The 71,378-nt window shown below is 41.9% G+C and overlaps 4 protein-coding genes across 9 annotated transcripts; 1 reads left to right on the forward strand and 3 right to left on the reverse strand.

Moving 5' to 3' along the window:
* Positions 1-1,615: 1,615 nt before the first annotated feature.
* Positions 1,616-3,515, reverse strand: LOC122044240 (probable xyloglucan galactosyltransferase GT20). Its single transcript, XM_042604761.1, has 2 exons — positions 2,533-3,515; positions 1,616-2,432 (listed from the first exon to the last, which is right to left on the reverse strand). Exons 1-2 carry the CDS (start codon positions 3,513-3,515, stop codon positions 1,616-1,618), a joined length of 1,800 nt encoding a protein of 599 aa, XP_042460695.1.
* Positions 3,516-5,862: 2,347 nt separating this feature from the next.
* LOC122043196 (HEAT repeat-containing protein 6-like) lies at positions 5,863-23,732 on the reverse strand. 4 transcript variants are annotated; one of them, XM_042603705.1, is made up of 28 exons: positions 23,523-23,731; positions 23,355-23,447; positions 22,523-22,701; positions 20,759-21,032; positions 20,622-20,689; positions 20,464-20,533; positions 20,026-20,379; positions 18,792-18,871; positions 18,653-18,704; positions 18,248-18,401; positions 17,433-17,520; positions 16,192-16,294; positions 16,036-16,126; positions 15,429-15,526; positions 13,320-13,514; positions 12,336-12,587; positions 11,218-11,313; positions 11,021-11,115; positions 10,855-10,918; positions 10,606-10,693; positions 10,457-10,530; positions 10,235-10,320; positions 10,051-10,141; positions 9,628-9,701; positions 9,276-9,382; positions 8,533-8,651; positions 8,367-8,444; positions 5,863-6,425 (listed from the first exon to the last, which is right to left on the reverse strand). In XM_042603705.1, the coding sequence occupies exons 1-28, from the start codon at positions 23,694-23,696 to the stop codon at positions 6,189-6,191; spliced, it is 3,534 nt and encodes a 1,177-aa protein (XP_042459639.1). In that variant the 5' UTR covers positions 23,697-23,731; the 3' UTR covers positions 5,863-6,188. The 4 variants fall into 4 exon arrangements, 2 of the variants coding, with proteins under 2 accessions (XP_042459639.1, XP_042459640.1); XM_042603706.1 differs by lacking the exons at positions 5,863-6,425; positions 8,367-8,444; positions 8,533-8,651 and adding an exon at positions 8,668-8,815 and having other exon boundaries at positions 23,523-23,732; XR_006129456.1 differs by lacking the exons at positions 5,863-6,425; positions 8,367-8,444; positions 9,628-9,701 and having other exon boundaries at positions 23,523-23,732.
* Positions 23,733-25,251: 1,519 nt separating this feature from the next.
* LOC122043198 (actin-2-like) lies at positions 25,252-28,622 on the reverse strand. 3 transcript variants are annotated; one of them, XM_042603709.1, is made up of 5 exons: positions 28,604-28,622; positions 27,343-27,416; positions 26,863-27,256; positions 25,581-26,194; positions 25,252-25,499 (listed from the first exon to the last, which is right to left on the reverse strand). In XM_042603709.1, exons 2-5 carry the CDS (start codon positions 27,400-27,402, stop codon positions 25,434-25,436), a joined length of 1,134 nt encoding a protein of 377 aa, XP_042459643.1. In that variant the 5' UTR covers positions 27,403-27,416; positions 28,604-28,622; the 3' UTR covers positions 25,252-25,433. The 3 variants fall into 3 exon arrangements, with proteins under 3 accessions (XP_042459643.1, XP_042459641.1, XP_042459642.1); XM_042603707.1 differs by lacking the exon at positions 28,604-28,622 and adding an exon at positions 28,297-28,452; XM_042603708.1 differs by lacking the exon at positions 28,604-28,622 and adding an exon at positions 28,203-28,350 and having other exon boundaries at positions 27,343-28,129.
* A 13,219-nt stretch (positions 28,623-41,841) lies between these two features.
* On the forward strand, positions 41,842-43,436 carry LOC122044241. Its single transcript, XM_042604762.1, has 2 exons — positions 41,842-42,355; positions 42,460-43,436. The coding sequence occupies exons 1-2, from the start codon at positions 41,842-41,844 to the stop codon at positions 43,434-43,436; spliced, it is 1,491 nt and encodes a 496-aa protein (XP_042460696.1).
* The last annotated feature ends 27,942 nt before the right edge of the window (positions 43,437-71,378 follow it).

A 71,378-nucleotide genomic window follows, 5' to 3' on the forward strand; every position in this document is an offset into this window, starting at 1 on the left:
TGTGGGTGGAGAAACCTCGCCACAATACTTGTAACAACAAGAGAGGAGTACAAGGAAAGCAAGAAGCAAATACAAACAACAATATGAATGCAACACTCGCTTGCCTTCTCTGTCGATCAGAGGCGATGAAGCAGCAACTTCACAACCCAAACGCAGCAGCTGATCGACGACTGGAAGCTCACGCGAAGCTTCGGAAGCGAGCTCAACAAAGCTCAGAACCTCAGAGCACAGAAGCAGAAGCTTCAATCCAAGGAAGAAGAAGAAGCAGTAATGTAGAAGCTCTCAACCTCCTTTTATACCTGCGGAGAAAGAAGCACAGAAGAAATCTAGCCGTCGATCGGTCGTGGACCGATCGGGAGGATCCTGTTCCTGGACCGATCAGGAACTTCTGATCGGTCTTGGGACCGATCGGGCCTTATCGGTCCCCTGACCGATCAGCCCCTCGCTCCTGCTCGGCTTCGATGACCCCGATCGGTCACCGGATCGATCAGTTATCACTGATATACTCGATGATCGGTCACCGCACCGATCGAATATTCATGATATCCGGATCGATCACCAGATCGATCCAGCTCATGGTTTTCGCCCAAACCAAGTCCAAACCAACATCCGGTCAATTTTGACCTGTTGGTACATTGCGCCTAGCATCCAGTCACTCCCTTGACCTGCTAGGACTCCCCGCTAAGTGTCCGGTCAATCCCTTTGACCCACTTAGACTTTTCTCTCCGTACCAAGTATCCGGTCACTTCTATGACCTACTTGGACTCCCCATCACCAGATGTCCGATCACCCTTGATCCATCTGGATTTTCCCTTGCCTGGCTTCACTCATCAGGACTTTCACCTAGCTTCACTCACTAGGGTTTTCACCTGGCTTCACTCACCAGGATTTCCCAACTGCCTGGCTTCACTCACCAGGACTTCCCAACTGCCTGGCTTCACTCACCAGGACTTTTCCAACTGCCTGGCTTCACTCACCAGGACTTTCTAACTGCCTGGCTTCACTCACCAGGACTTTCACTTTCACCTAGCTTCACTCGCTAGGATTTTCACCTGGCTTCACTCACCAGGACTTTCCACATCCGGTCCAGAGAACGAGCTACCGAGCCCTCTCTGACCACAGTCCGGAGAACGAGCTACCGAGCCCTCTCCGTCTTCCCATGTGCCAAGCTTCCATACTTGGACTTCTCCGTGCCAAGTTTCCATACTTGGACTTTCTCCCGTGCCAAGCTCCCTGCTTGGACTTTTCCGAGTCAGGTCAACTCACCTCGGGTCAACCAGGTCAACCTTGACCACGAGTTGCACCCACAATCTCCCAAGCTTGTATCCTTGTCAAACATCAAGATACAACTTTTCTGTTCACGTCAAACATCGTCATAACTCGTCAAACATCAAAACATAACTCGAGTCAAGTCAACTCGAGTCTGGTCAACCAGGTCAACCTTGACCTAAGGTTGCACCAACAATAACCCCTAGGTATGTTGATCTTCAATTCTACGGGGATTCTCCATTATATTATCTTTTAATTATCGATATTAATGAATAGAGGCACAAGAATTTTCACATAAATCAATGTTTATGTGACTCCTACATTGAGACTAAAATTGAAAATTTGATCATTCTCCGGCTGATCCGCCAACTAATTTCTCCATCACATTATCCACCACTATATCAAAAGCATCACGGAATCTCTCAAACCTGGCGGTCGCATCTCCATAAACCAGCCCCGGCATGATCTGATGCACAATATACCTCCTCATCTCCTCCCTCTCCTCCGCCGGCACCCTCCTTAACCTCTCCACCACGTCCACCTTCCCTTGCCTCACCTCCTCCTCCTCGATGAACACCGACCACCTCTGGTGGTCCTCCGGTAAGTGCCACGGGTACTGGTAGTACGCCGTGAAGGGGTTAAAGATCACTGGGATGCAGCCCGCCACCAGGCTGTCGAACACCGACTTCCTCGTCGGGCTGTCCCCCGGCGGCTGCAGGCAGAATTCTGATTCCATGAACAGGCCCACCACCACCTCCGTCTTCATGCACCCGCCGTCGTTGCAATTGAGGAAGCGACACTCGGGGGTGGCCGCGATGCATTGCTCGATCAGTGCTGACCGGATGCTCTCCTCTTTCCTGGCGGCGCCCGCGAAGCCGACGAGGTTGCGGCGGGGGAAGGCAGAGAGGCGGAGCTGCCAGGCGGTGATGTCGGCGTCGTCGTGAGGGTGGAAGTGGGTGGGGTGGGGCACCCCGACGTCGTTCGGCTCCCACGGTTGACGCTCGATCAGGAACTTGAAGGATTTCTGCATCTGGTCGAGCAGCAGGAAGTTGCTGCCCCAATGGCGGTCGTCGTATCGCCGGAAGTCCCACGATATCTTACCGAGCACGAATATGTGGTCGGAGCCGGAGTTCCTCCTCCACGACGGCTGCTCCTCCAACCACCTGCGTTTCAAGATCCAATTTTTAATAATAATAAAAAAAAATCATCCAAATTTGAGAAAAATTCACTAAAGCCAAAGCTCTTAATTCGCCACCGACCGACCTGATGAGCTCGATGCCGAGCGCGTCCTTGACTTCGGTCGAGACGTTCCTGAAATGCCACCGGACGACGTCCAGCCCGCCGTAGAACGGCACGTAGAAGAGCCTGGCGGCGTCGCGGTCGTGCACCCTGCACGGGTGGTTCTGGATCCGGTTGTGGAAGATGGGCTCCAGGAAGTACTGGTGGCTCCCATACCACCGCGGCCCCAGCGCCTCCGCCTTCTCCCCCAGCGCCTCGTTCGCGAAGTACTTGCACAGGTCTGCCCACGGCAGCAAGTCGCCGCACATCGCCGCCAGGTCCCGGTTGAACTTGGACGGCAAATCGTACACGTACACCCCTCGGCCGTCGCAGCTCCCCCTTTCCCCTGTCACGTGCGCTCCTTTCGCCGCCAACGTGCGCAGCTGGCTCATGTAGCTTTGCACCGCCACGATCCCCCACTGTCCCTCCAACCGGTTCGACTCCTCTCGTACCCCCATCTCGACCGGTTCCTGATTCCGGTCCATGCCGGGCGCCTGCGCCTCGATCCGGTTCGCTAATTCGACCGATTCCTGCGTCCGGTCCACCTCGGGCGATTCGCTGAGATTCTTCATGTTTTCTTGGGCCGATTCCGGGCCTTTTGGGGCCTGTTCTAGGTCCATTAGCTTCTCCTTCTCGAGCCACTCATGTTCCGGCTCTCCGCCGGCTGCGCCGCCTGGAACCGCCGGGCCTATGTCGGCGGGAAGCTTCGGATGCTTGCCGGTGCTGATGGATATGCAGTAGAGGTCGACCTTGGGCGAGGAGATGCAGAAATGGAATGAGTGGATGAAGAGGAAGGCGCACCAAATGTTGAGGCAAATCAAACAGATGATGAAGGCGGGGACTTGGAGGCACCGTTTACTGTTCTCCGGCGGCGAAAACCGCGGCAAGGTGACTGGTTGCTGCTTCGATACTCGCCGGAGAAGCTTCGGCGACGTCGGCAACGACTTGCTATCCACCGGAATCTCCATTTCGACGATGAACTAGTCGGCTCGCGCTTCTTCCACTTTTATACGCCGTGAAGGTGAACACGAATCGTAGTGCATGACTTGGTGTCACGTTGGTTTGTAATATAGAGTTGTCGAAGACACGTTTGAGGCATTTTTGGCACTTAATAACTGTTTAACAAAGATGGAAATGAAATTAAAGAAAAATATGAAGGGAGTTAACTTTCTTCCATTTGTTTTGTTAAAATATGATAATGTGAATTTGAATTTAGTGGTTGTTAACGTCTCCTTTCCTTTTTATTTTACAATTTGTATTTCTTTTTCTTTTTCTTTTTCTGCTTTCCATAATATTAACTATTAATTTCCAAATTAAGAAGGTTATTGCAGGAGAATTTAAAAATGAAGGAATTTGCTTATCAAACCCCTACATTAATTTATTTTAAAGTCAAATTAGTGGTTTCTACGTGAAACATGTAATAGTTAAGTTTGTTAGGAGAAGCTCCTTACGTGCCTTAAAAAAAAATGATGTACTACATTAACGACCCCTTGATGTTGGCTCTATGAATATAGAGGAAGGTAAATATAGGTATACAGGCGTTAAACGTATGGTAAAATAAATCCCACGACGTCAATTCTTGAGAATTGACCCCCGATCATTATATCAGAGATGTTATACGTCGACTGTCTGCACTACGCCTTAGGAACTCCTTAAGAGACTTTAAGCTTGAGTGGAAGTAGAGTTGAAGCGAGCAAGGTCGAAATACTTATGGACAAATAGCGCTCATAGAAGAGATTCTAAGTTGAAGAGTATGATATGCTAGGCGTCTCCCATACACACCTAGCATACACGACTGAGAGAGGCAGGGCACTCCCATGTGGGCCCCACTATCACATGGGGGTGCCCCTCGATCACATATGCTGGGCGCACATGAGAGGCATCCAACGTATCACTTCTCTCTAAGTCGATGCGGCTAAAAGTACAATAGTGTTGATGTTGGATGATAACAAATTGTTCGTTACTTGCAAAAGGGAGAGTTCCATAGAAACAAAGAATGAATTTATTACAATACATTACACTATGATATGATAATAAAAGATGGGATGAACTCCCTATTAACAAGGATTTAAATCTCATCCATTGCACATTATGACTAAGGAGTTTGAAAATTTTATGACGTTGAACAATCCGCTAGAAATCATTTATGATTTTTAATTTATCCTAATAGCCGATAAAAAAATTTTATCAGGCTAAATTTGTCACCTTCGAGATTAGTCAGATAGTAAGAATTAGAAATCTAAATAATTTTTTTTTAAAAAAAACACCAAGGCCCAATGGCAAATCATCTTGACCGAAGGCCACAATGTTGCAAACACCCTCACCAACTGGTGGTTGGAAGTAGTGGCTCCTTAATTAAGAAGAAGTAAAAAATTGACCAATACTTTTGGTTTTCTAAATTCATATGATGTTACTTTTGAACTAATAGTCTTAATAAAGAAGAAGTAAAAAATTGACCAATACTTTTGGTTTTCTAAATTCATATGATGTTACTCTTGAACTAATAGTCTCAATGGAAAACAATCTCAGGCTTTCACATTCAATATGGCATAGAAATATCTTTATGATAAAAAAAAATCACAAAGTTCAATTATTCCTCAAAGTTAATCTTGTTGTTGCCCAAAAAAATGCAATGCACTTACTATGTCACCCTTAAATAAGACTAGGTCGCCCTTAAACAAGCGAGGAGACCCTTCCGGTTATGCCTCGCCATTTGTCATGCAATCAGTTTAGAATAAAACTATCATTTGTCATAACCTTGCACTTTTCTTTATCAGAAACTCAATCTGCCCTCGATTCAACAGGTTCTCCACGTTTGTCTTTCAAGGCCTTTCAATTAGTAAGCAATGTATTTTTTTAGGAAAAAACGATTAGGATAATTAAATCAATCCTATCTCATGCGGCATATAGATAGTAACATGTAAGTTGTCTAAGACAACAAAGATGCTGATGGGTACTGCATGCTAGGAAGATGATAATAGCTCGCGATCTTGTTGAACGTCTCATTTATGAGCAAACAAATTCAATAGACCGTCATTTTACAAGAATTAAGCAATAGAGACATCTTGAATGGAAGAGTGCAAACTGAATTGAGAGATTGGGCCTGTTCTAGAAATTGAAAATTAGGAAATCATAAGCTCCAACAAGTCAAAGGCAATGGTTTTGGAGAAAGTCAAAGCATCTCACCTGTTGTTTCCAACAATAGTTTATCGTAGGAAGTGGTATGGAATAATTGCTGAGCATGCGTTCCTGTGTGCACTGAAATGAATAAAAGCATAAAAGAAGATACGTAATACTCAAGAAGGCACAGAAATCTACAGATGCAACACTGCACTCGATTTCACCGAATTAGGAAACTTGTATAAATACAATTTCACACGGGAAATTATACAAACTGAATTTTACAAAAATAATAATAATAATAATAATAGAAAAATCTACATGCTGCATGAGCTACAACTTGGTTGAAAGCCATGGCTTGGCTCTCAGAATCTCATATACCTGAACTGGAAACCAATCATGTAATAGGGGAAGAATATGAGCAAGCTGCAGTCATGTTATAAGCCGGCCAAGGTTTTCCCCTGATAGAATGCAATTTCCAGACGCACATAAATATGAGATACCTGCTCAAACGATTGAGATTATGATAGGCTGTTCAACAATTTCTCAAATCTCTGAGAAACAATATGGTGATTGCTGCTTCTGTAGACATTGATCAAGGACTCTAAGCCAGCCAATAAAATAGTTCTGTTTGTTACAGAAGAGAGAAATGCATCTTCCTCATTGTGAGTAGAAGAAGACCCCTTTGATGATGGCTGACCACAAGTTGCTGAAGTTGAAGTCAGTCCTTTGAACCACTCCTCTAGAAGAGGAGCTTTCTGCAATAATCATAAAACGCAATGTTGTTAATATACAGTCCAAAATTTAGTATTGTCAAGAAAGGAAAAAAGTAACAGGATCATTTTCATAAAAAATGTATTGGACCAAGGTAAGTATCCATATCGCATAAGATGGATTTGCCGTGTCATGAAATTGCAAAACAAAATTACACGGGATGATTTGTATTAGATCCATATGATAGCTAATGAGAAAATTTTATTTGAAAGGAATTATTCCTATAGAACCATTCTTCAATCTCATGGCAAGGTCTGACAAAGCAGTCAGAACATTAATCAGTCTGGCCGGCTGTCCAGGCAGGTGATGTGAGTAGGCAAAGCAGTCCATGCATTATTTCTAATCCTTAATTTGAAGTGCCTCTCAACAATGCTCGTGCAATAAATTTAGTCAAAACTTATTGGATTAAGCTACATCCAAAGTTCAACTCCTAACATACGAATTTAAACTGAGCCATGAAAAAAACATGAAAGTATGTTAATTTATTGGTCCTAAATAGGGACAGCAAAAGTACCTGATGATAAAGTTTCTGCAAATAAACAACCAGTACAAGTCAAGTTGGGTACTCTATTATGCTTAATCCTCAAGTGTAACTTTGGATTTGTTCAAAACTAAGGGTACTCACGGGTACCTGGGATACCTCATACCAGCATATTTTTCAGGTTAGGAAAGGTCCAATGACTGGAGTTATCCAGGACATTAGACAATTATCTTTGTCCAGCCCACTTAAGCAATTTTGCATTCACCCAATAATTGTGATGATGATGGACAACTTTATTCATAATTTTGTGACAAATCCTATTGAAGAGCAAATAGGTGGTCTTTCTGGCAATATTAAACAAAAATTTTACCTTTGGTTTGTTTACTAAGGAGAACCTAGATACCTACATATCACAAGTATGACAATATTAAGCATGACCCGACCAACCCAAACTGAACAAAACCACCATTAATAAAGATAAAAAGTGAAAGTAACATAACAAGACCTAATATATAAACGGATTATCACGAAATGGCCCATTTTGGAAATAATTTTTTTAAAAAAAATAGCTTTTATATAATATAAATTTAACTTCTAAAATCATTTTTTAAAAAATATATATAATTATTTCAATATGTTCTGAGTAGCTATGGATTCAAGTACTCATTTATCAGTTAAAATGAATATTTAACTATTCAAGTAGAGGCATGGTTTAAAATCTTGAACTGTGCCACGATTTCGGTACCGTATCGTGCTAAGTTAAAACCTCCATTTCCCTGTTCCGTGACGACCGCAAGCACACGCAGTCCGGCCAACGCGTTTGGACGCGTCGCCAGGTTCGTGGGATGTGTCACCGGGCTCGCGCGACGTGTTTGGACTCATCGTCGGGCTCGCGCAACACATTTGGACACGTCACCTAGCTCGGGTGATGCATCCTAATGTGTCTCCGAGCTTGCGCGACACATTCGGACACTTCTTCAGGCTCGCGCAACGTGTCTGGATGCATCGCGGTGTGCCGACGTTGTGCCAGTGTTGATCCATGGGCGGAACAAGATGTTTCGTCCGCATCAAACGATTCGGCTCGAGATTTTAATCCATGGTCCGTAGAGGATATTTAAACTAATTCAGGTAGCAGATATTTAATATGAGTTCTAGTAATAGCCAAAAAAAAAAAAGTAGGTACTCTACCTGTTATTGCCCGTGATCCCAAAAGCTAACTTCAAAATAGGATTTGCTAAAATTTGAATTATAATAACACTTAGAAACAATCTATCATGTTATATGCAGCATGCATGTTCATGATTTTTATTGAGATTGAATAGTTATTTATTTGCTTAAGAACAACATTAGCAGATATGCAGAAACCTTAACAGAATTGAGGTGAAATTTCCTAAAAAAAATAATAATAAAAGATCAGCATAATCAAAAAGGGCATCATCACAACCTTAAAGAGGAAGTCTCGCAATGCCTGATCATCACTGGGTGAAACAAAGCCCAGCACGTGCAAAGTTGTCAAAGTCATCTGGAAAGACAGATTGTTTTACAAAAATATGCTTATGAGGTAATAAACAGGAGTATGATTTTGAAATTAATGTAGTACAAAAACTAACCTGCTTTGTAAGGTTGTCTTTGTATTTGAAATTTGACGGTGTGGAGGAAGTATCTAAAACAAGTGATTCACGTACATGCTCTATACTTTGAACAACATCCGAAAATGAGCTCCCATAAGCTTCACCGTAAACAGACAAGGTGGAAAACTGTTAAGGAATATTCTTTTTATGCAGTTAGCTAATATAAATAATGAGTCTTTCAGCACTGCATCAAATGAGAAGTGCTAACTGAATGAATTATGCTCTATACTTTGAACAACATCCGAAAATGAGCTCCCATAAGCTTCACCGTAAACAGACAAGGTGGAAAACTGTTAAGGAATATTCTTTTTATGCAGTTAGCTAATATAAATAATGAGTCTTTCAGCACTGCATCAAATGAGAAGTGATAACTGAATGAATTATAATGATGGCAGCTACTGCTGAAGGGCAGCTGAAAAATCTGATAACATGGTTAGCCTTCTGTGAGATACAAGCAAGAGGGAAACCCTAGAAATAACTTCTCTTTGTTTAATGTCTATCTGCCTAGGTTCCACATCAGGAGAACGTGCACGGTGAGTCCACTCTAGACAGATAGTTCAGGAAGGGTTGGCAGTCAAGTAGGCAGCAGGTTGAGCAAGCCATCCATATGGTGCAGCCTAAGTGAGATAAATGCGCATACTGCTCACTGCAGTCTGGATACTAATCTTTTAATGAAATTAAAACAACAAAATAGGAAGCATGAGATAGAATTGTTCACTAACCAAGCCTTGAAGTTGGAACAGCTAAAGCAACAGCTGCATGAATCCTAATCTTAAAGTTGGTAGAGTCACGGAGGAGCAATAGAAGAATACTGTAAACGGTAGGGGCCCTGCAAACACAAGTCAATGTTCAAATATTAGCATTTAAACTCTCAAAACAACTATAGATATATAAACCAAGAAGAAAAAACATGACTCCATAATAATTTCTAAAATTTTCAAATAATATGTAAATCAAAACTATGTTGGCAAATATTTTTTTTTTTGTAAAGATGATGATAAGCTAATGAAAAGCAGAGACAATGCTTGTTAAACTAAACTAGAATATTACAAAGACAAATTGTTGACACCATACCAAGACATTTGGTGCAATTTTATGGTCTCATTCATGAATAAGTTGCTCAAAGCATGACAAACATTCCACTGAACCTGAAACACCAAATAGTCAAGGTAATAGAAGTTTAAAAATTCAATTAGTCATGTATTTATTTGCTCAAAAGACCAAGTTTGTGAATGTTTTTGGATTTCATAAGACTCAGTAATGCCCTATCCTTCTCTAAACATTTGACCAACAAAATATTACTCAAAACTTCCAACAAGGTTAAATAGCAATATTTTAGGACAGAATTTAGTCAATTAAACCGATGAGAAAGTAGACATATAGAAGAGATAACTTCACGTTCCCAGTAGTCACACAAGAAACAAGGATGTATACCAATTTTGAGGCTAGAATTTAGTCAATAAAACTGATGACAGAGTATCCATGTAGAAAAAATACCTTCACGTTCCCAGTAGTCACACAAGAAACAAATGCTTGCACCATTTTCTCAAGCCAGAAATGATTTCCATTAAAATTTAGCGCAGAAAAACTGCTAATAGATAGATCTAGTCAAAACTTATATGTGTAGTATAACATGGGAAACCCAAGACCCTAGCTTGAACTGCTAGAAAACAAGTAGTACCTCTTTAACTTTTCAGCTGCTGAGTAGGAAGGCAAACTGATGAATCTTGATAGGTTCCCGAGAGCCCTCACAGCATTTGATTTTATCTATAAATACGAATGAGGGAAAGCAAAATGAGTAGATAGAGACATTAAAGCAGCCATTGAAGTTAATAAAGTCAAAGGTGAAGTCATCATGACTAACATAAGTCACAAGCAATGTGTTTGCTTGTGATAATCTGACCTTATCGCTGTCCTTCGTTAACCGTAAAGCACTTTCAACTAGTAGAGAGATAGAATCACGATGTGTTGTTTCATCTGCATTTGAGAATTTGTGGATAAATATGACATGCGGTTCAAAATCCTGAAAACTTATGTGGCACCTAAACTAACCTTCACAGATAACTGAGATCAATTCAGTTTCTCTGTGGCGAAGTGCATCACATATATTTGCCAGAGCCCATGAGGCTGTAATCCGAACCTTAAGTAAAAGATATGTAACAAGACTTAGCCATTTTAAACTACAATATGGAATGAGTGGGTTGATCATGTTGAAGACCATTCTCCCATAACACAGAAATATGATCTTGGAAACCCAGATAAGCCAGTTAGCTATAACATAAAATTGATGAAGTTAGGTACCGATGATTGAGGATCGTGTGAGTTATAATCAGCTGCACGAATAAATTCATTAATCACCTTTGATCTGGAAAAGCATTCCCATGGTATCAAAGTATTAGATTTAGATTTTAGACCATTAATTTATAAATATTGAAATCTGAGACACGGGATTGCATGAAAGACATACCGAGAAACTATGCATGAGAAACATGTTAGAACACCAATAGCTCGACATGCAGCTAATCTGACAGATGGAACTGCATCACTCAGTGCTGCTGTAACCTATGGAGTATTTGCACTTGTCACTAACAAAAATCAATTTTGATTTTTTTCTTTTTTTTATATTGAAAATTGTAAACATCTTAAGCCAAGATTCTCTCTTACAGCTGAAGAAATAACAAATTCTTGCTTTCCCTTTGTGAGGGAGGTGAAAACACTGGATGTCATCCCCGCAAAGCATGTAAGCGATGCTGCCCTCACCTGAACGAGTTCAAACACAAAACTAAGGTAAGCATTGAAAATGCATTTTGGCAATCCACGGGCATACAATTATGCATTAAACAAGACTAACTTGCTGATTCTAACTGCAACCCAAATATTATAATGCAACACAATGAAGTATGAATTGTAAAATACTCATTTTGAAGTTTAATCAGATCAATATTAATTGACACTGAGTTTATAGATGTTGCAGAGTAGCTGCTCAATTTACATTATTGGCAAATTAGACAGTAGGGTTTTTCCCCCTTGGGTTGAGGGGAGGAAAGACTAAATACTAAAGTTGGGTTTCACATGCTATACACGAGAAAAAAATTTCAGTGATCCATCCCTAGGAAATATGAGACCTATAAAGTTCAGGCCTTTCTTCTAGTATCAAGTTCATAAAGTTAATCACCTCTGCCCCACATACAAAGAAGGAGAAATAAAGTGGTCACTAGATCCCAAACAAAAGTGATTTGGAGTTTGTACAAGAAGCTAAACAAAGATGGCATTTATCAAAGCAAGTAGGTTGTTACATATCTGATTTTGTTCTGGCTTCAGCTAAAAGAAAGATCAAAATTTTTGTTCTGTGAAAAGCAATCTAGAAGACATCGTTCTCAATAAAACTTAATTATGGAAAACTACAGAAACCATTCTTTCCAATTTCAATAAAGCTTAAACAGAAATCAAGTAAAAAAAATTGTTAATGTTGGCAGGGAATGCTGGCTAATTAGATTATCTAACAACCCACCATTGTGCTGCTTAATAATTTTCAAATATGCAATTATTTTATCACTGACAATCTGTTTAGTAAACCAAAGCACAAAGTATATACACGTGCATATTAGCAGTGATATAAGCACTATCAACAGGTAGCGGCAAGGAGTCAGGAAGAGTGTAATTCAGTCAAAACACTTTCATTAGCCATCTAAGTTTTAGCTAACAATAGGAAAAAAAAAGGCATGTATATGATGGGTTACTTGATTACAGAAAGGTTGCACGTTACATAAACCATAACTTACCATCGGAGAGGCATGTGGCAGAGACTTGGGTAAGTGATTAGAAATCACTTCGTTCCACTGGTCAATCCCATGAGAGGTACTGACGCCGTTGGAGGTATCTAGGTCGGCAAGATCAAGTTCAAAAGAAGGTGCAGATGAAATCTTCTTGGTTCTGGTGGAACTGGAGATGCGTTGGATATCAAGCAGTCTAAGATCTTGAAAATCATCTACGCCTTTGAACTCAGAAACAGCCCGAAGGCACTCATCAAGGACCTAAGCACAACCTTAAACACTTAAATGATTAAAACAGAGAAAGAATGATCAAAGCCTAAATTAGCATTTGTCATCCTTAGTACAGAAATCTAACATAGCATAATATAATCACTAGATGAATATTGAAGGGATTTATCATATTTGTTTCAAACAGATGGAATGACAGTATAGCTAATAGTAAATTAGTTTCATAGTCAAAGAACAAACCATGATTGGTTGGATGCATGAGAAATCCTCGAAATGTATTTACATCAAACTGTTGGCGGTATTGTGAAGGTCCAAAAAAAAGTGACTGCTTACCGTCCATATACTGTGAGGAGAGTCATGCACATTTAGTTTCCTAGTATAAGGCCTTTTTAGGTAGATGAAAGTAATGGAGTAATTGTGATATTGGTTTATTATGAGGAATCTCCCTGTAAATATCTTAACTAATACACTATTAGAGGATATGATTAAAGGAAAAAAGTCACAACAGCATCCTAATTTTCACCATAATTCAAGTGAGATAAAGCAATGCCTTTGTCTTTACTGTAACATTGCATTGTTGATCCTTACCACAGACTCTTCCCTGCACACAGATCACAGATCGACATGTCGATCTTACAGGCATTCAAGAAAGTTATTCATTCCTTGGCATTGTGGTGAAAGTGTGGACAAGGAAAAATCATAGTTGTTTTACTTAGATACAGTTGCAGAATTGCAAGGGTAATTTGGATAAAAAGAGTTTCTAACCTTAATTGCAGCCATTAGACATTTTTCGGTTGTTGCACTGACAGTTTTGCTAAATTCTTCCTTGCAAGAATTGGTACAAATTTCAGAGTCAGAATCCCAACGACCTACCAGCAATAGTTCACTAACAGTAACAGAAATGTGTCCCCATATTCTAGTTGCTATTCTTGGATAGTTGTGTGATGCTGCTCTCAAAATCTGTAAAATATTGCCAAAATGAAACATGTTTGGTTGTATATAACAATCCATCATTCAGAAACATGAAGTTAATATACATTCATAATCATCAATTTATCCATCCCTTGATCCACATTTTTTCATTTTTATTTCTTCAACAAAAAAAAATAAAAAAGTGATGCCAGATACTAATTGACACAAATAGGAAACCATATTGTGATTCATCAAGAATTTTGTAACTTTGCTTTGCAACAACAAATCAAGACATCAAACATATGATTTTTCAAGAAAAAGGATTTATTGAAGATCCTTTCTACCTCTTGTCTCAATAGTTCTCCCAACTTTCCTGCAGTATGCTTACTACACCAGATATATCGTAATTTGTTCATCTGAATCAGTTTTTCACTTAATTACATATTGTTGGTAGAAAGAAGTCTTAGCCTTTGAAATAGTATTAAGTTTCTTGGATGATAGCTTGTTGTTCATTCAAATCAGCTTTTCACTCAATATATCCTGTTTGTAGAAAGTAGCCTTAGCCTTTGAAATGATATTAAGCAAGTTTCTTGGATGATAACTGAAGATCTAGGCAATCCACTGGGTTCTTATGGTGCATTTTAGGTAAGGTGTGGGAAGTCTGGGCAGTCCAAACATATTGGGCGAAGAGGTTCAGGCAGGAATCTGGACTCCCAGCAATTTGGGCACAGACCAATCAAGCAATATGGGCAGGCTGGACAATTTGGGCAGGTACGGCATTCTGGGCAAGTTGGGCAGTTGAGGGAAGGCAGGTATTCCAAACATGGGGAAGTCTAGGTGAGGTGGGCAGGCTGGTCAATCCATCCTTCTGGCACAATTGGTTGGCAAGAATAGCTATTCCAATCATATGAATTTAGACAGGATAATAATTACTGTATTTGATCAGAAAGATTAATTGAATTTGAAATACTGATTTTTATGGAATTATTGTTCTATTATATTTCTACTCCATTTCATTCTTTAAAGAATACATATTTGTAGCAGGGCAGATGGTCTGAGGGGATAAAGCAGGCCTAGAATATTAATATCTATTGAGTCAATAGGCTGAATAAGTTAAGCTGTTAAGCGACCAAGGAAACCCAATGGATCAGACAAGTTGAATCAAGTTAAAAAGCCAAAGTAGACTAGACATTCTAAACTCGGGGAGGACACAAAGCGAGGCAAACCTAGTTGAGCAGGTCAGATTGTCATGTAGTGAAGGCAGATCAGGTGGTCTGGGCAACAAGTGCAAGTCAGGAAGAGGCAATCAAGAACGTTGAGCAATCAAAGGCGAGCAAGGTGGGTCGAACAGTAGTTCGAGTTGGCAGGGAAACAATTAGAGGACAGATGAACAGCAATTCAAGCAAGTTGGACAGTACAAGGACTTAGTGCAGTCAAGCTGTGTGATCCATCCTTCTTTCACACTATTTCAGCTACCTTGAAGCCAAGAGAAGACCAAACACTTCCACAAACCAGTAAAAAAAGGACTAGAGAAGTAACCCTGGTTCATTCTATTGAATAAGTAGAACCCTAGGAATTCCATGGTATTATGTATTCTCTCAATAGTAATCTGCTTTCTCAAGACTCATGAATTCAATCCTTGAGAATGACCTAGCTAATCATCATTTACAAAGTCTTCACAGTGAATTATGTTAACAATTTAGAGGCCACCAACAGAAAACTAGGAGGCTAGAATAGACTTATCCAACATCCAGGCAAGATAACATTCAATATTTAGCATGCTTTGTCAAACAATAACTAATGAAATTGTTAAAACACCACAATATTATGACAAAGATGTATAGATAGAAGAAAACTAGCATTTGATGATGTATTAGTCAGTAGTTTATCACAATTTGTCAAGAAAAGCTACCCTGGACAACAGTAAGCTCCAGATAACAATTAAATTAGTATTAAAGGTACCTGAAGAGCCTCATAAATAATGCTTGGATGATTTTTGCTCTCTGATAAGTGGAATAAAAAGCAAAACATGGACGACTCTGGTTGGTTATTGGAAAAACCTGAATGAATTAAAAAAAAAATGCATTGTTACACATTGGTACCACACACCATCAAACTTATAACTTTTTTATGAAAAAGAAAGAAGGAAAGAGTCAGCCAAATATAAACAAGCAGATATGTAGACTTCAAGAATCAGAAAGGAACTACTATAGACTAACATAGCATAGAAATTAAAACATCCATGTCGACCGCAAAGAAAATACTGGCTTCCATAACTTAAACACCAAGCAAAATCTTAAGTAATCGAGATTCATTGCCATATACTACACTTCTCTGCACTAGAAAAATATAAACATCTATATGGATCCGGCAAAGAATGTAACACAAATTGTATTTCTATACATATCTGACTAGCTGGTATTAATCTATAGTTCAAAAGACAAATGTAATGTAAGAAGCTAATACTAGAAAAAATAAGAGAGGAATATGAAGAAGAAATGGAAGAAAAAAATAGTGGAAAATCTCAATCGACTTCTAAGAAAATAATTCCATCAAAACAAAAGCTAACCTTGTGAGATATCTTCCTCAAGAAATTTTAAGACATGGAATGAGGGAGGTGATCTGGAAAAACACACTGCCAAGCAAGCAAGACCATTGACCTGTAAAAGAACCAACACTGTGAAATAGCAACTATTTTACATAGAAAAACCAAACCAAGGTATACCAGAAGATCCATGTTTGAACTCTTAGACAAAGGGATTTCCTTCACTTTTGAGTGTAGAGATCCAATTAAAGTTGGCAGCAAATTACTGGGCATGCGTTCGTATCTATCAAATGGTTGGAAAAAAAATCAAAATAAGGAAGTAAGTTAACATTCAAATAAGAAGGAAGTCTTAAAGCACAGTTTTTTTCAGTAAAATAAGGGAAATTGCAAATGTAGAAGCCTTCTCAACATCTAATACAGCAAAGCATGAGATTTTTGCATGCGTCGCCCAATGTGGAGTGATGCTGAGCTCAGTGCAGGATGCAAAGCTCGATATGAGTGATGAAAAGATATGTGATATGGTGTCGAAAAATCAATGATATGATAATAAGAAAATTTGCCTGATATACATGTGCAGTATACACTAAATAAGAATATTAGTAAATCAATCTCAAAAGAGATTCATTAACCATGTCATAGGTCATTAACTTGCATGCTAAATGATCACCAAGAAATGAACTTAATCTCATATTTCCAAATTTCAGATATTAATCCCCTCAAAGTTATCGTGATAAGAAAACCCAAAATATTTGTGTAGCGAAATATTTGGGTAAAACAAAGGGGATAGGATTACTTATGGAAGGCGGAGTGTGATTAAAAGGGCACAAAACTCCCACCAATGTGGTCCCAAGAAGGATCTATTGTATATAGCTTTACCAAGGTCTCACCAATGTGAGGTCCCGGGGAAAGATCTATTGTACATAGCCTTACAGTCCTGCCAATGTGGGCCCTGTGGAAGGATCTATACCTTGCTTTGCAACAAGTTGTTTCCAAGACTCGAACCCGTGACCTCTAGGTCACATAGCAGCAACTCTACCGTTGCGCCAAGGCTCCCCTTCGAAGGCAGAGTGTGATTCCTAAACAAATTTTGTAGGTTAACCAATTAAAGTTAAACAGGAATATGAAAACATGAAAACTCTGTATTAGTATATTATGTTAAGAGGATAATGAGTGTAGTCGAATTGGAGAATCAAGAGACTGTCAATGGGAATGTGTAAATTATAAACCCATATAGTATTATATATCGATAGAAGTCACACTAATATGGTACTTTCCAGGTTAGAACTAAGACCATTATGAAATTTGCAATTTAGAACCTTGGAAAATAAACTGTTTGATATATTCATTGCATGGCCATAGATTTAATTATAAGGAAACGATACTAAAGCATGTAGAGGCTGAATAAGCAGAGAGAATCCTACGGGGTTGCAGATATCAAAAGCAAGATGACTTTAAGCGATGAAGCCAGCAGCCCATTGTGAGTTTCATGTTGCAGAAGATACAATAGACCTGCAACATAAACATCAATAAAATAGCTGTCAGTACTTGTGTTGATAAAACAATTATAATCAACCTATGAGTCATTTTTTTTCTTGAAATAGCGCTAGAGGGAAAAAAAGATACAGAGTCATGTTAAAGATGGCAACATATCAACAGTGATGGCACAAACTATAATGCTTCAGACATCTGTATCAGAATTTTTTCTGCTACTAAGCGCAAAGCAGTGCAATAATGTAATGATTAGCTGTCTAATTCTTTAAAAAAACTACCATTTCTTAGTTCCTCTAATTTTTTATTTGATATAGTATATGTGTGTCTTTTTGTTATGATTGTATATCTTAACCTATAGTCCCACTTAGTACTACTGATTAGCACTTCTCTTTGTTTTCTTAGCTCAAGTTTTTTAAATGTCATTTAGTTACCAACATAGTGAGCAGTACTCAAACCAATCTCACTTCTTATCATTAAGAAAATTAATCCAAAAAATTAAAATACAATACTGGGCCAAGTTGTATGAAATTGTACTTTGTCCTCAACAACATTTAATTGTCAAAGTGAGTTATACAGTAATTCAGCTGGGATTAGAATATTGTTATGGGTGAATAACCAGACATACTTTAGGTCAAAAATAAATTAAGCACAGTCGGAAAATAACCATCATCTTGGCATACCGTGGTGCTATATTACTGGCAACCAAGAATTAAAAGAAAAAAAAGTAAGAGTGAGTCTCAGCCACCTGTATGGAACTGCTTTAGCTTTTGGCCAAGTGAACTTGACAGCGTTGTAAAAGATCCACGTTTTGAAGATTCATTATATTCAGCAACTTGTGATAAAGTCAAGGAATGCCCGTCCAACATGCTAGCCAAAGTAGAAGCTGATTCCATCCGTACCTGTGAAGAGAAACAGACTAATAAAGTTTGAATGAATATACAGTAGGGTATCTCGAGAGAATCCACATTATAGAGAAAGGTGTCAAGAAAAGCTAAATGTTCCCTGATAATTTGTGGGGGAAAAAAAAAAGCAGCGAAAAAAAGGGGGAACCAATATGATAGTGCAGTCAAGTGGAGTGATAAAATGTTGTTTGCAGAGTGTTGAAATTAATCAGTAACCAATTGAAGCGGATATTTGTTCAGAATAGTACCTTAATAATGGGATCAAAGAGCAAAGATGCCATGAGATTTGCCTCATATTTCCTATACAAGACAAATGCAAGATGTAAATAATGGCCAAAATAAGTAAATGGTACAACTCCTGAATCAGAAAGTAGATTAAGAATAAACCTTGGCTGTAGCACGTCATTTTCAGGTAAAAGCAAGGTCCAAAGAGATGAAAGTGACTTTGGATCAGCATGACAAAGATCCTTACAACAGAGATATATAAGTCAACCAATGAGATTTAACAAGCACTACATAAAAAGCAATTAATCATTTATAAATAGAATCATAGCAACCAACTTGTTGAAACCTAATCATTAAAAGAAAACTAGTGCAACCTAATCAGCGTCATAGTAGCAAGCTCTGCAACCTATATATTCATTGGTATAATTTTCAACCCATAATGAATGTATGATTCTCCTGTGAATGCCTTTTCAATAAAAGAGGGTTATTATACCTTATAGTCAAATAATCTCCTGCATGATTGCCACCTGGCCATCATCATATGCAATATATGGCCAATATAAAGCTCCCAGAATGAACAAGCCAACAAAGATGCAAGTGCAAGTGGAAAGGAGAGGACGGGAGAAGATAGCAACCAGTGAGGATGGGATGGTGAGGGCTAGAGAGGATGCACAACTGTTCAGCGGGATGGGACGGGACACACAAACCAACAAAGACACAAAGTTAGCACCACAAGATTGGGAGAAGACGGATATCATCGGGTTTTGAGTTGAAGACTAGAGAAGAAGGGCATCAGCGAAGGCAAATAACAAAGATTTTGTATGAGAAAATGCATTTCTATCAAGGTCCTAACAAGAGAGATTCTCATGTGGAAGTATGTAGGGACATGCTCGTGCGGACATGATCATGAAGTCACAAGTGGAATTATTAGGGGAAAAATATTTTTTCCACTCGTTACAACTAGATGGATTTTAGCACATTTGAAGGGAATTGATTTTCCATAGAAAATATTCCTTTCTAATTTTTTCTCACAAAGAAACAAAGGAAAATATCCAATTTCACCCTTTTTCCCTACCCACATTTTCATTCCCCGGCTTTTTTTGTCTTAGGAAACATGCATCTAACATTAAAGTAAACAAGTCAAAGCGACATTTTTTTTTTGTCACTAAGAATGCAAAAGAACAAGTTGCTATCATGTGACCTTGAGGTCATGGATTTGAGTCGTGAAAACAACCTCTTGCAAAATGCAAGGTAAGATTGCGTACAATAGACCCAATGTGGACCAACCCTTCTTCGAGACCCCGCACTAGCAGGAGCTTCGTGCATTGAGCTGCCCTTTTTAAGAATACAAAAGAACCATCCTTCAAAGTAAAGTTGAGTATGAGGGAAAAAGTACCTGAATACAAACAAGTGCAGCCAATCTAACTTTGGAGCTTCGATATCGATCTACATGCTTAGCCGAACCATCATTGTCACTATGATCCGAGTCTGACGATGTGAAACCAAAATTTGGTGATAAATAATCTGAACATTGAGTGTCTGCTGGGTTATTACTGAATCCATCTTTCTTGCGCAAGTGTGGAGGCCTATAAGGACCAGCATCACTTTTTCTGGATTTCCCCAACCTCGATTCTAGGCCATTCGAAGTGAGCGACTTTCCCTTAAAATCATTTATCAGAAATGGTAAAGGAGTTCCACTAGCGAGGCCATATGAAAGAAACAATTGCAGTGCTGCCACTAGACCTGGGACCTTGGAGTTTCATAAAGAAATTAATCAAAATGTATACACCTATGTTCAATAAAATGATTGATCGTAGAGAAATCATCTACATACATGTCCTGAAAGAGAGCCTTTTGGCTCCAAAAGAACAATGTGGAGAACATTTAGAAGATTGGTTAAAAGCCTGTAACATTGGGTAAGATATCAGATTTTTTTTTTTTTGTTTTTGCTTCAGCACTATGAGAAAAAAGAAATCCCAACTAGAAAAGAACCTTGACATGACAGAGTTTTCCAGTAGCAAATTCTTTGATGTCAAGTAGTCCATCACTTTCCTCAATACCTGTCAAAACAAGTCATGATTAGTAATCAGAAAAACATGAATGAAAAAGTCAAAAAAAGAAATACTCACCTCGATAGTTGATTGCCATAAGTCTATTGGGATAGAAGATACAATTCCAGTGAGAGAATCACACATTATGGAAAGTGCAAGACTTTGTGCATCCCACAGGTTGTTACATATAGGATTTCTACTTAGAGAATCATTGGAAGGACCACGGATTCCATGTGGATAATGTAGGTTAAGTAATTCAGCATGTAAGTATGAAACAGTACAAACAAGAAGCCTGGCTGACTCCATAATCTCCAAATGTGAATTATGCCTTCTGTATGTCTTCATGGAAAGCCTTAAAAAAGACAACAAGAAAACAGAGATTGGCAAAGAATCATTGGCTGCATAACTTTTCTGCACTAAAAAAGAGTGTGCATAAATTAGAATCTGATTTGTTTTCATAGATGATTATTTATTCAGAGATTAACAAATAGTTGAAATGTTTGCTTAATATATACATTTCCCTAAATATAATTATTGGCATCCCATCATATATCTAGGAGAACTTGATATTTTGAGTGTTTCCTTATTGTCAATTTGCATAATAACTTGTACCACAAGCTACAAAGCCTCTGTTCACGTCAAAAGCCTCTGGTGAACTTCCTAGTAAGCTTCTTGTCATGCGGACTTTGATGCAGTAAGATTAGGAATGTCCCGAGATCAACTTTTGGAGAATCAAAAGGAAAGGTGTAACATATACAGAGAGTTGGTAGTAGTGTGAAATAGTACAACAGATTATTATTTTAAAAATACATAATTCATTTATAGCAAAAATAGCAGAAACAAGGAGTAATATAATATACCTAAGACTGAGGAAAATAACAACATAAGAATAGCAAAGCTAAATGATCTGATATGTCCTTTCACTATCTAGAACTGAGAATTGGAGAAAAATATTTATGGATTGCTAAAATTAGGCAAAGGAAATATAGAGATTTACGAAATAGTGAACTCTTAAAAATAAAAATGTTCTTACCATTAATAAAATAATCACCAAAAAAAGATGAAAAATATTTTTATAAACTATTAAACTAACAATATACAAAAAATGTACTGGTGGAGAAAATGACCTAAGAGGTCTGGTTAAATACTATTTACTAGTGATATTAAATATATATTAAATGTGGCTGATCCTCAACAGTTAGGATTAACATGGTTAGTCACCGGCATTTCTCTCTAATATGCCCAATAAAATTTTTAACTGACTCAAATAGAAAGAAGAGATGGGCAAAGAAATTAAATAAATAAGCTAATGGATTAAATAACCATAAACAACTTGAAATAGACACCAGTTGAATTATTGACAGTATTTGAAAAAAAATATTCCGAATTTCACATTTTTCGCCAACTAGGTACCTAATTAAATTGCAAACCAACAGTCAAGGTTGTTAGACCAAGTCTGACTAGAAATCCAAACAAAAGGACAAATTAAATAAAATAATTAGGCCCTGTCAAGATTTATCAACTGAATTTATTTGCACTACCTGACTCAGGAATTGCTAGATTGTCACCTCGAATAAAAAGGAAACGTAAACAAACTAGGATGTCAAAGATTTTCATGAAGCTTTCAAACAAAAAGGCATACAATTACAAATGAAGAAAATTTTGAACATTCCTTTTATTAATCTTTTAGATGGAGCATAAGAGGCACATACATATTTACTAAAAACTGCACAACTATATCAAGATCAGATAATGCATTCCAGCAAACAAGTGAATAAACAAATAGGCAAATAAACAAGCATTTATCAAGGACCCAAGAGCTATCAAAATTACAAGTCCTACCTGAGAATATCTAAAACCTCAGCCATGACTCTTGTTTTATTAGAACTCTCTGAGCTCTTATTATCAGAATCTCCAAAAGAGTGCTCCAGAACCTTTTGAAGAATTCTCAATATAATAGTCCAAGAAGAACTGCTGATATCAAGGAAAAGTTTGCAACTAACTTCATGAATCTGCATTAGCTATAAACAACATTAGGAGAAGAAAACAAACACGGAGACAAGGTCAAGTAACTTCATAAGCTATTTACAGAAAAATGTCATCAAACAGCTATGTAAAAAAAGCAATGGATACAAACACAACTTAAATGGTAAATACTTAAAACTGTTATCCTTTGAGATAGTAAAAAAAAAAAAACTTAGGTGGAATAAAAGAATGCTAAATCTAAATGCCATCGCTTCTCACTCAAAAGAATTTTTTAGGAGAAGAAAATTGTAGAAATTGTACTACTGAAAGATTAGCATGATGAACATAAAAAACATCTTTAATCTCAGTAAAGAAAAAAAAAAAATTTACTTTCAATTGTCAGAAATAAAATTGTATGATCCTCTTTAACTAGTACCTTCAAATTGCTTCCCTTGGAGCATTGTTGCCTCCAATTCAGTAATTCAATTCATTTATGTAGCTTTCGAGTTACAATATCAAATCTTTTCAAGTGAAAAAAAAAAAAAACTTTTAGCTCCATTTCTACCTCTGAAATGACATTTCAGGAAGGTCTCTCCTCTTTGCTTGAGGAAAAAAATGTCAAATCTTAAAATTCAACAACCTAACACCACCATCATTCTCAAAGGTACCAAATTTCTCATGAACGAAGAACTGAAGAAGCAAAGATTACCAAGTGACACGTCCAGAGTAAAACATCATCCGAATCTCGGCACACCGAGGAATCTGACGCCAGCTCGGCAAGAAGGACCAAATCCGAATTCACCTGAGAGCATTCGAACCTACTCCTTCAGCGAAAAAGAAGTTACTCGAGGACCGAAGGAAGCAACAGAGAACGCACCTCGTGTGGGGGCAGATCGGGGGCGGCAGAGACCAGGACATCGAAAGAGTGGGAGAGCATGAGATCTTGGAGGAGAGCGAGTAGGACTTGGGGAGGAGGAGAGGCCAGGGTCTCGTCGCGGAGGGTGAGGAAGGCCGTCCGCCATGAGCGGATGGCGGAGGAGGAGGACGCCATGGCCCGTTAGCCGGCGGCCGACTGTGAAACCTCAATGAGTGTTTTTAAAGGACGCTTTGGGAATCACCCTGTTGAAGGATGTCTGGGTCCATGATTTCAATTTCCGGCTTGAACCGAATAAAACTGACTCTTTTCGATTTTTTCCTAGTTGAACCAACTAGGAATTATCATTACTGTTATCCAAGTTTAACAACTCGTTACGTTAAATAAATAAATTTAAATACATATAAGATATTCAATTTGTTAATATTCGTGAATAAAATTTTTTATTTATGAATAATATTTATTATGATAAAAAAAGACGAATATATTTGTTCTAATGTTCATAAATAATATTTATGAAAACTTGATAACGTCTAAATAAACTAAGCTCAAGTCAAATTTAAATCAAATTCAAACTAAATTTGAATTGAAATTTGATAACATCTAAATGAATCGAGCTCAAACTCATAAAAAATAAATCAAATCAAATTTAAACACTTATTTTAAAATCTTAATTCATTTTAAATTCAGCCCAGCTAACTTATTAAATAAGCTTCAGCATTCGAAAAATCGACTTGGCTCGGTTTATTTACCGCCGTAAGTGTGGAATTTGAGTCCATCTTTGTTCGGTTCGCAAGAATTTCAATTTAAATTTTTTATTTTCCAAAAAAACGTAATACTTTTTTATCAATTATTTAGACTTTTTTAATTAATTGTTTAAAAAATGCAAATGCATCAGTTTCTTGCACTTCACTTTATATAGTATTTAATTGAGAACAATAGAGTTTGCTGAAGTGTTATAACTTTTGATTTGTTTTGAGTTACAAATGGAAACTCCTTTAGAAAATTATATGTATTATGAGGTAACGACTTAATTTTAGATAAAAAAAAATAACGACTTAATTTTAGATAAAAAAAAAAAGTATCTTTTAAAGTTTTTAGGAGGTTTTGAAGGAATTTAGTATTTTATTTATTTTTGTAGATTATTTTCATAGAATTAAAATTTTGAGATTATTTAAATTATTATTTAATTGATTTTTAGGGTAGTTGTTTTCCCATTCATAAATGTTCTTAACAACAGAAGTTGAATGTTAATATGAGAAATCAATAATTTCCGCTACAGGAAGAGATGGAGAGATTGAAAAATTGACCCGGTCCCCCGATCCCTCAGTCTTTTGGACGGTCCAATTAGCGGTTCATTTGGTAGTCTCTTGGCGATCCCTAGGTCTTCCCACCTTTAGTCAGTGGATTTTTACCTTCCCCAAGATTCGAACTCTAGACCTCCAAACTAAGTACTAGAGTTTATAAATCCTTATAGCCAAGTTAGCACTGCTCACTTGACTACCAGGATTCATAAACTGGCACTCACTTAGCTACCAGGATTCATAAACTCTAGTACTTAACCTGGAGGTCTAGAGTTCGAATCCTGAAAAAGACAAAAATTCACTGGCCAGTCGAGAATCATCGATCGACGACATAAAGGACCACCAATTGAACCGCCCGAGGGGCCGGGTCGTTACACTTAACCACCAAATTAAGAGTCAAATTAAAACAAAAAAAAAACAACTCTTCGTATTATTAAAACACATTTCACTTTCAATTAAGCATACCTAAATTATACATATATCCCAACAGTCTGACGCAACAAGGAAACCATCAACAACCCTTACGAAAGAAAAACAAAACAATCCAGAACAAACAGCTATCATCTTCCTGAGAACACATCATAATGTATAATCAAAAAAGGCAAAGCATCTAAAAACACTTCCGATGGACAATCGCAGGACCCGATTCTTCGTATTCTGCTTTCGATATCCACATCTGCAATCGAGCAAAAACACTCATAAAATTTCGGTAAAGATGGCAGGAAAAGAAAACTATGGCAATTTCAGGCTTGCTCACCTGTTGGAATGTGCTCAAAGAAGCCAAGATAGACCCTCCAATCCAAACGCTATACTTCCTTTCAGGTGGAGCCACAACCTTTATCTTCATGCTGTTGGGGGCCAATGCAGTGATCTCCTTGTTCATCCTATCCGCTATGCCAGGGAACATTGTCGACCCGCCACTTAGAACAACATTCCCGTACAAATCTCGTCGTATATCTACATCACACTTCATGATGGACTGATATGTAGTTTCATGAATGCCTGCGGATTCCATACCGATAAGTGAAGGCTGGAAGAGCACCTCCGGGCATCGGAAGCGCTCTGCCCCGATGGTGATGACCTGCCCATCAGGCAGTTCATAGGTCTTCTCAACTGCTGAACTTGTCTTAGCAGTCTCAAGTTCTTGCTCATAGTCGAGTGCCACATACGCAAGCTTCTCCTTGATGTCACGGACAATTTCTCGCTCAGCACTAGTTGTGAAGGAGTATCCTCTCTCTGTGAGAATCTTCATGAGGCAATCTGTCAGGTCTCTTCCAGCAAGGTCAAGACGAAGGATAGCATGTGGAAGGGCATATCCCTCGTAGATTGGCACTGTATGACTAACACCATCTCCGGAATCCAATACGATACCTGAGGAGAGAAAATATCACATTTAATTCTCCTAACAACTTGTCCATATTTACAACATGTTGTTACTAATAGATAACTTCTGTTGATATAAACAAAAATTCAAAATCGGGTTAATGGTAACCATCTTTAGCATTTCTCCCTTTAGGAAGTTGAGCAATAACAACTTCAATATAGATAGAATGCTATTGGAAAGCAACATTGAAAGCTTATGCAAAATACTTCTGACTGTTATAACTGTCATGTTACGGACACCGAAAAGAACAATAAAACAATATGTACAAAATCTATCGAATGAAAATAGCTTACACTCACTGAGACTTTCAAGTGGCAAAAAGTAAATCAAATATCATGGTCTTGCAACATAAAACGATAAGGAAAATCAGGAGTTGGAAATTAAATTGGCTAAGTTTTAGTTGCCAAAATTGGATTTTATCTCATCGCGAGAGTATATAATAAAAATCTCTAATATCCCTTTCCATTCTTTGAGCACAGGTTCCTTGCTGTAAATCTCCTTCTGCATTGCATCCTAGTGCTTATGAATAGATTCGTGCATAATGTAAGAAGGCACACGAGTTTATTATGAAGAAGTTATGCTAAATAGTATATAAATCATAAAAGAGACACATCTTTATGTCCAAAGTCTTGCACAAAGCTTAGGGCAAAATTACCTGTGGTACGCCCGCTAGCATAAAGGGAGAGGACAGCTTGAATAGCAACATACATGGCGGGGACATCAAAAGTTTCAAACATGATTTGTGTCATTTTCTCTCTGTTCGCTTTGGGATTAAGAGGGGCCTCAGTGAGAAGAATTGGATGTTCTTCTGGAGCGACACGAAGCTCATTGTAGAAGGTATGATGCCAGATCTTCTCCATGTCATCCCAATTGCTAACAATTCCATGCTCAATAGGATATTTCAATGTCAAAATACCTCTTTTTGATTGAGCCTCATCTCCTACATACGCATCTTTCTGCCCCATCCCAACCATTACACCAGTATGACGAGGACGGCCAACAATACTAGGGAAAACAGCCCTAGGAGCATCATCTCCAGCAAAGCCAGCCTATTGAAATGAAAATTACCAAAATCCCTTTTAGATGATTTTCCATGTGAATGATAACTATGTGTTGGGATGCAAACCATCCTCACCTTCACCATTCCTGTTCCATTATCGCAGACAAGCGGTTGAATGTCCTCAACATCAGCCATTGTTTAGATTAAATCTAGTTGTGTGCCCAAGAGAAAATACAAATTATTAGGCTGAGCATATGATCAAAAAGGAATAGGCACTAATGGAAAAAATCGGTTATAGCCTCTTAAAATGCATCAATAAGAGGAAGTAATATAAACATAGTCCAGAAATCTTTCATGAGAAAAGACACCCACCTAAATATAAAAAGGCAAAATAATTTGGTCTTAGATTTTACCTAGATTAGAGCAATATTTAAGAATCATGAAAGCAAACAACTTTTGATGAAATATTGGGAGACAATAAACAAAAATAAGTGGTTAAGGCTAGATACATTTAACAACAAGCATAGCAAAAAACAAAACTCATTGAGTTTAAACACAATGTAAAAAATGCAATCTTATTTGTCTTCCTATGGCATCCTACAAATAGAAGCTCGTTTCTCCATTGGACTCTGAAGGATGATCCTTTCCTTAAAATTTTGTTGGCGACGACGAGAGTTTGCTAGTTAATTGCTGAGAAACAACATGCATTCTAAATTAATGAATTCCTACAAACAAATACAATATAACATGGACTATAAACAAAAAGATGAAGATAGTAAACAAAAGATCCGCCGAAATGAAAACATTTATCTGCTTAGTATCCGCCCTGTTTCCACTGTTAACTGAACTAGATTATTTTCGGGATCACAATTTCAGTGTGTAGCTTCAAAGCCTTGGATACTTGGTATCAATCCGCAATCATCTGAGCCAATTATATTATCTCCATAAGAATTAGTCGCCTCTTTCATCACTTACTGAAAACAACAAATACTCACCGGACCAAAGAAACAAGCTAAAGCTAAGATCCAACGACTGGATAAAAACAAACAATCGAGAAGAAATCGAGGAAGAATGAGGCAAAAGCTTTACCCTTGACGAACGATTTGCGTAGAGAAAGATGGATGGATGAGAAATGCAGGGTTTTGCTTAAATAATACTGCAAAAAAAAACGATTTGTGTTTAGAAAAAAAAAGAGAAAGAAAAGAACAAATCGAAATCCCCAAGGTCGGTGAAAATCGAGATTAGATCCGCTGTATCATCGAGACGCCAAATAGGAATATAGTGAGGAAAAACTTGTAGGATTACAAAATGTAAAGAGCTTAAAACAAACTATTTAGTGTTCGCTATTGGTCGTATCGAACCACTCGCAAATCAAAAACATGGGCGTCTTACGTACATACGGATTCGCTCCAATTGTGCTTCCGAATAAAACCAATGGCGGTCGTCCACCTCAGCGACCGGTGGTTCCGATTGTTGGAAACGAGTAAGGCTGTTCAAATAGGACGTGGAACGCACATTTCCATCTGGAGAACGGCAACTTTTTGGTTGTCGTATTCATTACTTTCTGCGGGAGGGCGGTGCGACGGCGGAGAAAAAAGGGGGCGGTGCGGTTTTTTCCGAACTGCATCCAAATTCTACAACGCCGAGCACTTTTGTGACCAGGACTGCAAGTAGCACGTTCCAACTTTTCGACTCCACGTCACGGAACCGGTAACTCGTAAAAGCATCCACAGTGGTTGGAGTTGAGTGAACTCCTTTTGTTATTATATCCCTGTCACATTAAAATAAAAAATTTTATATATCTCTTTATTAAAATAAATTCTCAACAATTTCTTTCCATAGTCCGCACTACTTTTTTTAATATATTATTATTTTTATTTTTTAAAACAAAAATGGAGAAAAAATAATATTAAAAAAAACGAACTAAGGGGCCGCTCTCTCATTCGTTAAAATCAAAGAATTCCCTCCCATAGTTGAAGGAAGCTCTAGTTGGAGGGGGTCACAATGGGAGCTCCCAAATCTTAAGAGCATCCAAGGTGGGAGTTCTTTCAGAGTTCTTACTGTGATGTGACAGTAGGGAAAAACTTCTCTCCCATAGTGTTTTTATTTTTTTATATATTATTTTTTTTAATAATTGTAAAAAAAAAAAAGTAAAAAGAGAACAACCGTTAATGTATTAGTTGTAGTATGTCGTTGAACAACGGTTAAAAATTAGCCGTTGAACTTTCATTTAATTTTTTAATATATAAAAAAATTTATAAATATGATATCTATTTCATTCATTCCATTATCATCTTTGCTCTCAACTCATTTCTTTCTTTTCATTCCCTATTTGTATTCGAGATGGATGAAAATCTCAATACTTCCTTTATGAATCTTTTGAATTCTTCAAATACGGAAGGAAATACTGTTAGGATCCTTTGTACTCGGCTAGAGAGGGGGGTGTGAATAGCCGCCCCAAATCTTTCGCGTTTCTTCCTACGATTAGGTTAGTCGCAGCGGAAATACAAGAAAGAAACTAAGGAGAAGAAAAACAAACCTCAACGCAAGGATGTAACGAGGTTCGGAGATTAGGGCTCCTACTCCTCGGCGTGTCCGTAAGGTGGACGAGTCCGGTCAATCCGTCGGTGGATGAGTCCCCGGAGAACCGGCTAATACAATATACTCCTTGTGGGTGGAGAAACCTCGCCACAATAACTTGCAACAACAAGATAGAATACAAGGAATACAAGTAGAAAGATAAGAACAATGTACAAACACTAACTCGCCTTCTCGTCGACTGGGGTCCCGGATGAAGTAGCAACTTCACGGACAGATGCAACAGCAAGCCAGTCGAAGAAAAACACTGTCGGGGAAGCTCACGCGAAGCTTCAGCAGCGGTTGAGCTCAGCAAAGCTCGGAGCACCAGAAGAAGCAGAAGCTTCAGGCAGGAGAGAACTTCCAGAAGGAAGAAGGAGAGAGACGCACAGCAGTCGGTAAATAACAATTTCCCTGATCCGCGGTCAGAATCGTTCGGACCTCAGGTCAATCGATCAATTTTCCTCCACTCTGTTCAGGAATGTGTCGAGTGAGCACCGTTCGGTGTTGTACCCCATGGACCGAACAGGCACTCCGGATCGGTCCACGACCGATCCCAACCCTTGCTTTCTCGGTGACATCGTCTCTGATCGGTCCCCAGACCAGACATACCTGATCGGTCCGTGGACCGATCGGCTGCCTCTCTTGCCTCTGTTGCTGGCGATCGGTCACCGATCGAATCGAACAGAGCTTGACCGATATCGATCGGTCACCGACCGATCGAGCAACAGATCACCGGATCGGTCGGTGACCGATCCAGGGTTTGGCCCAAACCAAGTCCCAAGACTTCCAACCAATATCCGTCAACCTTGACCTATTGGTACTTCATCCCTAGCATCGGTCACTCCCTTGACTGCTAGAACTCCCTCGCCAAGTGTCCGGTCAATCCTTTGACCTACTTGGACTTTCTCAACACCGGATGTCCGATCATCCTTGATCCATCTGGATTTTCCCTTGCCTGGCTTCACTGGACTTTCCGGCTTCACTCACCAGATTTCCAAACGCCTAACATCCAGTTAGGACTTTCCCACCGCCTGGCTTCACTCACCGGGACTTTCACCGGCTTCACTCACGGGACTTTCCTTTCACCTAGCTTCACTCACTAGGATTTTCACCGCCTCACTCAAGATTTCCACCGCCCAGCTTCACTCACTAGGTCTTTCCCTGCCTGGCTTCACTCACCAGGACTTTCTCCAACCGCCTGGCTTCACTCACGGGACTTTCCAACGCCCGGCTTCACTCACGGGACTTTCTCCTGCAAACTCCTGTTTGGACTTTCCCGTGCCAAGTCTCCATACTTGGACTTTCCGCGTGCCAGCTCCCGCTTGGACTTTTCCCTGCCAAGTCTCCGTGCTTGGACTTTTCCCAAGTCTCCATACTTGGACTTTTCGCGTGCCAAGCTCCCTGCTTGGACTTTTCCGTTTGCCAAGTCTCCATACTTGGACTTTTCAGGTCAACCAGGTCAACCTTGACCTAGGGTTGCACCAATAATCTCCCAACCATCTATTCTTGTCTCACATCAAGAATACAACTCTTCCACGAGTGTCAAACATCATCATGCAACTCAACTAGGTCAATCTTGACCTAAGGTTGCATCAACAATCTTCCCAAGTCAAACATCAAAATACAACTCGAGTCAAGTCAACTCGAGTCGGGTCAACCTTGACCTAAGGTTGCACCAACAATCTCCCCCTTTTTGATGTTTGACAAAATCATAATCAAGTTAGGTTAACCCGATAACCTAACTTAGGTTTTCCAACCATCTTCCAATGTCCAATGTTCTTTCCTTGAACATTCTCTGGACATTTTCCCCTTAGGTTAACCCGATAACCTAACTTGGGTTCTCCAATAATTCTCCCCCTTTTTGACACACATCAAAAGGTATTCCAATGTTCTTCCTCGAACATTCCTTGACATTCTTTCCCTAGCTTAGGTTAAACCGATAACCTAACTTGGGTTCTCTAATAATTCTCCAATGAACACTCTCCCTTTTGACACACATCAAAAGAAAAGGAGAGTATCAAGGTCAAGAGTTTCTTCCTAATGAAAGTCCCATACCTTTCATTGAAACTCTTATTTTCCCTTTGATACTAAGCTCAACAATCCACTTAATGATAATCCCATATCACTAATCCTCAAGGAGTAAAAACTCCCCCTAAAAGCCAACTCCCCCTTGACCATTGCACCAACAATGTCTTGGAGAGTTTCAAACCTTTATAAATCTAAAAACCAACTGTCAGTCGAAATTTCAGACATGCAGTCGAATTTCAAGACATCTCTGATTTCAGATCTGGATCGGTCACCGGATCGATCCAGGGACGGTCCAGTGTCCGATCCAGCCCTCCCTGGATCGGTCCGGACCGATCCAGAACCATGATCACAGGATTTCGATTTTCTTCTCCCGAAATTGAAACCCTAATAAATTCCGAAAATTCAAAATTGTGAAATTTTGAGGATACATTCCTCATAACATACATTATCATGGAAAATAGTTTTCTATGAAAATAGTTTCCATTTTCAAATCTTGATACAAAATTCAAAACTTTGAAATAGTTCAAAGTTAAGTCATCTTTGTATCATCTTGCTCAATGAAGAATGCTATCACTAGGAAAGCTTCATCAAGGTTTTTCAAATCAATTTTAAAATGCTTTTAAAACCATTTGAATTTAGGACCATAATCTTAGGGCTAAATGTACATGACTTGTACACAAGCTTTCCTATGATCCCTATTTTCTTGAATTAGGCTCATCTAGGTACAAAACCTATGCACCTTGATCCTAACTCATGATCCTAATATCTCACACACATCTAAAGTGTATCAAACACATCCAAGTCAATTTTGATGTGAGATATGGGTTAAGGTCAACTTAGGCTAAGTTCTCATGCATTTTCTAAACACCAATTTGATCTCAATATCAAATTATATGTTTGTCCTTAAATCAATTCAATTGATTATTAATGCAAGAGATGATGACATGGCATAAAATGGTATCATAAATGAAAACATGTGCCAATGTCATGATGTCATGGCATAAAGTTTGAAACTAAACTAACACATGACATATAGATAACCTAAGCATTATCATGACATTTCAAATGATAATAAGATAAATATGATGTCATGGCATGCCATATGGCAACCAATCATGGTAAGTTAGCATAGATAAATATACCTAGATTACCTATCTAAGTATCCTTAACCACTTTGCTAACTTAAAATCTAACCCTAGATTGCCCAAAGTGCTCCAAGAAAATGTCAAAACCCAAATTGGCATTTCTTGATCTCTTGTTTGATTTATACCATTTAAGATTTTACAAGAGTAGCACTTCTAAGTTAAGGCCCGGACCTAAGAAAATATCAAAATCCCAATTCGATATTTCTCTAGGTTTTTCCAAATTGTGTCAATTTAAAGTAAGATTAATATATTCTTACTTTGGCACAACTTACTCTTCCAAGGAGTGAATGATAAAGATTATTCCATTTCATTTTCAAAGGTTCCCAAAAACCTTGAAAATGCTCCTTGAGTGTCAATTTCCTCAAAGTTGGGTTAACTACCCTTCTAATTGGAGTTGACACTCTCTAACCCATCTATGGGATAGAGAAGATGCTCCTAGGAACCCAATACCTATTAGAGCTCATTGGGTTCACTAAATATTCACTAGGGATAACTTCCCTAGCAACCCTCCTAATGACCCTCTTAGGCTTTGAAGCCTTGGTCATTTGGGTCTCATCAAGGTCAACTATAGGGGTGACTCCCCTTGTAACCTTGGTAATGGTCTTCCTAGCCCTAGGTCTTGTTCCATAATCAAATGGAACATTATGATATGTGGGCTTGACCATTTGGGGCTTAGGTTTGTGACTCAAACCTTTCTTGTCCTTGGACTTGGGTTTTTGACTCTTAAACCCTAGAGATGGCTTCTCCATGTTTTTAAGAGCCTTTTCTAAATTATCAAGTCTTGACCTCAAGACTTGATTTTCCCTCTCTAATACCTCAAGTTTTAATTTGTCATTTTCTCTTGAGATATTCCTAGGCATGTGTCTAGTTGATTTAGGGTTTCTACCTTGGTTTTCCTTAACCTTAGAAGTGTTAATCCTAGGGTTAGCATTCCTAGTAGTATCCCTATCTAGGTTGACATGTTTAGCACCTAAGCACATGTATTGATTTCTAAGGTTATCATGCTTGTCATTATCGACAAGTGCAATAAAATTCCTAGCATGCATTTTATTAGAATTGCAAAAATGAACCTTAGAGGTTACCTTAGGGTTTGCCCTAGCTCCCCCTATCGATGTGCCCGGTCTCTTGCCCTTGTGAGGTTGCCTCCCCCTCGGACAATGGCTCCTATAGTGTCCCCTTTGCTTGCATTGGAAGCACACGATGTGTTCCTTGCCCTTGCGTTTCGGGACTCCGGCTTCCTTGACCTTTGGCGCCGGTGGAGTCTTTCTTACCCTCTTTGGACACTTACTCTTGTAATGTCCATGTTCCCTACACTCAAAGCACATAATATGTAATTTAATTGAACTTAAATTGCTTGAGTTACCTAGGGTTGAGGGTGGATGCGAGCTCTCTTCTTCATCCCTCCCGGAGGTAGAAGCTCCCTCTTCTTGCTCGGAACTTGAAGAAGAACTCTCCTCCTCTTCTTCCTTGGATGTTGAGTAGCCCTCAACTCCCAATTCGCTTCTTCCATGATGTGAGCTACTTGACTCACTAGGCTCCTCTTCATGGCTTGAAGTGGAGCTCTCCTCATGGAGTTTGTCCAAGTTGTTCCACAACTCCTTGGCATTGTTGTACCTATCTATCTTGCACAAAACATTATTAGGTAAAGCAAATTCAATAATTTTTGTTACCTCGTCATTGATTTCGGATTGTCGGATTTGCTCTTTCGTCCACTCCTTCTTCTTGATAGGTTTTCCTTCCTCATCCATCGGAGGGGAAAACCCTTCTTGTACACAAAACCAATTTAACATATTAGTTCTAAGAAAATACATCATCCTTACCTTCCAATATGTGAAGTTGTCGTGAGACTCGTAGAAGGGTTGAATGGTGATGTCTTCTCCATAGAGATCCATCTCTAGCCCGTGCTCCCCCGGGTGTTGATCCGTCGAAGAGCGGCCTCGCTCTGATACCACTTGTTAGGATCCTTTGTACTCGGCTAGAGAGGGGGGTGTGAATAGCCGCCCCAAATCTTTCGCGTTTCTTCCTACGATTAGGTTAGTCGCAGCGGAAATACAAGAAAGAAACTAAGGAGAAGAAAAACAAACCTCAACGCAAGGATGTAACGAGGTTCGGAGATTAGGGCTCCTACTCCTCGGCGTGTCCGTAAGGTGGACGAGTCCGGTCAATCCGTCGGTGGATGAGTCCCCGGAGAACCGGCTAATACAATATACTCCTTGTGGGTGGAGAAACCTCGCCACAATAACTTGCAACAACAAGATAGAATACAAGGAATACAAGTAGAAAGATAAGAACAATGTACAAACACTAACTCGCCTTCTCGTCGACTGGGGTCCCGGATGAAGTAGCAACTTCACGGACAGATGCAACAGCAAGCCAGTCGAAGAAAAACACTGTCGGGGAAGCTCACGAAGCTTCAGCGGTTGAGCTCAAGAAAGCTCTGAGCACCGAAGCGAAGCTTGAGCAGAGAGAACTTCCGAAGGAAGAAGCGAGGGGAGAGCTTTCACCAAGTCCCGTAGCCCTCATTTATACCGCAAGAAAGCGAAGAAAACACAGAAGAAATCTGGCGTTGCGGCGCGGCTAGTACTGAATCGGCCGGGGACCGATCAGACCTATTCGATCGGTCCCGGACCGATCGGCTTTCTTCACGAGCGCCCACCTTCATGCGGGTTACGATCGGTGCGGACCGATACCGGATCGGTCCACGCACCGATCCCAACCCTGCTTTCTCGGTGACGCCGTCTCTGATCGGTCCCGCACCGATCGGGACCTGATCGATGCGTGGACCGATCGGCTGCCTCTCTTGCCTCTGGCGATCGGTCACGGACCGATCGATGAAACTTCGATATCGATCGGTCACGGACCGATCGAGCAACAACATCCGATCGGTCGGTGACCGATCCGAGCAAGTTTGGCCCAAACCAAGTCCCAAGACTTCCAAACCAATATCCGGTCAACCTTGACCTATTGGTACTTCATCCCTAGCATCCGGTCACTCCCTTGACTGCTAGAACTCCCGCCAAGTGTCCGGTCAATCCCTTTGACCTACTTGGACTTTCCTCAACACCGGATGTCCGATCATCCCCGATCCATCTGGATTTTCCTGCTCGGCTTCACTTACGGGACTTTCCACACTCACCAGGATTTCCAACCGCCTAACATCCCGTTAGGACTTTCCCACCGGCTTCACTCACGGGACTTTCACCGCTTCACTCACCGGGACTTTCCCTTTCACCTAGCTTCACTCACTAGGATTTTCACCGCCTCACTTCCAGGATTTCCACCGCCCAGCTTCACTCACTAGGTCTTTCCCTCTGCTTCACTCACCGGGACTTTCTCCAACCGCCTGGCTTCACTCACCAGGACTCCACTGCTCGGCTTCACTCACTGGACTTTCTCGTCAAGTATCTCTTGGACTTTTCCCCGCCAAGTCTCCATACTTGGACTTTCCGCGCGCCAACCTTGGACTTTTCCCGTGCCAAGTCTCCGTGCTTGGACTTTTCGATGCCAAGTCTCCATACTTGGACTTTTCGCGTGCCAAGCTCCCTGCTTGGACTTTTCCGTTTGCCAAGTCTCCATACTTGGACTTTTCAGGTCAACCAGGTCAACCTTGACCTAGGGTTGCACCAATAATCTCCCAACCATCTATTCTTGTCTCACATCAAGAATACAACTCTTCCACGAGTGTCAAACATCATCATGCAACTCAACTAGGTCAATCTTGACCTAAGGTTGCATCAACAATCTTCCCAAGTCAAACATCAAAATACAACTCGAGTCAAGTCAACTCGAGTCGGGTCAACCTTGACCTAAGGTTGCACCAACAAATACATCTTCTCAAAATACTCGTACTCCTCGAAATATCCAATAGCCTCATATTTTCTCTCACACACAATATTCTCTAAATGTTCAAAATATTTCATATGTTCCACAATATTCTCCAAATTTCCCAAATTCCCAAAGTTCTCAAAACTTTTTGCAGACATGGAATCCAAGTAGCGCCGCCCCAGCTCCATTTGGTATGTATCCATCTCAAGATTGATCAGCAATGGGTAGCCAACTTGGGATGTTTTATCCTTACGTATTTTCTCCTACTCAATCACCTGTCATACTTTCGAATGAATCAAGAAAGACAACTATTGATCCATCTATCAGCGACAAAGAATCTCTAACATCATTATCTACTCTAGCAACTCTGTTGCCACCACACTCATCACAATAAGAGCGTGAAGTTGAGCTGGAGGAAAATGAATCGAAACTAAGATTTTGGTCTCTCGATGAAGATGTGGTCCTTGCGAAATCATGGGCAACTATAAGCACTGCTGCAATCATTAGTAATGATCAAAAGGATCAAGCTTTTTGGAAACGTATAGTTGATTACTACAACACACAGAAACATGGCTTGGTGTAAATAAGTTTATGTTTATTTTTATATATTATTATAATTTATGTCTTTTTATTTGATGTACCGTAATATTTATATATTTTTTAATTATTAATGTTATTCAAAATTTAATGGTGTATAATGTAAAATATGAAGGAGAAATGAAAATTATATATAATGAAAAGTATGAGATCCATGAAAAAATTGTTGAGAGGTTTTTTTGATAGTGAAAAGAGGTATAATGTTTTTAACTTTTGATGTGACGTATACATAACAATGAAGGAGTTTCCAATGGGTTCTAACCACTGTGGATGTCCTAATTGGAATGCTTTGATGAGCCACGTGGTGATGGTCGATTGGCTACTGGAGTTGACATTTGAAAGCTTCACGATTGTGCATAACTATACCGCCCTTGCAGGATTTCAATTTGAAAGCCCGCGGCTCTCTCTGGAATGCTCCAGAAACTGATCTCATTGCTACGGTCCTCAGTGTTTAAGCAACCGTTGGAATCGAGTGAGAAGGGAGGAAAGAGAGACAAACGATTCAAGGTCCGCTAGAAGGTGATAGGTCGGCGGTAAATTCGTCAATGCCGCCACTCTCCTACAATGTAAGGATCCCTCTCTCGTCGTCAGAGTAACTCGCCCTCACCAGATCTTTGATCCTCCGCACTTTCTTTTTTGATTTCTATTGCTATCTAAATGGCTCTCAGATTCATTGGATCTCCATTGCTGATACATCAAGCTCTCCTCCTAGCCAAGATCGTCCTTCCAATTCACTCTTCATTACATGATCGGCAGTGTACTATGCATTCTTTTTTTTTTTGCTGATTTCTGCTGTGATCCAAAACTGAACTAGATCTTACGAGCTATGCATCGCAATCGCTGCGTTGATGAAAAGGAATGACTCAAGGAAGTTAGGAAGATCGAGGAATGCCTTGACCTCACATCCAGATTCATCAAACAATTGCAGGTAAAACTTCATTGAAATTTTCTTTCGATTTCACAATGCATGCCATGATTGAGTTTCTTGTTTCATTTGGTAAGCTAGTTTATGTAATTTACCTCTGATCCAGGGGTAAAGTGGGACTCGGATGGTAGAGGAGCCAATGACGCGTGGGGGTCAGAGTCAGCACGGCCACCATCCCCGGCTCGGTCGAGCAGTCGGTGTACTGCCCGGACGACGATGCAACACCCCAGCGCAACGCTGGGTTTCCGACACTTAGAGGCGGAGCGGAGTCCCTGCTCGACCAGACGGTGGACATGGCTCGACTACGCGTGGCGAGGCGAGAGCAAGATGAAGCACTAGGGGACGAGCGGGCCTCCCACTCGGCTCGGTCACTCCCTCAGCAGTGTGGGCGCGCAGCCGAGCGGACCCCCCGCTCAGTCTTGTAAACGACCAGTTGAGCAGGAGGGGATATCTTCCTTAAGGCAGGTGTCACCGACAAGCGACATGGTTGGCGGCATGGTCAGACATAGAATCGTACGGTGGAAGCCTCCACTATCACGTTAGGGATATGCCCGGTCTGTTAAAGTATGGCGTTAGACACGCTTTTCTGATACACTCATTACAGGTATGCTTTGAGAAGCGCACACATCTTGGTAAACGTGCATGCACCTTCAGGGAGCCCTATATAAGAGCCCCCAGACTTCAACGGAGGTAGGCTCTATTCACCACTGTAGCTACAGTTCTCGTTACTCTGCTTCGATTTCTCGCCGCCGGGAACCCCTTCCCAGCTCAGTTTTGTGCTTGCAGGTTCTTGACGGAGGTCTACGCCATCCCGAAGCTTATGTGAAGCCATCAGGGAGTGCCACGTCCCCAGCGGCCATCGTCTCAGCACTCGGACATGATCAAATTGGCGTCGTCTGTGGGAACACACCTGAATCCGAGTCGAGAAGATGGAGGAAGCTGGACGCTCACATATCGTGACGCTCTCTCCAGAGGAGCTCGACGCGCTCGTCCAGGCGTGAGCGGCAAAATAGTGGAGCAGCAGCAGAGGGCACAAGTCGAACGGCTAGTGCAGCAGGCCACCTCGGCATCTGGTAGCCGAGCGACATTGGAAGATCGACTGGAACAATTTTCTACATGGGCGCAGAACAGAGGGCAGACCGGCACTCCAAGAGATGCACCACCTATGCCAATTCCCTTCCATCGAGCCCTATTCCATACTCCCTACGAACTCGTGCAGGCCAACCAAGGATCGTCAGCTGATGAAGCGCCCGCGCGGGACATCAAGAAGGGCAAGGCGCCGCAGATCGATTCTTCTCCCGAGCGGATCAATCGCTAGTTCTCAGAGGCGATTCTGCAGGATCGGCTCCCAAAGCACTATGCTCCCCTGGCGATTGGGGAATACAGTGGTGCAACTGACCTGGACGACCATCTCGGTAAATTCGATAACACCGCTACTCTCCATCAATACACCGACAGAGTTAAGTGTCGAGTCTTCCTCACCACCCTGTCCGACTCGGCGCAACGATGGTTCCAGAGGTTGCCGGACAGATTGATTCAGAGTTTTAAGGACTTCCGAACGGCGTTCCTCTACCACTTCGCAAGTAGTCGGCGTTATCAGAAGATGAGCGTCAGCCTATTCTCCATGAAACAAGGGCCTAGAGAGACTCTCCGAGTCTACATCCAACGATTCAACCAGGCGCCCATGGATATCTCGGCAGTTTCGTCCGAGACCATGATGCACGCCTTTACCCAAGGACTAACCGATGGGGATTTCTTCCGTTCGCTCATCCAGAAACCGCCCCGCGATTACGATCATATGCTAAAAAAGGCAAGTAAGTACATCAACGTGGAGGAAACCCAGTCGGCCAGAAGGAAAGAGATGCCTACTGACCCACCAGCGCCAATCGAGCGAAGGTAGTCGGCCGGTCAACCACCGAGAGGGCCTCGAGCCGAGGGAATGAGACCATATCAAGAAGCTAGACCACGCGTCGTTCATCATGTAACATCCGAACGACCGAAGGCAAGTGGAAAGGTATGGACTCTCATGTTTTGTTCCCTACACCGGTCAACCAGCCACAACACCCGCGATTGTCGAGGGTTCGCCCCAGTTGTCTCGCTGACGCCAAGAAACTATCGTCGTCGATCGCCCTCGCCCAACCAGCGCCATCGGCACCGGGACACTGGGCGACAAGAAGTTAGGTGATCATCCGAGCGACCACATCATGGTGATCAGCCCCGGACCTCTCACGAGCGAGCTAGACCATCCGCACTGGAGGAAGAAAATAAAAGCAACGTCGCTCGGGGGAGATCAATATTATAGCAGGAGGGCCCACCGGTGGGGACTCTAACCGGGCCCGAAAGTCACATGTTCGACAGCTAAGCATCCACACAGTGGGCTGCAACGAAGAGAAGGCGAGCGGGCCCGAGATTAGGTTTGGTCCAAGGGACCTCGAGGGAGTCGAAGTACCGCATGACGACGCTCTCATCATCAAAGCGGTAATAGCCAATTATACTATTCACCACATATTTATTGATACATGCAACTCGGTCAACATCACCTTCAAGAAGACATTCGACCAACTCCAGATCGACAGAGCCGAGCTGTTGCCCATGACAACCCCACTGTATGAGTTCACAGGAAACGAGGTACTGCCGGTCGGACAGACCAGACTAGCCATATCGCTCGGAGAAGAGCCACTCCGGAGGACGCGGGCCACTAACTTTATCGTGGTAGACACCCCCTCCGCCTACAACGTGATAATGGGACGTCCAACCCTCAACGAGTTTCGGACGGTCGTCTCGACTTTCTGTCAAAAAATAAAATTCCCCATCGAGGACCAGGTAGGAGAGGTCCGAGGAGATCAGCTAGCAGCTCGACACTGCTACGTGGAAATGGTCCGCTCTTAAGCCAAATCCACACGAAAGACACCCCGGATCGAGGTAAACGCTATAACCGAGAAACCTCCCACTTTAGTTTATGAGGAAAATGAGGAGGATCAGGTTCATCCTTGCCGACCGGAGGCCACCACCTTCATAGCATCTAACCTGGATGGAGAACAGAGGAAAGAGCTCATCAAATGCCTTCAACAAAATCACGATGTCTTCGCATGGTCGACGCACGAATTGCCCGGCATTTCCCCAAGCGTAGCTCAGCACGAACTCCACGTCCGACCAGACGCCCGGCCAGTAAAGCAACGAAAGAAAGACTTCAGTGCCGAACATAATCAAATAATCCGAGCGGAGGTTGAGAAGCTCCTGGAGGCCGGCTACATTCGCGAGGTGCAATTCCCGAGCTGGCTCATGAACGTAGTGCTTGTTTCCGAGCCAAACAACAAATGGAGAGTCTGCATCGACTTTCAGGACCTGAACAAAGCATGCCTGAAGGACTTTTATCCTCTGTCCATAATCGATCAGATGGTAGATTCAAACGCAGGGTGCAAACTAATATGTATGTTGGATACATACCAGGGATACCACCAGGTGTCGCTCGCCCGCGAGGATCAGGAGAAAGTTAGCTTCATCACAGCGGATGACACCTACTGCTACAACGTGATGCCGTTCGACTTAAAGAACGCTGGGGCCACTTACCAGCATCTTATAAACAAAGTATTCAGGTGGCAGATCGGGCGCAATATGGAGGTATATGTAGACGATATATTGATTAAATCACTCCGAGTTGCCGATCTCTGTGCAGATATAAAGGAGACCTGCCATACGCTCCGGACGTACGGAATCAAACTCAACCCCCAAAAATATCTGTTCGGCGCCAAGAGCGGACATCTCCTGGGGTACATTGTGACCAAGCGGGGCATTGAGGCTAATCCCAGTAAGGTGAAAGCGCTACAAGATATGCTACCACCAAGAAACCTGAGGGAAGCACAGCGTCTTACCGACCGGATAAAAACTTTATCAAAGTTCATTTCAAAGTCTGTCGACCAGAGCCTACCGTTTTTCAAGATCCTGCGCCGAGCCACGAAGTTCCAATGGGACGAGGAGTGCGATCGGGCGTTCGAGGAGCTCAAAGCCTATCTTAACTCCTTACCAGTGCTAGCCAAGCCAATAACTGGTGAACCCCTCAAAATTTACTTATCCTTGACCGATCACACGGTCGGCTCGGCCCTTGTAAGGTTGGACAGCGAGGAACAACCTGTATACTTCATATATTAAAAGACGCTGAATCTCGCTACACTGGTCTCGAGAAACTCACCTTTGCACTGGTGCTCGCCGCTCGGAGGCTCCGTTCGTATTTTCTCGCGCATACCATCATAGTAATGACCAATAGCCCGTTGAGCAGGATCCTCCTCAATCCAGAAGCATCAGGGCGGATGATCAAGTGGACCACAGAGCTCAGTGAGTTTAATATTCAATATCAGCCCCGGACAGCCATAAAGGCACAATCTCTGGCAAACTTCGTCATCGAAGTGCAAGACCCCCAGCCTGAAGTCACCTGGAAGGTGTACGTGGATGGGTCTTCCACCCAGCAAGGGAGTGGGGTGGGAATACTACTTATCTCTCCCAAAGAGGAGCGGATGCAGCTGTCTATTCGGCTGGACTACCGAGCAACTAACAATGAGGCCGAGTACGAGGCTCTCATAGCTAGGCTGCAAACTGCTCGGCACATAGGCGCCATCAAAGTTCTAATTCATTCGGACTCACAGTTAGCCGCCCAGCAGCTCTCTGGAACGTTCGAGATCAATAGCGCTTGGCTCAGGCTCTACGCCGAGGCCTTCCAAAAGTTGAGAGCCAATTTCCAAGAGGTGGTTATAAAGAAGGTTCCCCGAGCGGAGAATCAAGCGGCGGATGAATTGGCGAAACTAGCCAGCTCCATATACCCAGTCATCAATCAGCAGCCGATCGATCATGTGTCCCTTGTGGCCCATATCGACCGGATAGAGGGACTCACCTTTCCCAGTGACTGGAGAGTGGCGCTGATAAAGTTTCTGCGAGCGGGAGCTACGCCTTCTGATCGGGGGGAGGCTCACCTGCTGAGAAGGCGAGCGAGCAGATTAACATTAATTGGAGACCAGATGTATAAGAAAGCTTTCTCCCGACCGCTTCTCAAATGCGTTGGGCCGAAGACATCGAATACATACTGCATGTGGTACACCAAGGCTCCTGTGGGGGACATCCGGGTGGTCGTTCGCTAGCAAGGAAGATTTTGCTGGCTGGATACTTTTGGCCGATCATGCAGGAGGACGCCACTCGGACCATATCCACTTGTCTGTCCTGCCAAAAGTACCATAATCTCTCACACCGTCTGACGGAAGAAATGAAGACATCTGTGGTATCCTACCTGTTCGACCAGTGGGGCCTGGACATAGTGGGCCCTTTCCCCATGGCAACTGGTCAACGGAAGTTTTTACTCGTTATCGTTGATTACTTCTCCAAGTGGGTAGAGGTTGAGCCATTGGCCAGGATCACCGAACAGATGATCAAAAAGTTCATCTAGTAGCACCTTATTTGTCGATTCGGCATCCCGTGCCAGCTCATCTCAAACAACAGAAGACAATTTGTTGGACAACATCTCAAAGAGTGGTGCGAAGGATACGACATCCAGCAGAATTTCACCTCAGTGGCTTATCCTCAGAGCAATGGGCAAACCGAAGTAGTCAATCGGGAGATCCTGCAGATTCTCCGAGTCTGACTCGACCACGTCGGAGGCAGTTGGGTGGACGCGCTCCCAGGTATATTGTGGGCAATCCGAATGACGCCAAAGGAGGGAATGAGTGTCACGCCTTTCCACTTGGTGTATAGGGGCGAGGCAGTCGTTCCCGTCGAAGTCGGAATAGAATCTGACCGGGTGTAGCAGTACGACACGGACAACGCCGAGCGAAGACAACTAGAGCTTGATTTGGTGGATGAGATGAGCGCCAAAGCGGCCGCTCAGCTGACGGCCTATCGGTAAAGAATGAGGCAAAGCTACAACCGACGAGTGATTCCCCGATCCTTTCAGGTCAGCGACCTAGTATGGAAGAAGGTGAAACCGGTTGGTGACGTCAGCAAGCTGGAGGCTCCGTGGGCTGGACCGTTCAGGATCGTGGAGAAGCTCCGCTCGGGAGCTTACTGTTGGGACCGATGTGCCGCTAGAGGGGGGTGAATAGCGTCTCACCCAAATCGATAGCTTCTTACGTATTCGTTAGTGCGCAAGCGGAATAATACAATACAAATTACGAATACGAAAGCTAAAGATAAAGAAAAGAACAAGCAAACCAATGCACGTCGATGTAACGTGGTTCGGAGATGATGCTCCTACTCCACGGCTGTCCGTAAGGTGGACGATCCCTCAATCCGTCGGTGGATTAGTCCCCGGAAACTCCGGCTAGCTCAAACCGCTCCTTGTGGGTGGAGAAACCTCACCACAACTTCAACCAAGAACACTTGGACACAAGAGATCCTTGAGCACTTTGGTGACTACTAATTAGGCTTTAACCAAGTCTAATTTCGTCACCTTGGCCGGCCATCCCAAGCTCCTTCTTATAGAGATTGGAACAAATCAGTAAGCTGATTTGCCCGTTACCAGTCGACTGCTACAGTCACCAATCGACTGCTACAGTACCGCTACAGTAACGCTACAGTACTGCTACAATAAACCCTAATTCTAGGATTTTACCTCGAGTACATTCACTCAGCACTCGTTCTCGCCCGACTAACCTAGACCTAGCCTTCTAGCCTCCTCCATCAGCCTTGCGTCCCTCGGATGTCTCCCCATCCTTCACGTCTTGCCTTCTGGAGCTTCCATCGGCCTTGTCATTATTGTCGGGTCTTCCTTTGCCAAGAGGTCGCACCTCCGGGACTTCATCCATTGCCAAGTCACACTTGGACTTACGTTGCCAAGACTACATGCTTGGACTTACACCGCCAAGACTCATCCTTGGACTTTCCTCCTTTGCTAAGATCACACTTGGACTTACGTTGCCAAGACTACATGCTTGGACTTACACCGCCAAGGCTCACCCTTGGACTTTCCTTGTTGTACCTGTAACCTGCACACTCCCAATGCATATCAAATACAACAATAAACCTAACTTAAACCTTTTCCCAAACATCAAAACTTAGGGCACCTAGATTGCTCCAACAATCTCCCCCTTTTTGATGTTTGACAACCTGTTTAAGTTAGGGAAACATAAATGCAATACATATGCAAATAAATATGCAAATCAACTCATGCATAAATAATGGAACCTATATCTCTAGGCTCCCCCTTCACCTAAGCTCCCCCTTGAGCTAGGATTTCTCACAAAGGTAAACTTCTCCCCCTTTGCCTAAACAATCGCTCCCCCTTCACCTAAGTTCTTCCTCGAGTTAGGATTTCTTGCAAAGGTGTATAGGTTTCTCACTTAAACCTAGACTTCTCCCCCTTTGCCATACATCAAAAAGAGCTCCAACAATATCCCAATTGTTGAAAACATGTCATCCAAATTGACCCTAAACTCATGTATTTATCCCCCATGGATCTCATACATTTAAACAAGTTGACACGGTCAAGAACAATGTTAAAAAACATTTTTAGGCTGGTGTCAGTTGACTGAACTAGGTACCAGTCGACTGCCCCCTTCGACAGAACCTTACAGAAGCATTCTGTGGTCGAAATCTATTGTTACCAGTCGACTGGTATCGACAAAATGAGCTTACAGAAACATTCTGTGCTCAAAAATACTGTTACCAGTCGACTAGTATCTGCACCAGTCGACTGGCACCCTATTTCTGCAAAAATCAGTATTTTCAGGCCAACTTCAGAAATGCACCAGAAATTCCCTAGAACTCCAAAAATTCCCAAATTTTGTGGAGAGGTCTATTGAACCCTTATCTACCTGGGAAAAATATATTACAAAATGTATCTATCACCAATTCTAAGATTGACACAAAATCCAAAACTAGCTAAATGGTTCAATTGAACATTGACCTAAAGTCCTAGTTTTGGCTTCCTCTTGATGTATTTGCCCATACCAACCCACAATGCACCCCTAGCATTGGTTTATATGGCATCTATACATCAAAAACTAATTTTCATATAATATAACCCCAATGTCATATTTTCATGCATGAAACTCAACCCAATTGTGCCAACCAAGTATAATAGAGACTCAAATCCATCTCTAATCCCTTTAGCACATCTTGGTTCACTTAAGATCATTTACCATATGCCCCAAAGACTCTTTGAGCTCCCCCTTGAGCTCTTAATCTTAGCCACCTCCCTAGGTGACTCATTTACTATGACTAGGCCACTTCGGTGCACTTCAGGTGACACTTGGCCTACAAAACTCTCCTTCTTAACCTTAGACACCTTGTCTTTAGTTAATTTTTTCTTGTCCTAATCTTGGACACCTTATCCTTGCTATAATTATATGCTACCCTAGTATATTCCTTCTTATTGGCCTTGGATAATTCTCCCTTGTTCTTGGTAACACCTCTCATACCAATATCATGTGCTACCTTAACACTTGACCTCCTTTTAGTCTTTGAAAAGATTTTTATGTTTTCAAATAGTAACTCCCTCTAAAAATATGGTCAAACTTCTATCATTGCACCAACAATGACTTGGGATTTCTAAATAATTAGGAAAATCAAAACTCGAAGTTTTGAGGTTCAAAATTCAATAATGAAACTAAACCTCAACCGAAACTTCACTTTGATTTTTCTTAACCAATCCATACTTGTTTTCATCATGAAAACTCATGTAGACATTATTTAGTATACTTTATCAGGGAAAAATAATTTTCTATGAAAATACTTCCTATTTTCAAAGATTGACACAAATTTGAAAACTCTTGAAAACTTCAATGTTTTCTCCTAGTTTGTGTCTAACTTTCCAATGATGGTTACTATCAAAAGATAGTCTTCACCAAGGTTTTTTAAAAGTATTTTGAAATCTTCTTCAAAACCAATATCCAACCACGTTCTTTGGGTTCAATGCACATGACTTGTACATTAGCTTTCCCAATGATTGGAAGACACATAACTATGTGTTTTGATAAACCTAAAACTCAACAAGATGCACTAGATCAACATCTTGAGTTTAGTTCATCATCTTAACATCTCACTTGTATCTAACATGTATTAAAACACATACAAGTTACCTTATAGTTCTTTGTGAGATGTATATTTGGTCTTGCCCTAAATTAAGGGATCATGCATCTCTATTTAGGCATTGTAAAAATCATGATCATCCATCTAAGATGTCACTTGATATGATCCCTCTTGTTGGGGCACTTCCATACATAATAAATGTCTTTTGTGCTTAATTATAAGGAAATTGACATACTACATGATGATTAATGGCATACATTAAAATAAACAATTTTCAAAAGCAAAGCATACTATAGCTACATGATGTATGTATGACATGACATGATATTTTTATATTTTTCATAATAAAATGAATGCAACACATGATGTCATGACATATAATATGCAATCAATCATGGTATTTTAGCATAAATAAAATATACCTAGATAATCTAAGTATCCTTAAACCTTAGCTAAAACCTTAAAATTAAGTCTAGATTGCTTATCTCTTGAAAGAATGTCAAAACCCAACTTGGCATTTCTTTTATCCATTTCTATTTGTGCCAATTGAAATTAAGAATTCAATCCTCAAATATTTGTTTGGCACATATTACTCTCTTTAAGGATCAAACATTTAGATTGAGACTTAATTTTGCTCTTAATCCTTTAAGAACATGCTAAGATCTCAACTAGCCATTTCTAATCCTTTTCAAGTGTGCCAATTTACATGTATTTCAATTCCTTAAGATTTGACATACTTTGTTCTTCCAAATAGTGATTACTTTGGATTAAGGTTAAAAATCTCCCTTAACCCATCAAAAGGAGACCAAGATCCCAACTTGTATTCCTTGTATTTTCATATTTGTGTCAATTTAGGTTAAACTCAAATCCTCAAATTTTGACACAATTTACTCTTCTTAAAGAGTACACTTAATAATCCTTTTCATTTTCAAAGGTTAACAATAACCTTGAAAATGCTCTCAAGTGTCAACTTTACAAAGGTTGGGTTAACTACCTTTCCAATTGGAGTTGACACTCTCTAACTTATCTAGGGTGTAGAGAATATGCTCGTAGGAACCCAAAACCTATTGGTGCTCCTTGGATGCTCTAGGTACTTACTAGGGATGACTTCCATAGATACCTTACTAAGGACCTTTCTAGGTTTCTTAGAAGCCTTGGTCACTTCCACTAGGTCACTTATAGGGCTAACTCCCCTTGTAACCTTATTTGTGACTTTGTTTGGCCTTTTTGGAGCCTTAGTCACCTTTACTAAGTCAACTCTAGAGATGACCTCCCTTGTGACCTACTTTGTGACATTATTAGACTTCTTAGAAGTCTTAGTCACATTGGTCTTTGCAAAAGTACTCTTAGGGACAACTTCCCTTGTACTTTTAGCTTGACCACTAAACCTAGGGTTGGTCCCATAACTATATGGAACCCTATGAAAGGAAGTCACATCCTTCTTGGCTTTAGATTTGTATCCCAAACCTATATAGCCATTGGATGGCTCTTGTCTAGCTTTTCCTAGGTTATGCTCATTTTGACCCCTAAGAATATTTTCCATTCTTGCTAGGGTTCTTTCTAAATTATCAAGTCTTGACCTCAAGACTTGATTTTTCCGTCATTGAATCCATAGACTTGGATTTTTCTTGACCCCTATGAGCATTTCTATATCTAGGCATATATCTATAATCCTTAGAGTTATTGCCTAAATTGTTATTTACCTTCCTAGCCTTAGGTGTGATAAATCTAGCATGAGGAGGGATATATTTATCCTTCGATTTATCATGCATTCTATTTTCATGATAAATAGCATTATAACGATTTAAATTTGAACTAGCATTCAAGTTAGGGTTTACCTCCCTTACCCTTGAAGCTCTCTTCTTCTCCCACTTCTTCAAGTGCACCAATTTCTTGAGCTCTCCTCTCCTTGGGCACTTTGTGTGGTAGTGACCCCACTCACCACATGTAAAGCACCTAATGTGCTTCTTCTTCTTCCTACAACTCACATTAGTTTTTAAATTAACTTTAGTGAGTTTAGGGTTTACCTCCTTTACGTTCTTGAGTGAAGGACACCTACTCTTGTAGTGCCCCATCTTACCACACTCAAAGCATTTGATGTGGTCCTTTGTGCTCTTCTTGGTAGTTGAGGTGGAGGGTTGAGTTTCCAAGATCTCCTCTTCCTTGGATTGCTCTTCTTCCTCTTCACTTGAAGATGTCGATGATTCCACTTCTTCCTTCCTTGAAGATGTGGATGATATCTCCTCATCTTCCTTCTCCTCCTCGGATGTTGACCTTATGTCAACATCGGATTGGTCCTTCTCTTCTTGGACCAATGAGCCCTTCTCCTTGGACTCCTCTACTCCTTGGAATTGTGATGAGTCTTCATGATAGGCAATGATCTTTTTCCAAAGATTACATGCACTTGTGCATTCACCTACACTCACAATGATATTAGAAGGTAGTAAATTATGTAAAATTCTCGTTACCTCCTTGTCCGCCTCCGATTGCTCTCGTTACTCTTCGGTCCAATGCCGAGGTCGGAGGCGTTTACCCTTCTTGTCCGTAGGAGCTTCAAATGGGTCACTCAAGACAACCCATTGATTCCAATCCATTTTGAACCATGTCTCCAACCGTTTCCTCCAATAATTGAAGTCTTCTTTGTCATACGGAGGTGGAATTCGGATATCCCATCCGAGCGGTCCTTCGGACTCCATCTTCTTCTTCCTCTAGCTTCTTGCTCTCTTGGCGGTTAGTCCGTAGAAGAGCGACCTCGCTCTGATACCAATTGTTGGGACCGATGTGCCGCTAGAGGGGGGGGTGAATAGCGTCTCACCAAAATCGATGGCTTCTTACGTATTCGTTAGTGCGCAAGCGGAATAATACAATACAAATTACGAATACGAAAGCTAAAGATAAAGAAAAGAACAAGCAAACCAATGCACGTCGATGTAACATGGTTCGGAGATGATGCTCCTACTCCACGGTTGTCCGTAAGGTGGACGATCCCTCAATCCGTCGGTGGATTAGTCCCCGGAAACTCCGGCTAGCTCAAACCGCTCCTTGTGGGTGGAGAAACCTCACCACAACTTCAACCAAGAACACTTGGACACAAGAGATCCTTGAGCACTTTGGTGACTACTAATTAGGCTTTAACCAAGTCTAATTTCGTCACCTTGGCCGGCCATCCCAAGCTCCTTCTTATAGAGATTGGAACAAATCAGTAAGCTGATTTGCCCGTTACCAGTCGACTGGTGTCAGCCCAACGGCTCAGTAACGCTACAATAAACCCTAATTCTAGGATTTTACCTCGAGTACATTCACTCAGCACTCGTTCTCGCCCGACCAACCTAGACCTAGCCTTCTAGCCTCCTCCATCAGCCTTGCGTCCCTCGGATGCCTCCCCATCCTTCACGTCTTGCCTTCTGGAGCTTCCATCGGCCTTGTCATTGTTGTCGGGTCTTCCTTTGCCAAGAGGTCGCGCCTCCGGGACTTCATCCATTGCCAAGTCACACTTGGACTTACGTTGCCAAGACTACATGCTTGGACTTACACCGTCAAGACTCATCCTTGGACTTTCCTCCTTTGCCAAGATCACACTTGGACTTACGTTGCCAAGACTACATGCTTGGACTTACACCGTCAAGACTCATCCTTGGACTTTCCTCCTTTGCCAAGATCACACTTGGACTTACGTTGCCAAGACTACATGCTTGGACTTACACCGCCAAGGCTCACCCTTGGACTTTCCTTGTTGTACCTGTATCCTGCACACTCCCAATGCATATCAAATACAACAATAAACCTAACTTAAACCTTTTCCCAAACATCAAAACTTAGGGCACCTAGATTGCTCCAACACTTACTATTTAGAAGATGAAGACCGACGACGACTGGAACGTCCATGGAGTGCGAACCATCTCCAGCCGTATCGAACTGGGTGAAAGGTGCGCCGATGTATTCAGTACCATGTATCCCTTCATTGCCATATGTTTTTTGACTGCAGGGTTAAAATCGAAAAGCAAAAGACTGCAAAATTATTGTTGAACAACTTGGCAACTCTGAAGACCGTCGAGCGGCGACGTTAAACACCCGACCTGAAGACTGTTGAGCGGCAATGTTAAATGCCAGAGCCGAACCGGCGGCTATAAACACCCGGCCTGAACACTGATGGATCGAAAGCGCTAGAGGGGGGTGAATAGCGCTCGTGGCTATTTCGTTTTTCGAAATTGTAAATCGTACGTGAAACTAATAGAGTAATAAGCAGCGGAATAAAGACAGTCAAACACAGAGACACAGGGAATTACTTCGTTCGGAGACTAAGGCGACTCCTACTCGAAGGCCCGCAATCCTTGATCGCTTCCGGTGGGCAACAACTATAATATCGTGAATAAGTACACGGAAATAAGTACAACTGGAATTGAAATAATACCGACAACAAAATAATAACTGAAGCTTTAGGTCGTCAGCGACTGTAACAGCACTTTAGAGTCGTTTCTTGAGCAGCACACAGCAGAAGGAAGGCTTGTTCAATTGTTGTGCTTTGGCTGCACCCTCGACCCTCTTTTTATATGAGGTTCCGGGCGCCTGGGACCTTTCCGAGCGCCTGGAGTGTGACGTGGCCAGCCAACTAGATTGCTCCACGTGGTGAAGTCGCGCAGGGGATAAAGTTTGGTCCCGGGTGCCCGGACCACCTTTTTCCAGCAAGTTCCTCACTTGCAAACAAAGGTTAGTCCGAGCAAAATACCCTGCAAGATAGTGTTAGAATCTGATAAAACACAGTAAGGAATAAACGACAGTCTTCGGACTGTCCGAGTCTGACTTCGGATTCCCAACCGGAAACCCTAGGTCGACCCGACGCCTACTGTTCCCTCTACGGGGAACGCGTCCTCACCTACTCCCCTCAGGAGAGATTACCTGATGCCAGTCCGGTCCTCCAGACCGACTGGACTTCCCGCCTAGGGTTACCACCCCCTAGGACCTAAGATTACCGCCCCTTAGGGTTTTTCTCCACCTAGGGTTACCGCCCCCTAGGACCTAAGGTTACCGCCCCTTAGGGTTTTCCTCCACCTAGGGTTACCGCCCCCTAGGACCTAAGGTTACCGCCCCTTAGGGTTTTCCTCCACCTAGGGTTACCGCCCCCTAGGACCTAAGGTTACCACCCCTTAGGGTTTTTCACCTGCCTAACCGCAGCTAGGACTTTCCTGAGACACTCATTCAAACATGTTAGATCACACACTAACTTAACTTTGAATCCTTTGCCATTATCAAAACTAAGGTTCGATCGTCGGATGCTTCCCGCACCAACAATCTCCCCCTTTTTGATAATGGCAACCGAAATTCAATGTTAAGTACAAAATATGCAGTTATGTATAAGCACAAGAACCAAGATAAGTATAAGCACAAGAACCAAGATAAGCGTGATAGCAAGATAAACATAGCTTCCCCTTAATATAAGTAATTCTCTTTGAATTTTTTACTAATAACCATAGCTCCCCCTTAATACAAGCTCCCTTTAAAATATTTCTTTGAATTTCTCTACTCTCCCTCTTTGCCATATATAAAAAATGAGCTAGTTTTGAAAAAACTTAACTTTTCTAGAATTTAGCAGAAAACATTTTAACTTAGGCAAGGAGCAAGTGAAAGGCAACACCTTAGAATTGATTTTGCTTGAAGAGATATAGCAAAAAGGAGCTCTTTTTAACTTAGTGTATTTTGAGGAGTTTCCAAAATTTTCACAGGAAAAAAAACACAATTTTCAACTTCAGAAATTTTCTGAAAAAAAAAATTCAGGTTTTTAAAGAAAATTTCCAAGGAAAAAAAATTTTTAACTTAAAAAAAATTCCAAAGTTTTAAATAATTTTCTAAAAAACTTTTTTAACTTAACGCATTTTCGAAAAAAGTTTCAGCTTAAATAACTTTCTAACAAGATAAAAAAAATTTCAAAGTAGAGGACACTTGAAAGTTTTAAATTTGGAGAAAGTTTTTGAGAAAGCTGCTTAAGGCATGTTTTTGAAATGAATTTCAAGAATACTTAAGGCAAAGGAGAAGCGATAACCTTATTTTTTAATAGCTTGCCATTTGTTTTAGTAAGGTATCAGAGCCCTAAAGTCCAAGCATGAGTCAAGATTTGTTTTGATCAGGTATCAGATGCCTTAAGTACAGACATGCTTAAACTTTAATATTGCCTCTAGAGAACATCTTGCCAATTAGCTAAGTTTAGAAAATAATTTAACTAAGTTTAGTTAGAGAAAACTTAATTAAGTACTTAGCTTTGAAAACATTTAGCTTATAGAGGAGTTATAATTTGAAGGTCAGATCATAAATAATTTTAATTTTAAAGCTAAAAAATAGCTTGAATTTTCGAAGATATGCCAAAAATAGTTTTTAATTTTGAGGTCAAGTCAAAATTTTTAAAGAAAAACTAATTTTAAAACCGACTCAAAATCACTCCCCCTTAATTAATGCCTTAATAAATTTTTGAGTTCAGGAGTTCAATCATGAGAGGTTAAAAAATTATTTTCCTAATTTTCCATCTCACTCATTCTAGATTAACAAGCATGTTTAGCATATGAGTGAGTGTGAGATGGAGTTTACTTTAATTTACAACATTGAAAATATCAGTTAGAATTCCAAATAGGTGACCATTATTTTGAAGATTTAAAAATTAATTGAGTTTAGAATTTCAAAGAATTTAATAACTTCTAAAAAGCGTTTTGAAATTAATTTTTCAGAGGATATTTCAAATGATTTTGAAATAATTTTGAGATTGAGTTTAAAAGATTTTTCAAATAATTTTGAAGTTAAGTTTAAAAAAATTTTGAAGTAAATTTGAAAATGAGTTTAAAAGATTTTTGAAATAATTTTGAAATTGAGTTTAAAAGATTTTTGAAATAATTTTGAAATTGAGTTTAAAAGATTTTGAAATGATTTTGATAAGATTTTTCAAATAATTTTGAAATTAAGTTTTAAAGATTTTGAACTGATTTTGAAAAGATTTTTCAAGTAATTTTGAAATTAAGTTTTAAAGATTTTGAACTGATTTTGAAAAGATTTTTCAAGTAATTTTTAAAAGAATTTTGAAATTAAGTTTTAAAGATTTTGAGCTGATTTTGAAAAGATTTTTCAAGTAATTTTTAAATAATTTTGAAATTGAGTTTAAAAGATTTTTGAAATAATTTTGAAATTGAGTTTAAAAGATTTTTGAAATAATTTTGAAATTGAGTTTAAAAGATTTTTGAAATAATTTAGTTTTCAAATGATTTTTCAAAAGATTTTGATTATGATCATTTTTCAAATAATTTTGAAATGAAGTTTTAAAAGATTTTGAACTGATTTTTCAAATAATTTTTAAAAGAATTTTGAAATTAAGTTTTAAAAGATTTTGAACTGATTTTTCAAATAATTTTTAAAAGAATTTTGAAATTAAGTTTTAAAGATTTTGAGCTGATTTTGAAAAGATTTTTCAAGTAATTTTTAAAAGAATTTGAATAACTATCAGTTTGAATTTTTAAAATTCCTTAGTCATCTCACCCATCTAAATTTTCAATCAGGGAATCCTATAATTGTTGTGAGATGAATTATGGTTGAATTTAAGGGTCTGGTTTAACTTTGTGTTAGATTCAGGTTTAGCTTTGGGTTCAACAAGTAAGCGTTCTTTGGATAAACTTCTGGGCTATGGTGAGTCACAAGGTACTCATTAAAGTAACCATGCCTTCGAGGTTTCCCAAATAGTCCTACCCATTGAGCTTAATACTAAACCTTGGTCTAACTAGTTAGGATCCATTTAAGGGTAGCTTCGGTCAGTTCCACTAGGCCAAATGCACCAGGTCAAAGCCATATCTTCCTAGACATGCGATGCACAAGCTTCCCTAACGTACTATCATTCAAAAACTTTACCAGTACTGTGGGTCAAGTTAAACCTACCCCATTTTGATCTAACCTTAATTACTCTGCCGGGTAATCTACTCTTGTTTTACCTATTTCGGGTAGATTAGGTTCAGGAGTTGCCAGCTATTCTGGACCCTCCTTCTATTTTGAATTAATTTTGAATAATTGATTTTGAATTTTGAGTTTTAGATTAATTTTGAATTTTGAATTTAATTTTAAATTTTTAATTGAATTTTGAATTTTTAATTTAATTTTGAATTTAATTTGAATATTAATTTGAATTATGTTCTTAATATTGTTTTTCTATTAGCTCCCCCTGGATCATAGCCTCGATATGGTCTATCAAGGTAATAGACTTGATCCTTGGGGACCCAATAGTGACCATTTTCAACTTGATTAACCAAGTTGGATTTTGGCACCCATGCTTGGACAATTTTTCTATTATTTCTATTAACTAGCGATAAATATGATTTGTATTTTATTTTAGTTTTAAATCCAAGTCCAGTTTTGTTATAAACGGCTCGCTGTTTTCCAAGAATCAGATCCAGATTCTTGGAGCCCAAGGTGAACCATTCCAACGTGTCCTTGAGTTCTTTAATTTGAGCTTTTAAATTGGAATTTTCTTCCTCAAGTTGTTGGACTTGAGTTGAACTTCCAATTTGAACTGACTCAGTTAAAGAGCTCGAGTTACCTCCTTTTGGAGCGACTTAACTCGGACGTTGGATTTAGCCAACTTTTTTACTAAGTAAGGTAATAATTCATGCAAGTTATCTAATTGAAATTCTGCGAGTAGTGAACTTACAGTGGGTTTTGGTCCTTCGGAAACGAATGCGGATTCGTGGCTTCGATCAGACTCAGTCTCGGATTCGGTCTCAGTTTCTGACTCATACTCGGACTCAGTTTCTGCCACAGTTGCTTGTACTGGTAGAGCGAGGAAGCTCGTCGGTTCTTCTTCGTCAGACCCTGATTCATCTGAAGACTCGGACCATATCTTTTCCTCTGTCTTACTTGTACCTGCAACCATCGTAATACCTTCCTCGGCCGAAGTAGTATTATTCTGCTCATCTAATTCAAACAAATCATTTATTAAAACATGGTTACCTGTTTTTGTATCAGGAATACCTTCGTGTAACTCAATCAGATTCTCCCATAGCTCCTTGGCACTTGAGAATGGGCCGACGCGATTCAGCTCCTTATTCGTTAAGCCACACTGAAGTGTATACGTTGCTTTTGCATTTGCTTCTACCTTTTTGATAAGGTTCGCGTCCCAGTTCTCGTACGGTAGTGGCTTGGTAGTTGAAGCCCGGTTTTGACGATCATCCAGACTTCAAAGTGAGTCTAGAGATACGCCTCCATCTGACCCTTCCAATCTCCAAAATCATCTCCGGAGAAAAGCGGTGGGCGAGCAGTGTTGTAGCTTTCTTGAAGGGTCATCTTAGAAAGACAATCTCGCAAAATAAACACAATAAAACTTGTTCCTGTTAGGACCAAAAGTAGCTAGAGGGGGGGTGAATAGCTCGTCGCGTTCGCTCGTTGCTCGGCGTTGCTCGGCGTTGCTCGTTTCTTCAAGAATATGCAGCGGAAAATACAGAAACAAATACAACAACGCTAACACGGTTGATTTACTTGGTATCCACCTCACAAGAGGTGACTAGTCCAAGGATCCACACCACGCACGCACCCTCCACTATGAAAACACTCCTTTTCGGTAACTACCGAGGGCGGAGAAGCCCTACAAGACTCTCAGTACAAGAAGAAAGGAAAGGGAAACAAAATACAAGCGCAAAGCTTACAATGAGTACAGAAAACCCTAACCCTAGCTTCTCTTCTTGCCTTTGATCCGCCTCTTGACTTGGAAAGCTTCCAAGATCCTTCAAGAACTGGCGATCTGATCTTTGAGAGCGCTGTGGAGGAGCTGGCGAGTAATCTGGAGTGAATCGGAGAAGCGGTGCCGCAGCCATCACACGCCTGCAGCTATAAACGACGCCAACGGTCGGATCCCGATCGATTCGAATATTCCCAATCGATCGGGGAGGCTTTGGATCGATCCACGGATCGATCCAGAGCGCCTCTGTGCTCTGGAAAAGCGCCTGGATCGATCCACGGATCGATCCAGCGCGCGAAGCAGCCGCGTCCCAATCGATCCACTGATCGATTGGGACCTCTGGATCGATCCACGGATCGATCCAGAGGCTCTCTGTTCGCTGGGACAGGTCTGGATCGATCCACTGATCGATCCAGCACTTGATTTTTGTCCAAAACCAAGTCCCAAACCTCCCAAACCAACATCCGGTCAACCTTGACCTGTTGGTATGTCATGCCTAGCATCTAGTCACTCCCTTGACCTGCTAGGACTCCCTTACCAAGTGTCCGGTCAATCCCTTTGACCCACTTGGATTTTTCTCTGTGCCAAGTATCCGGTCAATCCCTTTGACCTACTTGGACTTTTCTTTCATGCCAAGTATCCAGTCAATCCTTTGACCTACTTGGACTTCCCAGCACCAGATGTCCGATCATCCTTGATCCATCTGGATTTTCCTTTGCCTGGCTTCACTCACCAGGACTTTCACCTAGCTTCACTCACTAGGGTTTTCCATCTGCCTAGCTTCACTCACTAGGACTTTCACCTGGCTTCACTCACCAGGATTTCCATCTGCCTAGCTTCACTCACTAGGACTTTCACCTGGCTTCACTCACCAGGACTTTCACCTAGCTTCACTCACTAGGGTTTTCCATCTGCCTAGCTTCACTCACTAGGACTTTCACCTGGCTTCACTCACCAGGATTTCCATCTGCATAGCTTCACTCACTAGGACTTTCACCTGGCTTCACTCACAAGGATTTCCATCTGCCTGGCTTCACTCACCAGGACTTTTCTTCTGCCTAGCTTCACTTACCAGGACTTTCCTTCTGCCTGGCTTCACTCACCAGGACTTCCATCTGCCTAGCTTCACTCACTAGGACTTTCATTTTGCCTAACATCCCAGTTAGGACTTCCCAGTCAAGTATCCGGTCAACCTTGACCTACTTGACTCTTCTTCAATCAATATCTTATTGTCAAACATCTAAACCCAAACCAAGACTCAGCTTGGTTACCCAGGTCAACCTTGACCTGAGGGATATTGCACCAACAATCTCCCCCTTTTTGATGTTTGACAATACCACAATAACACTTACAATCCCATATGTAAGTTAGGCTAATCCCATAGCCTCCTTCTTCATGCCACTAGGTAATGAAAGCATAAATTAAGCTCTTCATTCTCCCCCTAAGAGGGCAAACTCCCTCTAGGTAATGAAAGCATAACTTACTCCCTTTCATGAGTCCTTTCATTCTCCCCCTATGACCTTCCCATAGGTAATGAAGGCCTAAGCTTAACCATACATTCTCCCCCTATTGGCACACATCAACCCATCGTTGGACACACATCAACCTATGCTCCAATTCTGGGCACACTTCAACAAATCCATTTGTTGAAGACTCTCCCCCTGAAGAGTTGATCATCGTTGTTCACAACATCACTCGTTGTGATCAACACGATAATGAAGGTCCCATACCCTTCATTTATCCTTAACTTCTCCCTCAATGTAGACAACTACCCAACCTTGAGCATTATCTACCACTTGAGTGTCCACTTGAAATAATGAGGATATCCACTCCCCATTTCAAGTTTAAATGCTCAACCTTGAGCAAGTTCACAACAGAAGGTTAACCACCTTCCAAGGTTCATGAAAAATAATTTTCATGTCTTTAAAGAGTCCCTCCCCCTAAAGACATGGTGGTAACTTCTGTCATTGCACCAACAATGACTTGGAATCCCTAAAACATTAGGAAACCCAAATTTAGAAGTTTTGAGGTCAAATATTCAAAATTTGAAACAACCTCAACCTAAACTTCTACTTAGTCTTCGTTAACCAATCCATCCTTGTTTTCAACATGAAAACACCCTTTGTATGTATACAAATGTATTTAAGGGGTTTGGAATGGTTACCTAGACTCAAAGAGGTTCAAAGATGCTGAAATCAAGCCTTCCCGCCAAAATCAGCAACTTGGATCGATTGGAGTTGGGTTCAATCGATTGAACCTTTCGAATCGATCCACCGATCGATTCAGACTACGGATCGATCGGCTGATCGATCCAGCGAGCTTCTGCGTGGGAATTGCCGTTTGAATCGATCCATGGATCGATTCAGAACCAATCGATCCATGGATCGATCGAGACTCGATAGTTGCTGAAATTCCATTTCTGTAGAAACCCTAGAAAATTCTACAAAATCCAAAAATTATGAAATTTCGTGTAGACATTATTTAGGCATACTTAATCATGGAAAATAGCTTTCTATGAAAATACATCATATTTTCAAAGATTGACACAAACTTGAAAACTTGCAAAAACTTTAGTGTTTTTCTTCAAGTTTGTGTCTAACTATTCAATGGTGATTACTATCAAAAGATAGCCTTCACCAAGGTTTTCCAAAAATATTTTGAAAACATTTTCAAAACCAATATCCCATCATGTTCCTTGGGCATAATGCACATGACTTGTACATTAGCTTTCCCAATGATGGGAAAACACATAACTATGTGTTTTGATGAACCTAAAAACTCAAAAGAATGCACTAAATCAACATGTTGAGTTTTGTTCATCATCCTAACATCTCACTTGTATCTATTGTGGACAAAACACATATAAGTCACCTTATAGTCTTTGTGAGATGTAGATTTTGGTTTTTGCCCTAATCTAGGGATCATGCATATTTATCTAGGCATTTTAGAAATGTTAGACATCCACCTAGGATGTCATTTGTCAATAAGTGTCATTAAATGCCATTTGTCCTTAATTACAAGGAATTAAACTTAATGCATGATTATGTTATGGCATATATCAAAAGAAAATAATTTTCAAAAGAAAATATCCTATTACTACATGATGTATGAATGTCATGACATGGTATTTTTTGGATTTTTCATAATAAAACATGAATGCAAAACTAGACATGATGTCATGGCATATTATGGGCAAACAATCATGGCAAGATTTAGCATAAATAAAATATACCTAGATTAACTATCTAAGTATCCTTAAAGTCTTAGCTAAACTTACAACTTAAACCTAGATTGCCCTAAAGTGCTACAAGAGAATGCCAAAGCCTAAATTTGGCATTTCTAATTTCCTTGATTTAATGTATGCCAATTGAAAATAAACATGTCCTCAAATGTTGGCATATTCCATTTTTCCTCAAGAGTAGCACTTTTAAATTTAAGGCCCGGATTGCCTTAAATTGCCTAAGAACATACCAAAATCCCAACTTGATAGTTCTTATGAATTTCCCAATATGTGCCATTTAAGATTAAAATCAATTCTTCCACCATTAGGCACATTTTACTCTTTCAAGAAGTAATCAATAGGTCCATTTCATTTTCAAAGGTTAACTAAAACCTTGAAAATGCTCCTTGAGTGTCAACTTCCTCAAAGTTGGGTTAACTACCCTTCTAATCGGAGTTGACACTCTCTAACCCATCTATGGGGTAGAGAAGATGCTCCTAGGAACCCAACACCTATTGGTGCTCCTTGGATGCTCTAGGTACTCACTAGGGATAACTTCCCTAGATACCTTCCTAGTGATCTTGTTGGGCTTCTTAGAAGCCTTGGTCACATTTTCTAGGTCAACTCTAGGGATAACCTCCCTTGTGACCTTGTTTGTGACTTTCTTAGACTTCTTAGAAGTCTTAGTCACATTTATTGCAAAAATACTCTTAGGGATGACTTTCCTAGTATTTTTGGCTTGACCACTAGACCTAGGGTTTGTTCCATAACTATATGGAACTCTATGGTAAGAGGGCACATCCTTCTTAGCCTTTGGTTTGTATCCCAAACCTCTATGGCCATTGGATGGCTTTTGTACCCCTAAACCTAGGTTATGCTCATTTTGCCCTAATAGGATATTTTCCATCCTTTTTAGGGTCTTTTCCATTTTATCAAGTCTTGACCTCAAGACTTGATTTTCTATCACTAAGTCCTTAGTTTTAGATTTTTCATTTGATTCATGAGCATATTTGTTCTTGGGCTTGTATCTAAAATCTTTAGAGTTATTGCCCAAGTGTCTATCTACCTTCCTAACCTTAGGTTGGGTAGTTTTGGCATGTAGGGCCACATGTTTTTCCTTAAAGCCCTCATGCTTTCTATTCTTATGGTAAATTGCATTAAAATGATAAAAGTTAGAACTATCATGCTTTTTACCATAATGTAAAGGGGTAGGCTCAATAAATGTTACCTTCTTCTTTACCTTGGAGGCTCCCCCTTGACTAATGCCTCCTTGAGCCTTGACCATCTTCTTCCCCTTGGGGCATTGACTTCGGTAATGCCCTTTTTGGTTGCAAGAAAAACACACAATGTGCTCCTTGCTCCTTTTTATTCCGGGGATGGTCTCCTTGGGCTTCTCCTTGCCCTTTTGTGCCACTTGGCCCTTCTTCTTGGCCAAGTTGGGACACTTGCTCTTATAGTGCCCATGTTCCCTACACTCAAAACATATTATATGATTTTTATTTTTAATTGAAACATTTATACCTTCTTGTATAGGGATGGCACTTGCTCCTCCATTTGATATTTCTTGAATTTCGGAGGTGGCACCATCTTCTTCTTCTTCACTTGACCCGGATGTAGAAGCTTCTCCTTCTTCTTGATCCGGCGTCACCAAGGATTGCTCCCCCTCAATCCTAGAGGTGGAGGCTTCATCATCTTGAATATGAAACAAGGAGTATGCTCCCTCCTTGTTCCCTTCGTTGCATTCCCTTGAGGATGAAGCTTCTTGGATCTCCTCTTCTTCGGAGGTTGAGCATCTCTCAACCTCGGAGCCCTCCTCTTGGTCTTGCTCCAAAGAGTCACCCTCTCTGGATACTTCTTGCTCTTGTACAGTGGAGGGGATCTCTTCATGAAGCTTGACCAATTTGCTCCATAGTTCCTTTGCATCTTCAAATTCTCCAATTTTGCAAAGGATGGTGCTTGGCAATAAATTGACCAAAAGCTTGGTCACTTTGTCATTGGCCTCGCACCTTTGGACTTGCTCTTGGCTCCACTTGCTCCTTTTGAGTACTTTGCCCTTGGAATTTGTGGGAGCTTCAAAACCTTCCATGAGAGCAAACCATTGCTCTATCTCCATCATAAGAAAATTTTCGATTCTTGATTTCCAAGAATCGAAGCTTGTAGATGAATATGGTGGAGCCACCCTTGTGTCAAATCCAAGTCCATCTTGGAATTGCATCTTGAAGTTGAGCTTGATAAAATCTTGAACTTGAAGAATTTGCTCCAACTTCTTCACCCCTCTAGCTTTTCTTGTTATGCTTGACCCTTCCGGCGATGATTCCGGTGAAGAGCGGCCTCGCTCTGATACCACTTGTTAGGACCAAAGGTAGCTAGAGGGGGGGTGAATAGCTCGTCGCGTTCGTTCGTTGCTCGGCGTTGCTTGTTTCTTCAAGAATATGCAGCGGAAAATACAGAAACAAATACAACAACGCTAACACGGTTGGTTTACTTGGTATCCACCTCACAAGAGGTGACTAATCCAAGGATCCACACCACGCACGCACCCTCCACTATGAAAACACTCCTTTTCGGTAACTACCGAGGGCGGAGAAGCCCTACAAGACTCTCAGTACAAGAAGAAAGGAAAGGGAAACAAAATACAAGCGCAAAGCTTACAATGAGTACAGAAAACCCTAACCCTAGCTTCTCTTCTTGCCTTTGATCCGCCTCTTGACTTGGAAAGCTTCCAAGATCCTTCAAGAACTGGCGATCTGATCTTTGAGAGCGCTGTGGAGGAGCTGGCGAGTAATCTGGAGTGAATCGGAGAAGCGATGCCGCAGCCATCACACGCCTGCAGCTATAAACGACGCCAACGGTCGGATCCCGATCGATTCGAATATTCCCAATCGATCGGGGAGGCTTTGGATCGATCCACGGAACGATCCAGCGCTTATCTGAAGCGCTGGATCGATCCACGGATCGATCCGGCGCTTATCGCTGCGTCCCAATCGATCCATCGATCGATTGGGACCTCTGATCGATCCACGGATCGATCCGGAGGCTCTCTGTTCGCTGGGACAGGTCTGGATCGATCCACTGATCGATCCAGAACTTGATTTTTGTCCAAAACCAAGTCTCAAACCTCCCAAACCAACATCCGGTCAACCTTGACCTGTTGGTATGTCATGCCTAGCATCTAGTCACTCCCTTGACCTGCTAGGACTCCCTTACCAAGTGTCCGGTCAATCCCTTTGACCCACTTGGACTTTTCTCTGTGCCAAGTATCCGGTCAATCCCTTTGACCTACTTGGACTTTTCTTTCATGCCAAGTATCCAGTCAATCCTTTGACCTACTTGGACTTCCCAACACCCGTTGTCCGATCATCCTTGATCCCTCTGGATTTTCCCTTGCCTGGCTTCACTCACCAGGACTTTCACCTAGCTTCACTCACTAGGGTTTTCCATCTGCCTAGCTTCACTCACTAGGACTTTCCCCTGGCTTCACTCACCAGGATTTCCATCTGCCTAGCTTCACTCACTAGGACTTTCGCCTGGCTTCACTCACCAGGGCTTTCACCTAGCTTCACTCACTAGGGTTTTCCATCTGCCTAGCTTCACTCACTAGGACTTTCACCTGGCTTCACTCACCAGGATTTCCATCTGCCTAGCTTCACTCACTAGGACTTTCACCTGGCTTCACTCACCAGGATTTCCATCTGCCTAGCTTCACTCACCAGGACTTTTCTTCTGCCTGACTTCACTTACCAGGACTTTCCTTCTGCCTGGCTTCACTCACCGGGACTTCCATCTGCCTAGCTTCACTCACTAGGTCTTTCATTTTGCCTAACATCCTAGTTAGGACTTCCCAGTCAAGTATCCGGTCAACCTTGACCTACTTGACTCTTCTTCAATCAATATCTTATTGTCAAACATCTAAACCCAAACCAAGACTCAGCTTGGTTACCCAGGTCAACCTTGACCTGAGGGATATTGCACCAACAATCTCCCCCTTTTTGATGTTTGACAATACCACAATAACACTTACAATCCCATATGTAAGTTAGGCTAATCCCATAGCCTCCTTCTTCATGCCACTAGGTAATGAAAGCATAAATTAAGCTCTTCATTCTCCCCCTAAGAGGGAAAACTCCCTCTAGGTAATGAAAGCCTAACTTACTCCCTTTCATGAGTCCTTTCATTCTCCCCCTATGACCTTCCCATAGGTAATGAAGGCCTAAGCTTAACCATACATTCTCCCCCTATTGGCACACATCAACCCATCGTTGGACACACATCAACCTATGCTCCAATTCTGGGCACACTTCAACAAATCCATTTGTTGAAGACTCTCCCCCTGAAGAGTTGATCATCGTTGTTCACAACATCACTCGTTGTGATCAACACGATAATGAAGGTCTCATACCCTTCATTTATCATTAACTTCTCCCTCAATGTAGACAACTACCCAACCTTGAGCATTATCTACCACTTGAGTGTCCACTTGAAATAATGAGGATATCCACTCCCCATTTCAAGTTTAAATGCTCAACCTTGAGCAAGTTCACAACAGAAGGTTAACCACCTTCCAAGGTTCATGAAAAATAATTTTCATGTCTTTAAAGAGTCCCTCCCCCTAAAGACATGGTGGTAACTTCTGTCATTGCACCAACAATGACTTGGAATCCCTAAAACATTAGGAAACCCAAATTTAGAAGTTTTGAGGTTCAAATATTCAAAATTTGAAACAACCTCAACCTAAACTTCTACTTAGTCTTCGTTAACCAATCCATCCTTGTTTTCAACATGAAAACACCCTTTGTATGTATACAAATGTATTTAAGGGGTTTGGAATGGTTACCTAGACTCAAAGAGGTTCAAAGATGCTGAAATCAAGCCTTCCCAGCCAAAATCAGCAACTTGGATCGATTGGAGTTGGGTTCCAATCGATTGAACCTTTCTGAATCGATCCACTGATCGATTCAGACTACCTGGATTAGTAATGCGGGAGAGAAAAAAAATAGTAATTCAGGAATTTTGAGAAAAAATAATAAAATATTATTAAAATAATATTAAAAAAATATTACTACAAATTTTTGAAAATGCAATATTTTGTTAATTCCAACCAATGGTGAAAAGATGAAAATTAATTTTTCAAAAATAGTTTTGGAGGGAAAAAAAACGAAAGGTGGTTGCACCAATTCAAAGCGAAAAATGCTTGAATGGTGGTTGCACCAATTCAAAGCGACCCCGCTCTGATACCAATTGATGGATCGAAAGCGCTAGAGGGGGGGTGAATAGCGCTCGTGGCTATTTCGTTTTTCGAAATCGTAAATTGTACGTGAAACTAATAGAGTAATAAGCAGCGGAATAAAGACAGTCAAACACAGAGACACAGGGAATTACTTCGTTCGGAGCCTAAGGCGACTCCTACTCGAAGGCCGGCGATCCTTGATCGCTTCCGGTGGGCAACAACTATAATATCGTGAATAAGTACACGGAAATAAGTACAACTGGAATTGAAATAATACCGACAACAAAATAATAACTGAAGCTTTAGGTCGTCAGCGACTGTAACAGCACTTTAGAGTCATTTCTTGAGCAGCACACAGCAGAAGGAAGGCTTGTTCAATTGTTGTGCTTTGGCTGCACCCTCGACCCTCTTTTTATATGAGGTTCCGGGCGCCTGGGACCTTTCCGGGCGCTTGGAGTGTGACATGGCCAGCCAACTAGATTGCTCCACGTGGTGAAGTCGCGCAGGGGATAAAGTTTGGTCCCGGGCGCCCGGACCACCTTTTTCCAGCAGGTTCCTCACCTGCAAACAAAGGTTAGTCCGAGCAAAATACCCTGCAAGATAGTGTTAGAATCTGATAAAACACAGTAAGGAATAAACGACAGTCTTCGGACTGTCCGAGTCTGACTTCGGATTCCCAACCGGAAACCCTAGGTTGACCCGACGCCTACTGTTCCCTCTACGGGGAACGCGTCCTCACCTACTCCCCTCAGGAGAGATTACCTGATGCCAGTCCGGTTCTCAAGACCGACTGGACTTCCCGCCTAGGGTTACCACCCCCTAGGACCTAATGTTACCGCCCCTTAGGGTTTTTCTCCACCTAGGGTTACCGCCTCCTAGGACCTAAGGTTACCGCCCCTTAGGGTTTTCCTCCACCTAGGGTTACCGCCCCCTAGGACCTAAGGTTACCACCCCTTAGGGTTTTTCACCTGCCTAACCGCAGCTAGGACTTTCCTGAGACACTCATTCAAACATGTTAGATCACACACTAACTTAACTTTGAATCCTTTGTCATTATCAAAACTAAGGTTCGATCGTCGGATGCTTCCCGCACCAACAAACACCGTCGAGCGACGACGTTAAACGCCAGAGCCGAACCGACAGCTATAAACACCCGGCTTGAAGATCGTCGAGCGGCAACGTTAAACGCCAGAGCCGAACCGACGGCTATAAACACCCGGCCTAAAGACCGTCGAGTGGCGACGTTAAATGTCAGAGCCGAACCGGCGGCTATCAACACCCGGCCGGAAGATCATCGAGCGGCGACGTTAAACGCAAGAGCCGAACCGGCGGTTATAAACACCCGGCCTGAAAACCGTCAAGCGGCGACGTTAAACGCCATAGCTGAACCGACGGCTATAAATACCCGGCCGGAAGACCGTCGAGCGGTGACGTTAAATGCTAAAGTCGAACCGACGGCTATAAACACCCGGCCTGAAGACCGTCAAGCGGCGACGTTAAATGCCAGAGCCGAGCCGATGGCTATAAACACCCGACCTGAAGACCGTCAAGCATCAACGTTAAACACCAGAGTCGAGTGGCGACTATAAAGCTCCGCCTTCACACTGTTTCAATCTAACATGGGTCCTCAGGAAAGGAGGTGATCCTAAACTCGATTGCTGAGCAACAACTCAAAGATCAAAAAATGAGGTCCTGACGAATTTAGTAGCGATCGAGGGAACAAGTAATCCGCTCAGATATACACAGCTAGAGAACAAGCAATGGAAGACCCAGAAAGAGTTCATTAATCAAAATAAGTCGAACGGCGAATACATATATCAAATAGGTCGAACGGCAAGTTCATATCAACGACTTCACTCTAGATAATTAAAGACCTCATCCGGGATCGTGGTAAGAAGCCCGGCGTGGTCACGGACAGGAATGGTAAAGTCTTCAGGGAGACGACCCTCTGTCTTCAGATAATCGACCGTGGCAGTGACGGCCAACTCGAACGCACGAACAAGCTAAGCGCTCGCTATCTCAATGAACTCTGTCGAGCGGATATAGTTTTGCCGTAGGATGACGGCGTGGGTCGACTTGGCCTCTTGATATTCTTTGAACGCAGCTCGGGAGGCCTCCAGCGCATCCTGAAGGTTCTTTAACTTCTCTCGCAGGGCAGTCGCCTCTGCCAAGCGAGCAGTCTGTTCAGCGGTCAACAGGTCCGCCAACTCCTGGACCCTCCGTGCAAGGGCCCAGGCCTCAGTATTCTTTATCTCCAAATAGGAGATAGCCATGTTCTTTCTGGTGTTGGCTCGCTCGATCTTTTTGTCATACGTCTTAACCTCGGTCTTGAGCCGATCCACCATAGTCTACAGGCCAGAAGATTTGTGCTGCTCGGCCTCCAGTAGTCTCTTGGTCTTGTCAAGGTCCGCCTTCAACTCGGCATAAGAGGGGCCTTGAGGGGGAGCCCCACCAGAAACTTTGAGCTTCTTGAACTCCTCTTCTAGGAGCGCCAGGCGGTTGCTCACTGCAATACTTTCCACCCAATACTGCAACAAGATCAGGGGGGAAAATTAGTGCCGAACGGAAATGAAAAAGTGAAGATTATGATGAGAATTACCCCGGTGGCCCATTGTTTGTGGCTGTTGCCGAGCAGCCCCGGGGGCATCAGAGCAACGCGCGCCCGAGCGTCCTCCCAGACCTTCGCCAGGGGTCCCCGAATGGTTATTTGGTGTTCGGGGCTCGCCTGCCGGTCGGTCGCCTATAGATTTTCCTCCATCGGTAGGTGGAGTATGGCCTTGATAATCCTGCGCCTGCCCAGGTAGATTGAGCAGAGGCTGAAGGGGCAGAGGACTGGCTGATCGGATCGAAGCGGATAAGAGATCGCCTGATTTTCTCCTGAGCGGGAGGGAGTGAGCTAAGGGGCTGGATAGCGATGGGGTTAGAAGGCCAATCGCCTTGAGAAGGGGTCGGAAGATAGCGCTTCCACCGTTGCAGGAGCCGACGGAGGGGGAACGTCTGTCTGCTCGGACACACGCACGGCTGAGGTGGCCGAGTCGGTGGGTGTGCCCGTTCGACGTCGTTTGAGTCCAACCAACGGAAGCTCATCACCGGAAGACCCGGCTTCCTCAGCCTGAATGGTCAGTTGAGTACCTGACGGAGCGGTCTCTCCTGCCGCATTGGTAGTAGCGGTCCGAGCAGTAGACGCATCGCTCGCCGTCTGCGCCTCTTCGCTCTCGCCTTCATGAGAGCCGACCGAAGCGATGCTGAGTCTCTCCGCCTCCTGCGCGGCAGCTGCCTCTATCTCGGCAGCCTTGCATTTTATCATGCCGAGCACTACTGACTTCATCATAGTGGCAGCTGCAAGAAAGAGAAAAGAAATCAATTAGACCCAAAGAAAATGAGAGAAAGTTATTTCTTACCAAGGCTGCCCGGAAGCCTCGTTCGGGTCGGACTTAAGCCGAACATATACATCATTCCTTCGGGGAGCAGCTTCTGGATATCCAACTTTAGCCCGGCCAACAGGTTAGCTGCGTTAAGGTAGGCCGGCTCGGTCCTATATTTCTTCAGGTCGGGCGGAGGTGGCAGGGTGGTCTGCCACTTGGTCTGAAAGGGAGGCTGTTCGGGGAGACGCAAATAGAAAAAGTAATCCTTCCAATGCTTATTGGAAGAGAGCATTTTATCAAAAAAGACAAGGCCGATCCGAGATTGAAACAAAAAGGTACCTATCTCGGATTGCTTTGGATAATAAAAATAATGAAAAACTTGAGGCCTTAGGGGAATGTCGTGCACTCGGAAAAGCACAACCACGCCGCATAGCAGCCGAAAGGAGTTTGGAACGAGTTGGGCGAGCGGAATGCGGAAGTAGTTACAGACTTCTATTATGAAAGGGTGAATGGGAAATCTAAGGCCAGCTACGAATTGATCTAGAAAAAAGGTGACAGTGCCGACCGGCGGGTCGTGAGGCCGATCAGACGGATCGACTAAAACTATCTCGTAGTCAGGGGAAAGATTGAAAGCACCCATCAGGCTGGCGGTGTCACCTGAGTCGAACCGACTCTCCATGTTGTGGTACCAAAGGCCAGGAGAAGGATCAGAGGAACTGGCCATGATCGGAAAATGAAAAGCTCGGTGGTTTCACCGAAGGGTCAATGGGAAAAAGCCGACAGGGGCAGAAACAACGCACGGGAAGGAAAACCAAAGCACGAAGGAATGCTACGACAAGGTAGAGCAATGAAGAAGCTTACGAGAAAGTGGAACGCAGAGGAGAAGTGTGTCGAGAGTTCGCCGGAACGCCAAAGGGGTGAGTCGCCGGAGCACTGGGCACGAAAGAAGTCGCCAAAGCATGAAGGCAGCAACAATGGAACATAAGTCGGCCTCGGGGTTTTATAGAAATTGAGCTCGGCCAACCGAAGCCGTCCGATCTAGGTCATAGGGATCGAGGCTTGCATCCGGTCGTGAAATTCAAACCGTCGCATGTCCCATCGGAGCTGATGCCCCCGCCTACGATGATGGCGGCGGCGCCACATGGCATCAGGTTACAGGGCGGCATTTAATGGAGGTCACCAATCGGCGTGGCCGTGTGCTCGGGTTTGATGACGGAGATTTGCACGAATTCCGAGGGGATTTCGATGACGACAGCTTTGACCACAAGCAGACCTGGACATGGAGCGATAAGATTAACAAGTACCGGCGCACTCCCCGCCGAGCGGTCAATGAAGGTTCGGCCGAGCGGATCACCCATGCCCACCTTAAGCATTTCATCATCACGACCGAGCGGTCGGCAAAGCACTAAACCAATTTGTCCAGTCAGTCAGACTTACAACCTCCTTCGACTAGACTTGAAGGGGATGCATGTGATCCAGGGGTAAAGTGGGACCCGGATGGTAGAGGAGCCAATGACGCGTGGGGGTCAGAGTCAACACGGTCAACATCCCGGGCTCGGTCGAGCGGCCGGTGTACTGCCCAGACGGCGATGCAACAGCCCAGCGCAACACTAGGTTTCCGACGCTTAGGGGCAGAGCGGAGTCCCCGCTCAGCCGGACGGTGGACACGGCTCGACTACACGTGGCGAGGCGAGAGCAGGATGAAGCACTAGGGGACAAGCGGGCCTCCCACTCGGCTCGGTCACTCCCTCAGCAGTGTGGGGGCGCTGCCGAGCAGACCCCCCGCTCAGTCTTGTAAATGACCAGATGAGCAGGAGGTGATATCTCCCTTGGGGTAGGTGTCACCGACAAGCGGCATAGTCAGACATAGAATCGTATGGTGGAAGTCTCCACTGTCAGGTCAGGGATATGCCCGGTCTGTTAAAGTATGGCGTCAGATATGCTTTTCTTACACACACATTACAGGTATGCTTTGAGAAGCGTGTATGTCTTGGTAAACATGCACGCACCTTCAGGGAGCCCTATATAAGGACCTCCAGACTTCAACGGAGGTAGGCGCTATTCACCACTGTAGCTACATTTCTCGTTACTCTGCTTCGATTTCTCGCTGCCGGGAACTGATTTGAGCGTCGGAGGGCTGTCGCCGGGAACCCCTTCCCGGCTCGGTTTTGTGCTTGCAGGTTCTTGACGGAGGTCTACGCTATCCCGGAGCTTACGTGAAACCAGTAGGGAGCGCCACGTCCCCAGTGGCCATCGTCTCAGCACTCGAACAGGATCAACCTCTAATATACCTAGAAAATTAATTAGGCGATAGAAATTTCCCATTCGAACCTTCACCACAGCAAGTTTATGACCGACTTTCCGCATGTTGTGCCACATTCGTGATAACAGGGTAATTTGGATGTGCATTGCCTATTTGTGTTTTTGTGTATCAAAAAAATCAGGATATCTTGTATTGATGCGTAGTTGCATCTTTAAAAAAACTCTCAATTTGGTGGAGATGGATCACAATTTTGAACTGTTTTATAGATTTTCATCCCCAAGTGGATTTCCATT

This window comes from Zingiber officinale, chromosome 2A (assembly GCF_018446385.1).
Source record: "Zingiber officinale cultivar Zhangliang chromosome 2A, Zo_v1.1, whole genome shotgun sequence".
NCBI classification, from domain to species: Eukaryota; Viridiplantae; Streptophyta; class Magnoliopsida; order Zingiberales; family Zingiberaceae; genus Zingiber; species Zingiber officinale.

What these genes read in the sequence shown, in the direction of transcription:
- LOC122043198 (XM_042603709.1), bottom strand. Translation starts at nt 27,402, where the DNA reads ATGGCTGATGTTGAGGACATTCAACCGCTTGTCTGCGATAATGGAACA. An exon ending in TGCTAGCGGGCGTACCACAG is followed by an intron (nt 26,195 to 26,862) that starts GTAATTTTGCCC and finishes TTCTCTCCTCAG; the next exon opens with GTATCGTATTGGATTCCGGA. An exon ending in CTTTGAGCACATTCCAACAG is followed by an intron (nt 25,500 to 25,580) that starts GTGAGCAAGCCT and finishes GCTCGATTGCAG; the next exon opens with ATGTGGATATCGAAAGCAGA.
- LOC122043196 (XM_042603705.1), bottom strand. Translation starts at nt 23,696, where the DNA reads ATGGCGTCCTCCTCCTCCGCCATCCGCTCATGGCGGACGGCCTTCCTC. An exon ending in CCGATCTGCCCCCACACGAG is followed by an intron (nt 23,448 to 23,522) that starts GTGCGTTCTCTG and finishes GAATGCTCTCAG; the next exon opens with GTGAATTCGGATTTGGTCCT. An exon ending in GAGGTTTTAGATATTCTCAG is followed by an intron (nt 21,033 to 22,522) that starts GTAGGACTTGTA and finishes GTCTTTTTTAAG; the next exon opens with GCTTTCCATGAAGACATACA.
- LOC122044240 (XM_042604761.1), bottom strand. Translation starts at nt 3,515, where the DNA reads ATGGAGATTCCGGTGGATAGCAAGTCGTTGCCGACGTCGCCGAAGCTT. An exon ending in CTCGGCATCGAGCTCATCAG is followed by an intron (nt 2,433 to 2,532) that starts GTCGGTCGGTGG and finishes CTTGAAACGCAG; the next exon opens with GTGGTTGGAGGAGCAGCCGT.
- LOC122044241 (XM_042604762.1), top strand. Translation starts at nt 41,842, where the DNA reads ATGCCGTTCGACTTAAAGAACGCTGGGGCCACTTACCAGCATCTTATA. An exon ending in GCTAGCCAAGCCAATAACTG is followed by an intron (nt 42,356 to 42,459) that starts GTGAACCCCTCA and finishes ATATATTAAAAG; the next exon opens with ACGCTGAATCTCGCTACACT.